Source organism: Vigna unguiculata, chromosome 9 (genome assembly GCF_037176805.1).
Source record: "Vigna unguiculata cultivar grain cowpea cultivar isolate G323 ecotype 2 chromosome 9, ASM3717680v1, whole genome shotgun sequence".
NCBI classification, from domain to species: Eukaryota; Viridiplantae; Streptophyta; class Magnoliopsida; order Fabales; family Fabaceae; genus Vigna; species Vigna unguiculata.
Genome location: NC_140800.1, coordinates 40982908 through 41054996, shown reverse-complemented (window position 1 = coordinate 41054996; position 72089 = coordinate 40982908). Strand labels below are relative to the sequence as shown.

General features: G+C 28.7%; 7 protein-coding genes and 1 pseudogene across 8 annotated transcripts; 5 read left to right on the top strand and 3 right to left on the bottom strand.

The window, feature by feature from the left end:
- The first annotated feature begins 5803 nt into the window (after positions 1-5803).
- On the top strand, positions 5804-7122 carry LOC114164749 (putative 2-oxoglutarate-dependent dioxygenase AOP1). Its single transcript, XM_028049505.2, has 3 exons — positions 5804-6215; positions 6306-6636; positions 6724-7122. The coding sequence occupies exons 1-3, from the start codon at positions 5851-5853 to the stop codon at positions 6973-6975; spliced, it is 948 nt and encodes a 315-aa protein (XP_027905306.1). The 5' UTR covers positions 5804-5850; the 3' UTR covers positions 6976-7122.
- A 4592-nt stretch (positions 7123-11714) lies between these two features.
- On the bottom strand, positions 11715-12970 carry LOC114164650 (putative 2-oxoglutarate-dependent dioxygenase AOP1). Its single transcript, XM_028049387.2, has 3 exons — positions 12570-12970; positions 12162-12492; positions 11715-12051 (listed from the first exon to the last, which is right to left on the bottom strand). The coding sequence occupies exons 1-3, from the start codon at positions 12932-12934 to the stop codon at positions 11800-11802; spliced, it is 948 nt and encodes a 315-aa protein (XP_027905188.1). The 5' UTR covers positions 12935-12970; the 3' UTR covers positions 11715-11799.
- A 12150-nt stretch (positions 12971-25120) lies between these two features.
- Positions 25121-26403, top strand: LOC114164422 (putative 2-oxoglutarate-dependent dioxygenase AOP1; annotated as a pseudogene). The gene is made up of 3 exons (XR_014984564.1): positions 25121-25535; positions 25647-25977; positions 26057-26403. The product of XR_014984564.1 is annotated as a putative 2-oxoglutarate-dependent dioxygenase AOP1 (transcript).
- A 3501-nt stretch (positions 26404-29904) lies between these two features.
- LOC114162959 (putative 2-oxoglutarate-dependent dioxygenase AOP1) lies at positions 29905-31295 on the top strand. Its single transcript, XM_085666423.1, has 4 exons — positions 29905-29921; positions 30006-30434; positions 30547-30871; positions 30956-31295. The coding sequence occupies exons 2-4, from the start codon at positions 30061-30063 to the stop codon at positions 31187-31189; spliced, it is 933 nt and encodes a 310-aa protein (XP_085522549.1). The 5' UTR covers positions 29905-29921; positions 30006-30060; the 3' UTR covers positions 31190-31295.
- Positions 31296-34588: 3293 nt separating this feature from the next.
- LOC114195930 (putative 2-oxoglutarate-dependent dioxygenase AOP1) lies at positions 34589-35853 on the top strand. Its single transcript, XM_028086377.2, has 3 exons — positions 34589-35001; positions 35142-35475; positions 35555-35853. The coding sequence occupies exons 1-3, from the start codon at positions 34619-34621 to the stop codon at positions 35792-35794; spliced, it is 957 nt and encodes a 318-aa protein (XP_027942178.1). The 5' UTR covers positions 34589-34618; the 3' UTR covers positions 35795-35853.
- Positions 35854-37368: 1515 nt separating this feature from the next.
- Positions 37369-47956, top strand: LOC114163937 (paramyosin-like protein). Its single transcript, XM_028048330.2, has 11 exons — positions 37369-37572; positions 37653-37818; positions 38373-38453; positions 38710-38823; positions 38970-39149; positions 39455-39534; positions 44291-44330; positions 44447-44554; positions 46285-46365; positions 47073-47195; positions 47725-47956. Exons 1-11 carry the CDS (start codon positions 37427-37429, stop codon positions 47767-47769), a joined length of 1164 nt encoding a protein of 387 aa, XP_027904131.1. The 5' UTR covers positions 37369-37426; the 3' UTR covers positions 47770-47956.
- An 11391-nt stretch (positions 47957-59347) lies between these two features.
- On the bottom strand, positions 59348-60664 carry LOC114164622 (gibberellin 3-beta-dioxygenase 1-like). Its single transcript, XM_028049355.2, has 2 exons — positions 60140-60664; positions 59348-60028 (listed from the first exon to the last, which is right to left on the bottom strand). Exons 1-2 carry the CDS (start codon positions 60628-60630, stop codon positions 59479-59481), a joined length of 1041 nt encoding a protein of 346 aa, XP_027905156.1. The 5' UTR covers positions 60631-60664; the 3' UTR covers positions 59348-59478.
- A 9535-nt stretch (positions 60665-70199) lies between these two features.
- Positions 70200-71519, bottom strand: LOC114164473 (gibberellin 3-beta-dioxygenase 1-like). Its single transcript, XM_028049161.2, has 2 exons — positions 70990-71519; positions 70200-70877 (listed from the first exon to the last, which is right to left on the bottom strand). Exons 1-2 carry the CDS (start codon positions 71466-71468, stop codon positions 70334-70336), a joined length of 1023 nt encoding a protein of 340 aa, XP_027904962.1. The 5' UTR covers positions 71469-71519; the 3' UTR covers positions 70200-70333.
- Between the last annotated feature and the right edge of the window lie 570 nt (positions 71520-72089).

The following is a 72089-nucleotide window of genomic DNA, read 5'->3' as shown; positions in this document are numbered from 1 at the left end:
GTTCATTGACATGTGAACATTCATCAATGTCGTTCCTCATTCACTAAGCAACTCAAAACATAACTTTGATAAACATACCATATAATTGAAATAAAATTTAAAATAACAAGAAGGTCTATACTTTAAATGTATAGTTAAATGTTGTAAATGTTTTTTTTAAGAGTTTAGAAGATTTTTTGTACACAACATGTCTAGTTGTGGTATTGATATTTTTATCTTTGTCCCGAATCAAGATTTTCAATCATTCTTGAGGTTTGACAGTAGAAACAAATACATAGAATTGACCGGTGTGAATATTGGATGCGGGAGATCAAGTCTAATCCTCGTAAAAGAGATTATTCTTGACTCTTATTAATTACCATTGCAAAATAGATTAATATTAGAAATTGTGTCTTTGAACTGGATTGACTAGACTGACATGTCATAATATATAACCGCCACGTGTAATTTTAATTTTCTTTTCTTTCCTTTTATTTTTTTTTATATTTTTTGATTTTAGTTTTAGACCACATATTTCATGCATAACTAAAATATAAAGATAAATTTTATATGAACTTTTAGAAAGATAGACAAACTTCAATTTTGCATATAAATACAGAAACTAAAAGCATAGGTAAAAAAAAATAGTTGTTTGAAGTAATTATTTGATATTATATAAGTATTAAATGATAATACTTATATAAATTAATATTGAGATGAAAAAATAATTTATTTTATTTTTAACATTTTTCCAACTTAATTTATATGTTTGAAATTTTAACGTTTTTCTAAAGTTAATATAAGTTAGTTAAATTAAGTATTTATTGAATTGTTAAGTATTTTCTAAATTTTAAAAATATTAAGCTTATTATAGATTAATATCTTATTATGTATAATTAATGTATTACAAAAATTGTGATAAATTTACTAAAATTCATTTGGTGAATACATATAATTAGAGTTGTCAAAATGGATTGCAACCCGTGAGCCAACCTGGCAACCCGGCTCATCCGGGTTGAACCCGTGATGAGCCGAGTTTGCTCACCAACCTGCAAATAAAGGGTCACACAAGTGTTTTTTATTAAGTTGGACTTTTTATTTAGGTCATGTTAGGTTATTTTTTTTAGTCAACACATAGATAATTTGTATTTTTGTGATTTTGATTTGTATTTGGATTGTATTAAAGTTTATTTAGATTTTAATTAGAATTATAATTTAGTTTTGACTGAAAAAAATGTATTTTTTTTTAATTAAGCGAGTATGAGTTGTGTTGACTCACTAAGTAGTGATCAATCCGTGATGGGTCGAGTTATCCGTTTTGATAGCTCTATATATAATATAAAAATAATTTTTAAAATAATTTAATCTACAGTGAATATATAAATAACTTTTAAATTTATTAAATTGACTAAGTGAATATATATCACTCGAATACACATAATCTACACTTAGTAAATATATAAATAATTTTTAAAATAATTTAATCTATACTTAATGAATATATAAATTATTTTTATAATATATTAACTGTATATAATAATATATAAATTTATAATAAGTTTTAATTTTTTAAAATTTAGAAAATACTTAATATTTTAATAAATACTTGATTAAACCAATATTAATTAACATAAGTAATATCATTAATATTTATATAACATAATAATCAATTAATTAATTTAAAATATCTTTTATGTTAAGTATATTTTTAGTTTATGTTTTACATGCGAAATTAAAATTCCTTTCTTTTTATCAAAATTTATATAAAATTTCTCTTTATACTTTCTTTCTGGTGTACATGGAATACAACTTTTAGAACTAAAAAAAAATAGAAAGAGAAAAAAAATAAAATAAAAAAAAAATTATTTTTTTAAAATTACAAGTGAGTTTTGACATATCAGTTCGATCACCTCAAAATTAATGTCAGCTGCTTTATTGGACAAATTCCATAAATTACCAAATTATAAGAATAAAATTTAAATGAAATTTAAGGTAGAGAAGAATTTCAATTTCGCAAAAGACAAGTTTGATATGAACATGTAAAGAACTAAAAATATACCGTAAATGTCCATTTGATATTTTCAATTACTTATTATTTATCACATCATATTATTTGATATTCATATTTTATTTCTCTATCTATTTATAAATGAGATTGTAATCACCTATTTGTCATCTTTTTATTATATAAAGCACACGTCATACTTGCTCGGTTCTTCTGCCTTTGGTCCACAGAAACTAAATGAGAGTTCATTATTAAAATTCTACTTTCTAAATTTTGTCTAGACCTTTTTAGTAAAGTTGTCAAAATGGATTGGAATTGGCGAGTCAACTCGACCTACCATAAGTTTGGACTAGGTTGAGTTGAAATTTTTTTAAAAATTTTAATACAGGTTAATTTTTTATCTGGCTCACCTAGAACCTGGTTCACCCGAATTGAACTCGTAGTGAGTCGGGTTGGTAATAAAGGGTCATGCAAGTATTTTTTATTAAGTTGGACTTTGTATTTTGGTCATGTTAGGTTATTTTTTTTAGCCAACACATAAATAATTTGAAATTTTTTTGATTTTAGTTTGTATTTGGATTATATTGAAGTTTATTTATATTTTAATTATAATTATAATTTAGTTTTGACCAAAAACATAAAAAAATATATTTTTTTTAATTAAGTGAGCCTGTGAGCCAACCCGTGGTGGGCCAGATTGGATTCAAATTTTTTTGGCTTACTAATAAATAAGTCGAATTAGGTTAGTTCACTAAATAATCAATCTGAGTGGTCCAATTGGACCAAGCCAAATTACACATTTTGGCAACTCTACTTTTAAGAAATGTTGCTCAGCTTCTGCATTGCTGTAAAAGTGAAACCTTTTGCAGAATGGCTTTCTACACCCTAAAGAAAATTCAATAACATTCCAAAATATATTTTGATATTGATTTTTTAGTATATATAAAGAAATGTCCCTTGTTAGAGAGACTTCCTGCAGCAATATGTGTTTGGTAGAGTGTTTTCTAATTTTTTTTTATTAAATATATTTTTAGTCTTTTAATGAAAATAAATAAATAAAAACTTTTCCCGAGTCAACTAAAAATGATGTGTGTGTAAGAATTAATTTCTTGTGATATCTCTCACTTTTTTTCATTCCTATGTATTCCCTTTCCTCCATTTGTATACCAGTGTTTCATTAAAATTACAAATATCAAAATAAATAAAAAAAATTACAATAAAAGTATCAAGTTTATAACTTTTTTTTATAACTAGATTTAGCACACAAAAATAAGAATTAAAACAATTAAGAAGGAACAATAATAAATGAGACAGTAAAATCTTCCGGATCAGTTTAGCTTAACACAAGATTGGAATAAATTTACATCTCATTGCTCTCTAAAAAAACAAAAAAGACAGATAAATGGCGTGAATATTGAATATCAACTTCATAAGTGTACAACTTTGGGCGTTGAATGAGGTTGACAAATGTAAAACACTGAAATTGGTGTCTAAAAACACTGCAAATTCTAATTTTGTTATGCTTCCAGTATAAAGAATTGAAGAAGAAAAACATTTAGTTATATATAACAAGTGAAACTGATTAGATAACATAAAAAGGAAAAAAAAATCACATTTTCCCTTAGAAAAAATGTAATACTGGGCCAAATACCTTCACCTTGATTTTAATAATTAATCCCATAGTTTTCTTTAAATATCTATCGAGCAAATTTTAAGATCAAATATATAAACAAATGTCAAAGACATTAGACAGTAAAAAAATTGTGACCAAGATCATAAAGTTAGACAAAAATACACGCTCAACTAAGGGTGAGCAAAAAATCCATTTTTTATGATTTGATTCATTTTTTTTATGATCCAATTCATTTAATATCCATTCTATTAAAAATCCAATCCATTTAAAATCCATTTTATTGGATATGGATATCAATCTAATCTACATTTTATATATTTTATGGATTGGATATCCATTCTCGAAATCTAGATTTTCAAAATGGATAATCCAAAATATCCAATCCAAAATTTTCACTTTATATTTTTTGTTAGGTTAGGCTAAAGGTTGAGACAGACAAGTCCAAATTTAGTCGTATTTGATTGAGTTGACGTGACCCTGTATAAAATTTGGCCGAATTAGGCCAAATTCTATCAAGTCGGTCCCGATTGAGATTTGACTCAGTTGGTCCTGGACAAAATTTAGAAGTATTCTGCCAAATCTGTCAAATTCTTTGGTGTCAGCCCTATGGACACAAATTTGGATGCACATCCATTATTTGGATCCAAACTGGATGTGAGTTAGATTTTCGATAGGGTTGACACCATAGAATTTGGCAAATTTTTTGTTGAGGCCAACGAGGCCAAATTTCAGCATGGGATGAACTTGGATGACTTTCGAACGAATTTCGATCGGGGATGATGTGACCAAATTTGGGCTAAGGTCGACTCGACAAAATTTCAGTCAAGATCGACTTGACTGGATTCGACTAAAATTCAGCCAGAGCAGATTTTTTCCTAATATGACCAAATTTTGGCTAGAGTCAACTTGGTCAAATATGGCCACATTTGGGTCAGGTCCTGATCAGTCAAATTTTGGTCAGAGTTGACTCCACTAAATTCGTCAGTCGAGACCGACTTGACTGAATATGGCCAATTTTCGATCACAGCCGACTAAGTTGAATATAGTCAAATTTCGTTCGGGACTTAGTCGACCGAATACCGCTAAATTTGGGCAAGTGCCGACTTGACCAAATTTTGGTCATGACCAACTCGACTGAATTTGGCCAAAATTTAGGTTAGGAGTGACTCGCCTAAATTTGACCAAATTTAAAGTTTGGGAATCATACACCGGTGCAAGCCGCCAAGAGGTCTGATGTTAATTGCATATATCCGGATAATTGAGTCTAGAGTTGAATGGCGTGTGAGTATTGGAATGTTTCTGTGTGAATTTGTGATAATTGATTGTTATTATGCTCTTACTCTAATATAACATTCTTTAAATCATTATTAAGTGTTTTATGTTTGTCTACCCTTTGTTTTATTCTTTGCAATGATCACTTAAATGTGTGAGCAGAGGAGGCTGCCGGTGGAGAGTTTCGCGTGGTGTTGATAGTAGGACTGCCAGAGGTCCTGTAGATAGGTGTGTTTTGTAGTAAATGGTTAGAATTTACCTCTTTCCTTTCTTCGAAGAGTGTTGTACATATAGTATTGTCATTACTGTTTTGGATGACGGTCTAAAATTATATTTAACTTCTATGCTATCTGCTTTGTATTATCACTATATAATGCTTTATTTAATAATTTAAAAGCTATTAAATGAGATGTTACAAATATAACGGATGCTAATTAATATATGCTATTAAATTAAATTGATGATTGTTTTCATTACAACCGTCACTTAATGTTTATCAATTGTAACCGATGTCAGTTAATGTTCATTATTAATGTAACCGATGTCAATTAATATTTGTCCATAGTACTTGATTGACGTCTCTCTAGAGATAATAGACGGACTAGAAATAATAGACATCACGTGTCTTATTCTAGTGTCCGACTTTCAACATTCATTAAAAACATAAATAATAGTTAAAAGTCTTTTTTTTTAATATATAATTATGAAGTCAACTCCCCATAATGACAAACCAAATTAACTGATTAGTATAATCACAATTTATATGTATGTTCCACTGATCCTAGGTCGTATCTGTAGGTATAAATTGTTTTGTCATGTAGTTAAAATATTGTTAAAATATTTGTCCTTCATGTGATATGCTCGCAAATTAGTATCCATGGTACCTATATATAAGAGGAAGTTGCAGAAGAACAAATCACATCTAGAGAGATAGAGAGAAAGAACAAGTGAGAGAAAGAATATGACGATATCATGTTTTGATTTTTGGAAGGGTGGAAAAACAATAGAGGAAGGGAGTGAGGAATGGAAGGAGATGAGCATGAAAGTGAGAGAAGCATGTGAGAGTTATGGTTGCTTCCTCTTGAGGTGTGATGAGATGAACTCCAATGGTGCACGCGAAGAACTGTTTAAGAATATGAAAACATTGTTTGATTTGCCTCAAGAAACAAAGCAAAAACACACGAGTCCAAAGCCTTTCAAAGGCTTCAACTCGTATAACTATCTGTCCACTGTCTATGAAAGTTTTGCAATCGATGATGTTCTTCTCTCAACATCTGTGAACAACTTGACCAACCTCATGTGGCCTCAAGGAAACCCACATTTTTGGTATTCATTTTCTTACATTCAATGCAATATTCCGGTAAATTAATGATAACTTGTAAGACCTCATCGTAACGTGTGTTTTTTTCTATGCAGCGAGACACTGAAGGGTACGAGCTTAAAGATGTCGGATTTAAGCTTGGTGATCTTGAAAATGATTGTGGAGGGTTATGGGCTTCCCCAGCATCACATTTCAGATGTTGAAAACCTGAAGAGTTCTTGCAACGTACGAATGAACATGTACGATACTGACAAAAAAAACACTGTGAACAGGAATATCGCCAATGATCACATTGACAAAAACACCTTAACCATTTTGAGTGAAAATGAAGTTCCGGGTTTGCAGGTGCAATCCAAAACAGGGGAATGGGTTGAGGTAGTCATACCCAAGAATTGTTTTGTGGTTATTGTTGGTGATGCATTGAAGGTATATATATACGTAGAAAATTGTATACTTATATAATTTTTACATTATAATTATGAAGTTGTGGTTATAGCTACGTTAATGAAACAGGCATGGAGCAATGCAAGGATTCATGCAGCGATGCATAGAGTGGTGACGAATGAAGAGAAACAGAGATTCACTTTTGGAGTTTTTGTGGCACCAAGGGAAGATATGAAGATTGAGGTGCCTCATGAGTTGGTTGATGAAAAAATTCATCCTCTTCGGTATCGTGCATTTAATTATGGAGAGTTTCTCAGTTTCTATGCTTCAAATTTCCGTAACAACAACGGAAATGCACTTGAAGTGTTTGCTGGTCTGTGAAAGTAATTCATGATTAGGATCCATATGCACCAGATCAAGTCAAAATATTCAGGGGATCGCTCATATAATTCTACCTCCTTTTCAATAAAATCAATTATGTTGCTTCATCTATAAAATTTGATAAAATAACTGGCAGATATTTTTATATTCGTCACTTGTGTTGTGTTTTTAGGAATGAATATCAATTATCAGGGATGTCAACGGAACGGGTAGGGTATGGGTAGTAGCTTCCCGTACCCTATTTTCCGGATAAACATTCGTCACGTACCCGTATCCATATCCATCGGGTATCCGTTATGTGGGTATCCGTATATTTTTTTCATATCCATGAGTATCCACGGGTACCGCGGGTATTTACAAAATTATTTAAAACATAAATATTTAATCATAAATTCAAATAAAATAAAATAAAATACATCATTGTCATAAATTTTAAATAAAGTTCAAACAAACTCAGGTCCATACAATTCAAATAATTATAAAAATAAATATAAAATGACATTCAACACAATGTAAATTCTTTAATTAGTGTTTTGATCAACAAGTTCAGTTTCTCCAATTGATTCTTCAAAAATAATCAAATAATAAACCCCAACTGCCACGTACTAAGTATTCTTATTTTTATTCCATCATTTGACAACAAACATACCATAAACGTCACTGTTTATATAAGGTTTGATGTATATGCCCAATTTCAAAAAAGGAAAAGAGAAGAATGTCAAGGGATGCAACTTAGAATGTCAATACTTAAAGCCGGAAGAATGAAGACAAAAAAAGATAAGATGTGCAACTTAGAAAATATTAGATCAGAATGTTTTTTTACTAATATATATATATATATATATATATATATATATATATATATATATATAAATAAGAGTATTTTGTGAATTAAAGTTTAGCGGGTACTGGTATCCACGGGTACGGATACTATGATACCCGTACCCACCCCGTTAACATACGAGTATCAAAAATACCCCTACGCGCGGGTAGCGGGTATCCATTTTTAATATATGTTTCCTACCCATTATAGATTTGATCCGTGAATATCCGCGAGTATGAATATTTTTGACATCCCTATATATTATGAACTGCATCAGGAAAAGGGATTAAGTTTAATTACGTTTAAATTTAATTTATGTTATTACTGTGGTAAATTTTAGCCTCATGTTTTAATAATATATATTTGAGCATTTAACTAAAAGTTTTTTATGTCTTTTACCATAATTAAAATATTTGAACGAAATTTATATTACAAATAAATGTTGATACCAAAAAGTTATAAGCAGCTGATTCATGTAAAAGAATTTTTAATTATTAACAAATTATTGTATCTAAGATCATAAATAATGCAAAAAAAAAAATAAAGTATTAAATCAACAAAATAAATATATAAATGAAGGACGTTAAAATTTCTATAATATAATCGTCAAGAGGGTATTAACACCCACAAAAGAAAAAAAAAGAAAATGATAAAAAACACGAAAGTTTTAAATTTATGTAATAAAATAGTTAGTAAATAAAGGAAGTTTTGGTTTCAAACCTCTACAAAATAATAGGCACAAGAGAGGTTAAAACTTTTGTAGATGCAACTCTTCTTTTTGGTATTGGAGAAGCTAATCTTCTTACAATCCTAATTTTGGAAATTTCTCTAGACATTTTCAAAAGTATTTTGAATGACACTATAAAGAAAATACCAAGAGTCTCACATCAAGAAAAGTACAAGAAGTCTCACATCATTTTCTTTAATATGAAAAAGTGGATCACCCTTAAAAATCACATGGTTTAATTATATGCTCCTTGTAGAGATTTTAAAAATGATACATTATTTAAAACTTTGTACAAAATTTTTTCTCAATAACATGGAGTGTTTGAAAAACCTTTACTCAATGTTTTTTGTTTGGTTTTGGACGTGTATATGCCTCTTAAGTCTTGTTTCACCGGATTACTTTAATTTTGTACTTTTTTTTTCCTTTTTGAGTTTTGTATATAAAGACCGAAACACCCCAAGTAGTCTACAATTAATATATTCTTTAATTGGTGTAAAAAAAAAGGAGAGAAGAGGTTAAAACCTCTACCATATATATAAATCAGATATCATAATTTGTCATAAACCTTAAAAAAATGTTGTGACTCTATTTGCAAATATTTAAAAAATCTCATAATAAATCTCGCAAATTAATTTATAAAAGATAAAAACTCTCGCAACTTAAAATGAAAATAGAACAGTTTCTTTTTCCTAGTGGCCCCAATTATAAAATTTGTCAAAATAACTAGCAGATATTTTTTATATGTCACTTGTGGAAAAAAAAAAACAATAATAAATGCAGAAGTTGAAGCACATGTGAAGACAAATTTGATTGGTAGTAGTATGGAGTTTCACAGGTAATTCCGTAACTTTTTTCTCCTCCCTTTCCTAAATATTATCTCTCATGTTATAATATCAATTTGTTTAGTTTGGTATAAATTTTAGAATAGACCGTTCTTATTCTAATTATTTGACGTCTAGCATATTTTTAGTTCATTTACAATTTTGCTAACGTAACTAAAATATGTTGTAGAGCTATACACTTTAGAAAAAGAAATGCTTGTATGCTAAGTTAATTTTTAAATAATTTATTTTAAATTAGGATAAAATAAATGTAACACTTTGGATAAGTATAATCTACAAATACACATAATATGTATAATATGTTGCAAGAATAACAATGCACATAGAAAATACACACACACACACACACATATATATATATATATATATATATATATATATATATATATATATATATATATATTAATAGAAAAAACAAGACATTTACAAAATCTAGTAATTTTTTGGTTAAAATACTTCTTTGATCCATTAATTATAGTTTAGTATTAAGATCTAAAATAGGTCTCCATGCTTTTTTAGTCTCAATTAGGTCTATGTTTTAAAAAATGTGTAATAATTGCATTCATTCAGTTAGTATGGTATTAACAACGTTAGGCACGTATCATGTGTCAACTCCTCATTTTTTTTTTTTTTTTTTTTTTGTAATTTTGTAATTTTTTTAAATTATTTTTGTCATGTGTCACATCAGTATCGTGTCACATGTCAAGTCAGTGACACATATCAAGTCATTATCTAAATCTCATTTTGGTTTATTAGAACCTCCAATACTAACAAAAATTATATTTCTTGTTAATTTTGTTTTGATTTTTTTTAGAAAATACTTATAAATTTTGTTATGAATTTTTTTAGGAAATTATTTGCAAATTTTTTTGCAAAATATGTTGTATAAACCACTTTTCACAACAAATTTTGTAAGAAATACTTGCAAATTTTATAATTTTGTAGGAAATAATTACCCACGAAGAAATTACCTATCAATTAAGATTCCAAGAAAAAATAGTAAGAAAAAGTTTTTTTTTTTACAATTTTTTTAATAAATTTGCAAGAAAAATCTCATGTAATATGAAAATATTTAGTAGTGCTAATTCTGATAACGTGTTATCAAATAAAAAGGAAAAGGAAAAGAGATAGTAGAGACTAATTTTCTGTGTGTCATTATTATCAATAAAAAAAGTCCATGTTTATAAATACAAAAGACATACGAAAGGATACAAGTGAATGGTTACAATAGTTAATGATAACATCAATAAAAATCAATTATAAATAATAGCTAACAAGTAAATGAACATCCATTAATTTCATAACAAAAGGATAAATATCGACCTTTACAATATACATCATGGGATAAAATTAACAATAATGCACAATTATATATTTAAATACTTTAAGGTAAGATATTTAGGTTTACCTTGATGACAAGGTGGATTATATATCTTTTTATCCGTATTAATTTGAGATATCTACTCCGCTATTCATTAATATTAAATTATGTAAGTTGTAGGATTATATATCTTTTTATTCGTATTAATTTGAGATATCCACTCCACTATCCATTAATATTAAATTATGTGATTTGTATTATATCTGAACTATTTTTTTCAATCCTTACTTTCAATTTCAATATTAATTTTTAGGATTAAATATGTTTTTGGTCCCTTAACGTTCAATGAAAATTGGAATTAGTTCATTCTCAATACGTTGGATCAATTTAGTCCTCCAACTTTAGAAATGCATGGAATTATTTTTTTTAATCAAATTTTGTTAAGTTTATTTGACGTTTCAAAGATATTTTATGATAATATTTGAGTTAATATTGAAGCGAAAATATATCAAATGGTCTAAACAACTTAAATACTATCATGAAATATACTTAAAAAGTCAAATTGAGGAAGGACTACTTTGAAGGACTAATTTCAATTTTCAAAGTATAGGGATCAAAAATATATTTAACCCTTATTTTTATATTAATAACCAATTTTAGTAACCAAAAGTTGTTAGTCACTCTAGTCACCAATTTAGATACCAATTTACAAAATAAAAAAATTATTAGTTACTAAAATAATCACTATTATAAAGAAAAAAAATTATAATTAGTCTCTAGATTGATTTTTAAAAGTTAGCTACTAAGGTTTTAGCTACCAAAAGAAATTGGTCAGTAAACATTAGCCATCAAAATTTTTTTTTACTAAAAAAATTAGTTTCTAAATTGTATATAATTAATTAGTAACCAATTCAACGACTAATTATATTTTTTTAATTATAATAATAACTATTTTAGTAACTAATAATATTTTATTTTATAAATTGAAACATTAACTTTAATCACTAAAATAATTTATTATATAAAAGGAGATGTAATTATATTAGTCCACTCCTATTATTTTGACTTGATGATGTGGTACATTCATATATAATGATGAACTGAGTGACTCTTAGAGACCAGCAAACACATCAATTGCATTATTATGGTTGCGAGTTGAAAAAAAGTGAGTGAGAAACTCTCCATAGTTAAATGGACGACAACGAAGAGGATGATCTTTGTGATCTACCAACTCACCAGGCACCTCAATCTTCATCTCTTCCTTTGGTGCCACAAAAATTCCAAGAGTGTATCTCTCTTTCTCTTTCTCTCCTCTCACCTCCACTCTATGCATCGCTGCATGAACCCTTCCATTGCTCCATGCCTGTTCATTCACGTACCATAACATTAATTATTCAATACATATATAACAACATTTTCAACTAATTAATGTCAAAGTTAAGGTTAAGGTTTTCTGCATATACATATATATACCTTCAATGCATCACCAACAATAACCACAAAGCAATTCTGGGGTATCTCTATGTCAACCCATTCCCCTGTTTTCAATAGCACCTGCAAACCCGGAACTTCATTTTGGCACAAAATGGTTAAGGTGTTTTTGTCAGTGTGACCATTGGAGATATTCTTGTCCACAGTATTGTTTTTGTCAGTGTTGTACATGTTGAATCGTAGGTTGCAAGAACTCTTGAGGTTTTCAACATCTGAAATATGATGCTGGGGAAGCCCATAACCCTCCACAATCATTTTCAAGATCACCAAGCTTAAATCTGACATCTTTAAGCTCGTACCCTTCAATGTCTCACTGCATAAAAAAACACATGTTACGAGGTCTTATAAGTTATCATTAATTTAGTAGAATATTAATGCAAGAATGAATACCAAAAATGTGGGTTTCCTTGAGGCCACATGAGGTTGGTCAAGGTGTCCAAGGATGTTGAGAGAAGAACATCATCGATTGTAAAGCTTTCACACTGAGAGTTCAAAAAGTTATACGAGTTGAAGCCTCTGAAAGGCTTTGAACTCGTGTGTTTCTGCTTTGTTTCTTGAGGCAAATCAAACAGTACTTTCATATTCTTAAACAGTTCTTCGCGTGCACCATTGGAGTTCATCTCATCACACCTTAAGAGGAAGCAACCATAACTCTCACATGCTTCTCTCACTTTCATGCTCATCTCTTTCCATTCCTCACTCCCTTCCTCTACTGTTTTTCCACCCTTCCAAAAATCAAAACATGATATCATCATTTTTCTTGCTCTCACTTCTTATATCTCATTCTTCTTCCACAACTTCCCCTTTATATACATATCATTTTTTGTTCATTCCAGATGAACACACACCAATAGCATCACATGCAGCATTTTCATAACTTCTCTGTCATTTTCTGCAACATAACTTAAATAAACAAATTCAATCAAAACATTTTTCAATTTCGTAGCTATTAATTAATAAAATCGCGATAACAGGTTTTAATTTTAATGAGCTCCATTTTTTATACATATATAGATACGTCTACAGAGATGGACCATTAACATAACATGCACCATATAATAGTAATTAACACACCCTTAAATTTATTATTGTTATTATTAAACATTATGAGTAATTAATAAAACTATGAAAACTCTTAAAAAAAATCAATAATAATAATAATCAATAATAATCATATTCTTAATAGTATATTAACACACCCTTAAATTTCCCTTCTTGACTTTAATATTTTAAAATCATCATAACATTTTTAAAATTATTCTGTTACACATTATTATTATTATTATTATTATTATTATTAAACATTATGAATAATTAATAAAACTATTAAAACTATTAAAAAATAATCAATAATAATCATTATTATTATTAAACATTATGAATAATTAATAACAATAACTATACAAATAATAATAATAATAATCATCGTAAAACTAATAAAAATAATAATATTAATAATAATAATTATACTAAAATATTATATATGGAAAAACCCCGTAAAAATAATATAATATAATGTTATACTAAAGTTTAAAAAAGTCTTATAATAAAATTAAAATAAATTTAAACAGATCAGTCAAATAAATAATATAACATAACATTAGATGAGACAATAAGAAGAAAGTAAGAATTGATAAGAAATTTATTAAAATTTTCAGGCTATAACATTACTAACAAGGAGGATGATTGAGGGTAAATAAATTAGATATCTTATAAACTAAAATTTATTAGTTTCTGGATAGTCTCTTGGAAATCTGTTCCTGAATTTAGTTTATTTATAAATAAATGGAATAAATTACAAAAGTTGTTCTATTATTATAAATATTATTTAATTAATAAAATTGATTTAAGTAGATAAATTAAATTAAAAGATGTAAAATATATTAACATTTTTTTTAAATTTAATGTGAAAATAGTAATATTTTTGTTTTATAATATAAATGTTGTATATTTTGTAATAATAATAATAATAATAATAATAATAAAGCTTATTTTAAATGAATAATAGAATAAAAAAGCTAAAAACTAAAAACACGCGAACTAATAATGTGTTTTTTCTTAAAATTTCTTTTATGAAAAACATAATGAGAAGAAAAAAGAACTAATCTTTATTTATGTAATCTAGGCATTTGGTGTAACGTCCCATTTAATTATTAAACGAAATTAAAGGAAACGCCACACGTAAGATAGCATAACAACGCAGTCCTGAGGTTCTTAACATCACCCATACAAAACTAGGCACACCACGATGCCGATAAAGGTAGGATAGCTGTTTAATTAAAAGTTTACAATCTAACAACCACGAATACAGGGGCCATAGCCCTAAAGAAAACATGAAAGAAAGAAGCGTGAGATCTAGCCCAGATGGCTAAGCTGCTGGATCACCGTTCCCTTGCTGACCACGAGAACCTCGCCCATCTGCTCCCATCAACCAAGTTGATGATCATCGCAAGAAAGAACAGCCACATACATCACAACCATGCAACAAAATGGGTAAGCTAGAGCCAATCAACATATTCAACATGCAATCAAATATATTTTCATCATCTCATCCACATATCAACCAAACATGTTATGACTCTTCATTCAATACACTACGACTCGACTCGACTCATCCGGATACGTATAACTGGGTCGGATTCAGCGGATGCTTGCACTTGTGGTGGATACCTCTGCTCGACCCTGAGCTGCTCGATCCTGAGCTATGTGTTACCAGTGTTACAATGAATCAAAATCTCTCCCACCACAAGGTTAGCCCTTAGTGAGTTTCAGGCCTCCTGCTACTCCCACCACAAGAGTCAGTCCGCTCTAAGTGAGACTAACTGGCTCCTCGGAGCGTCAGGATTCAACCTTACCTTGAATCCTTACCTAGTTATACAGATGGGGCACCACCATGAACACCCACTAGCAGGGCCATGGAATTACGTCCCGACCACTGAAGCGCGACCCCGGAGGTCTCACCTAGAGACCCCAAGGAATTACACGCTGACACGGACCAACATTCATAAATCAGCAATAAGAGAATATTAAATTATATTTTACAATTCCATATCAACCCTTGAAGTTTAATCCTCATATCAATCACATCTCAAATCCATACCTCTGATCATCACCACCCCAATGAGTCTAGGGCCTCGTCTCACATTAATACCAAGTTCCTTTAGTTCCAAACCACTCATTTATTTCACATGTGAGGTTTCATACCAAACCCGTCATACAAAATTCGTAATTCATGCCAAGCATGCACCACACTCCATTATATACATGTTTCTCATCATACAATTCACGCCCAAACCAATATCAATCATCCAAGAATAACAAACACCCCAAACAGCGCACTGCCTCGCTCAGTCCCTCGCTCAGGCTGAGGGGTCTCGCTCAGGCGAGACGTGCTCGCTCAGGCGAGCCTTCCCTTCGCCTAGGCGAGGGTTCGATGGAGCACTCAGGGAACATCACGGGATCTCGCTTAGGCGAGACCCCTCTCGCCTGGGCGAGGTGTTCCCTCGCTCAAAACTTCGAGCAGGTCGCCCAGGCGACCTTTCGTGCAATAACCCTAGGCGAGCTCCCTGTTTCATCTCGCTTAGGCGAGATTGACTCGCTTGGGCGAGATTAACAGGTCTCGCCACTGTTCTTCACTGTAACAGCCATGTTTTCCGACCAAACAACACATGCAAAGTATTTTCACGCATCAAAACGACAGATCCAACTATGCAATCAACAACCAACGCAGAAACATTTCTAAAAAGACTCGAAACTAGAACCCTAACTTCCCGTACCTGGAAATCAAGTTAGCGGAACGCTCCGACACGCACACAGGAGACCAAACTGTCCTTAGGGTGGTCAGCAGCTGGAACGGACGGTGAAACAGGAGAAAGGAGGCGGGTTGTTACTAAACCCTAACAATAACAGCAAACATAGACCATGAAAACAGAAGCATGAGTCAAGGGACGATTTACGTGAGTAGGACTGAGTTTGAGCTTGAAGGAGGGGGACTTTAGGGTAAACCCTAACAGAGCTTTTCGTGAGAGGTAGTGAGGGATGGCGGCGGGTTTCTGAAAGAGTGAATGTGAGGTGGGATTAGGACAACATAGCAGGGTTTATATACATTGGACCAACCCTTAGGCCCACTTAGGGGTAGCCCACTAACCTCTGGGGCAGGAAAAAATGGGGCCTTACATTTGAAAATTCATTCTTAATTTACTCCAAACTTTTGTTTCCTATATGACAATGTAATTTTTTTTTCTAGACGTAATTTAGTTTTGATTTCATAATAAATTTAGGAATTTTCTAAAATAAGTTTCTAATAAAATTTTATGATCGGAAGGTTATGTGTGTCGATTCTTCGTACTAGATCTTTTTTTTACAACCCTAATCGTGATATTCAAAATACTCACAAAATTATAAAGAATCCAAAGGATCAGTTTCTATCTTGCATTATTTACTTTTCTATACCATCATGCGGCTGCATTCAGTAAGCCTCTTCTTGAATATGCATTATTTGAGTGGTTTTACCTTTCTATCCCTGTTTTAGGTTTTTAACTCCTGTTTTAGTTACCTTTTTATTCTTGAATATTTAACTTTTCTAGTCAATTTTTCTGAATAAAGTTTTTTTTTTCTTTTTTTTATCTGGTATTCTGTTTCTCTGATCTAATAAGTGGTAAAGTAGTTTCTGTCACTCACTCGTAATAATCTTAAATCCTGAGGAAATAACACTAAAAACTTGTTCGCTCCATGATGTGGTTGTAATTTTTTCGGCAAATATATTTGGTAATTAAATCAATAGTATGTAATCTAATCGAGTTTAATAACAAATCAGTTACAAGATTTTGGTATTTGTTATTATTAAAATATATTAAACTAATATCGAAATAAGTGATGTTATTTAAAATATTAGAATTGAACTTGACTTCTTAATTGCGGTGTCAACTGCGGTGTCTTTAATTATTTATAAATTATGTTCTTATTTTTAATGCTTTTGGAAGTCGTTTTACTTCTCGGCTTCCATATGATTTAGAAAAAAATTAGTAATATTAAAATAAATAACATCTATATATTAAAATAAATAATATCTATATGACCGTAATCATAATCAAAATCATTATTTTTATAAATAAAGTGTACATATGTAGTTAAAGTATACACCACAAGAATATTTATAAGTAACACATCTGATTTCTTTTTTCAATACTCAATATATAATTCAATTTATTAAATTTAATTTTCATATAATTTAATTTTATTAAGTATATAATCATCTTATATATGCAGTTAAAGTTTCCATATGCATATGCAGTTAAAGTTTCCACCACAAGAATATTTATAAGTAACACATCTGAATTTTTTTAGTACTCAATGTATAATTCAATTTATTAAATTTAATTTTCATAGAATTTAATTTTATTAGGTATATAATCATCTTATATATTTTGAATGAAATTCTAATATGATTTGGTACATCTAAAAAATGAAAAAAGAAAATTTATATATATATATATATATATATATATATATATATATAACAAAAACAATCACTACAAAATGTGTAAATTAGAATTTCAGAATTTTAAATAATAAGAGTGTAAATTTGTATATAAAATATGAAATATCATTATTTTATATTTTCATAAAAGTTAATTAACCATAGTGTTTAAAGCTATATTATAAAAAAAAAAATATTAGTTTAGCTACTACTTTCCCTCTCTGTTATCTCTTGTATAAGTGTTTTCATTATTTTTATTTATTTATTTATTATTATTATTAATATTTTTAGGTAGAGAAATTAACGTTAAACGCATGCATAAGGTTCAAATAGAATATATATATAGGAAGATGAGATTAAGTATGTCTTCCAAAATACATAACTGCTATAAATAAGGGAATAATGTGAGTTTCAAATACAAGTATTAAGAACTTTGCCAATGCCATTGCTTGTTTACACTTAGGGATTTGATGGTTTTCTTTTAACTCATTATTAGTAAAGATGATGAATAAGCCTGTTTTAAACATCACATAAAGTAATTTGAAATGAACAAGATGAGATGACAGCTACGGAGAATGTGCTGGACAAACATGTTCCCATATAGGAGTCTTTAAATTGGTTGAAACTCTTGCGCATTTATTATATTTATCAATATTCCAACAACAAAAGGGACCAGGGAAAGAGACAGAGACATATTCTCACTACAAAACAGCATATGGTTGTGTTATTTTTGAACATTACCCCTAAATGCAAGCCTTTGTTGTGACCACTTGAAGGACAAGGCAGAAATATTACAACCTATATTGTTTTTTGAAACCAGACACCAAGTGCATAGTGTCTCTTTGTCTTCTTCTTTTTTCCTTCTTCCAACATAGTAATTAAGACACTGAAGGTGAAGAAATTAACTAGGCATTCATTCAAATAGAAAATATGAAGACAAAAACAAATCACTTAAACCATGCTACACACCTTCATATGTAAGACATTTGCATACAATACATTATTTCTTCGATCGAATTTCTAAGTGTGTTAAGTTTGGAATTTTGCAGTTATGTACTATACAATCACAATCTACTTGATAGTGTTTTGCTTGCAAATGAAGTAGCAGATGAAGTAAGACGAAGAAAGAAAAGTTGTTTGTTTATGAAGGTGGACTTTGAAAAAGCATATGATTTAGTAAGGTGGGACTTTCTAATTATATGATGAAAAAATGGATTTTAACAAGAAATGGATTAAGTGGATTAGAGGATGAACAACTATTTCTGACCTTGGAAATGTGTCAACACCCAATTTTATCCGGGTGAATAAATTTATTTTCGAAAAAAAAAAGTTTTTTAGTTAATGGAAAATAAAAAAAAATGTGAAACAAAATTTTTTTCAAAAAGATTTTCAAACATCAAATTAAAAAAAAAAGAAAAAAGAGAAAAAAAAAGAAGAAAAAAAAAAGGAATAAAGAGGAAAGAGCCCAATATGTTATTAATTATCGCATTCCTTCTTCTCATGAGCCCAACAAATCAACCTACTTTTTACCCTTATTCCTAGTAGAGAAATTAACCAATATTATTAATTGGAATTGATTTTGTGCTCTGATTTGTTAATGGTTAGAATCAATATTACTAATTGGGATTGATTTTGTGCTATGATTTACTATGATTTGATTCTCATGTGTTGCTATCATGACCAATTCCTTCCTTATATTGTTCGTTATAATTAAGACTGAGATTGCATTGTTATTGCAAGATGTGAGTATAAATACGCACTCTATCATACCAAAAAAAGAAAAATTCTCTACACTACTCTAATTCTTTCCCATCACCACTCCCACATGCACACCTCTTTTTAATCTCTCTCTAAAAAAACATATTGAAGGAGGTAGGAAAAAGAAAAAAAAACATTTTCTACACCCTCTTTTTCTCTCATTACCACCCACATAGACAGACACCTCTCATCTTTATCTCTCTAGAAAAAAACAAAAATATTAGAAAAGGAGGCAAAGAATAAGAAAAAGAGAAAAGGTGGGGAGATATTGAATATTTTTTAAGGTACGTAAATGCTAGTTCATTCTTTTCCTTTTGATTTATTTTTATCAATTTTTTTATTATTCTTTTTAAATCATTAAATTGTTTTTCCCATTTTTTTGGTGTCTGTTCGGACGCTCGCGTTGCATGACACCTATTTTAGACTTTCGTTCCTTTTTTTTTTCTAAAAAATATATATCAATCTAAGAATAAAATATAATTTTCTTTGTTTACTCTTTTATATCTATTTGGTTGCTCACGTCGCAATGACATCCACAACTACTCTAAAATAACTTTAAAAAAATATTAAAAATTTATAAATGATTAAAAAATAAAAAAAATAAAAGATTAGAAAAAAAATATTTGAAGTGTCTATCCGGCCGCTCGCGTAGCATGAACCAATTTAAAAATAATACTAAAATTTAAATAAAAAGATTTTCAAAATTATAAAACAAATTAAATCATTTTCAAATAATTTTCCAAATAGATTTTTTAAAAAGAACTACGTAACCCTGATTCTCCATTCACGTGGAGATATACGTAGGAGTGAGGATTAATCCTCGTCGGGCCCAAAAAAAATCAAAAAAATAGTTTTGTTTTATTGTACATTCTTTTATTACTAATTTTGGGAAAAATTAAATATTTTGAAAAATCACAAAACTTTTGCACATTTAATAAAGGTACCGTCTTAGGATGGGCGTTGTGGAGTGCTAATACCTTCCCCATGTGTAACCGACTCCCGGACCCAAATTCTGGTTTTTTGCAAACCTTGCTTTTTTTTGATGGTTTTCCATAGTTTCCTATAATAACTATGGTGGCGATTCCAAACTCTGTTTTTACAAATTTTATTTTTGGTTCGTCGTCCCGTCGCGATTTCGGTTGTGACAAAATGGAAGTCCCATAGATGAATTTAGTCCAACAAGAGGATTTAAACAAGATGATCCGCTTGCACCTTTTTTATTCTTGATAGTGATTGAAGGGTTAGCAGGGCTAGTAAGACAAGTTACAAAGTTGCATGTCTTACAGGGTGTTAAGGTGGGAAGTAATGACATTGAAATAAATTTATTACAATTTTCTGATGATACTCTCTTTATATGTGAGAATACAGTGCAAAATGTGATGACAATCAAATGTATTTTAAGGTGTTTTGAATTAGTTTTTGGACTAAAAGTTAATTTCTTAAAAGTAAACTTGGAGAGACAAGGGTGAATACTATGGAGTTAAGTCGCTATACTGCCATATTGAACTGCATTAAGATGACAATACTATTCATGTATTTAGGAATCCCAACAGAGGGTAATCCTTGAAAGAGGGAGATGTGGGAAAGTATGATTCCTAAAATCAAGCAAAGACTAGCAAGGTGGAAAGGTAGACAATTATCGTTTGCAGGAAGAGATACTGTGATTAAATCTGTAATCACCACACTCCTCTTCTTTTTATCTCTTTTCAAAGCACCAAAACTGGTGATTAAAGAAATCACAAATATTCAAAGACATTTTTTTATTGGAGTGGGGATCAGAGGGAAAGAAAATATCATAGGTGAAATGGACAAACATATGCAAACCAAAAGATAAAGGAGGCCTAGGAATAAAAGACGTACAATCATTTAATGAGGCACTTTTAGCTAAATGGAAATGGAGGTTTGCTACTGAAAACTACAATAAAGAAACTATAACGTAATATGAATCAGTATGGTGGAGGGATTTAAAGAGAGTAACAAGACCATAGCAATATCTAAATTGGTTCGACAATAATTTAACATGGAGATTAGGAAAGAGAATAAATTTCACGATAAGTGGAATGGAGAATAATGGTTAGCACAAAAATATCAAAGGCAAATTTTTTATATTCTGATTGATGTTTATGTTCAAAGTCGTGTATTCAATCTGTCCTATATTAGTTCAAAAATAAGATAAATACAAGGATTTCATATGTTATAATGTTATTATCTTTCACTCTAACCCCTTATTGTCATCACCTATGTTGTGTTGTTTTGATGTTAAGGCAAACTAATTGCAAAAGAGATAGTTATGTCTTGGAATGATCATAAATAACCTATTGTGAAAAAAAAAATTCTCTCGCTAAATCTCGTGGGAAGGTTGATTTATGGTATTGTGTTGGACATCCAGTTTTTTTTTTTTTTGCAAATTTATTTTATATTATATATAGATTGTTAGATCTATGTTGGTGAAAGATAACCCTATGATACAATTGTATACATATATTCTTTGTAATATTTGAGGTCTATAGAGATGATAAGATGCACCTCATTTGTATTTTGTCATATGCGGGATTTGGTCATGTGCATAATGTATTGTTAGAAGTTCTTAATTAAAGGAAATTAAATACATACCGAAGGTGTATTAAGAATGTTTAGTCATATTAACACGTAACCTTTTAGTAACTTAAATGTTACAAAGTGCACATTCTCATAACTCATCTTCTAGTCTACAAAACTTGAAAAAGGATGATTCCACATCCAACCTCGAATAATATGATGTTTCTCCTTCCTATAATAACAACATCCATTTGTCCATTTGTCCTTTTATGAGGGAAACTGATTTTATCCGAGCAAAGTTTAGTCATATAACTAAATATAATTTATAAGAATCAACATGCACCATCATTGCTTACGCATCGAAAAGATAAGTAAAGTTGAAGTGTTTATGTTGGTTAAATAAGATATTGATTTCATCCTCAATTTTCTCGATAAATATAGAAAATTCTATTTGTATAAGATGAAGATTAACGTTAAAGAGATACATAATAAAAATATTGTTTATAAAACAAATAAAATTAAATCATGTAAGTTACACAATATTACATTATTTAATAACTTTTGATTAATTAATTTTTTAAAACTCCCATATACATTGAAAGTTCACATCACATAAATCATATATACAAAATTTATATTTGTTGTGATCTTACTTCCGTCAAAATAAAATTTCAAAATAACATTACTTTTATTAATTACTGTAACAATCATTAAGTTTTAAAATGGAAGTTATTAACGTAACAATGTTATTTAATTAAAAAAAGAAAAAACTTTCAAAAAGTAACCTTCTACATCAATAGAAATACATCACTTTAAAGTAGTTATTACCAAATGAAGAGCTGTTGCTAATGCAAGCATTAGACAAGAAACTTTACTATAATTTAGACACCCAAATTTCACATCTTTGTGGGTAATAATGTAATCAGAACATGTCATGTAAAACTTAAACTCCTATAAATAAGGTGTTGTCGGTTTCAAGTCCAAGTCATCAAACCAACATTTTCAACCCACTACTTATTTAGGTACCAAATTTCATCATTAATTTCGTAATAAACATGTTCTCGTTTTCTTTATAAGACTGCTCCACAATGTTACCACACAACTATTTTGCATCCCCTATTATGCAGAACCTCCCCAAATCAGTAACATGGAATTTTGGAATACATGTATCCAACTCTTGTCTTTTACTTATTTTCTTTCTGCTAGCCCTAGAGAAAGATACTAACGTTACATTTGTAAAGATCAAAGTTTTAAAGTGGAAACAGGTAGTGACAACAATTTCAGAACGCCTGGTCCCAATTTCAGAACTCTTCATCTTTGGTAGAATCACATCAAACAGGAAAAAAAACACCAGCAAAGAGAAACAGACACATACTCACAACAAGGAGCATATAGTAGAACCATGTCCTTGTTGTGACCTATTCAATGACAAGACAGATATTAATATCACAAACAAATATACTTACATTACATGAACTTGTTCCACCTATTGTCTTTTTGCACCAGACAACCTTTGCATCAATGTCTGTGTTCTCCATCTCTATATCTATCTCTTCTGTCTTGGAAGAAAAAGACAAAAACAAGTATCCAAATGTGACAAAAATTAAAATTAACGGGTTGTGTAGAATTACAGTGTTCCATGTTCGACACGGAACTTGATATCTATAGTTTAGATGAGACTCTGAATGTTGAAGTTTTACATTTTGAGAACTAAAGACAGACAAATAATGTCTTACCTGATAAGAAACATATGGAGATAAACAATGCAACTACTTCTGACTTCAGCTTCCTCATATCTGGCATGAGCTGTTCATTGACAATCTACACATAACTACAGATATGTCCAACTCCTCTATCTTATTTAATGCAACCTTTCCATGCAAGCACCATCATTTTCATCACTTTCCAAAAAAAAGTTTACTGGTTAAACAAGTTTCAAAAATATACTCTTTGACATATATTTATTAAAAAGAAGAAAAAAACACACTTTATAATTCATTTCTAATAATATAGTAATATAATAACATATATTAGTATTTTAAAAATTTATAATATATAGACATTTTTATTATTTTATGCAACCACTGTGCAATGCATATTATTATTTTATTTAAAGTTTTTACTAAATTTTTTTATCAAAAAAAGTTGTCAAAATAATTGTTTGAGAAGATAATTAGGTGTTAAAAAAATATTTTCTTAACAAAAAGAGTTAAACATAAAATAAAATTTATTAAAAACAAGATCTAGCTTTTTTTTGTCTTTTGCGATGGGAACAATTCTAGTCGCATAAATATTTAATATGTGACAAATTTGTATGAGGGCTCATGTATACTTCCCCTAAATATATTTTACTTTTGGTTTTTATTCTTTTTGTTGGAGCTACGTAGCCGATCTGGCATAAGAATGTCAAAAAAAATTGTGTTCACAAAGTAAAATTTATAATGCATTAATCTTTAATTCATATTGAGATAGTATGTATGAGTATTTTAATTATTTATTTGTTAGTGTGATTAGCGACATTTTGGTATAAATAAAAAATTAATTAAGAAATACCAGGAGTTGAAGTTTGAAAGAAAAGTAAGAGTATCATTTCATATAAAATTACTATAATCTTTATCAAATGCAAGTTTCTAATTGATGATATGTGTTTTCTAATGGTTATGTGTCTGGCAAAAGAATAAAATAAGTGGACTTAATTAAATAATATACACACATAGTCAGATTTAAAATAAGGGAATCTTAATTATTTTGTAAGTTCATTTAATTCATCTTCCTTATAATATTCTGCAAGATCCTACTATTATTACTTTATAGCAACTCCTTTAAGTAATGTTTTAAAAAAATTATTAAGTATTAATTCTTCATATAATTAATTAATATGCATACATTATTAAGCCTCGCGCTATGATAAAGTACCACAACGAAATCTATTATATAATTGTTTGACTTTAAAGTTTTTTTCCATGGCTTGAGAACTCGCTTAATGAACAAAGTTTGCCACCACATTTTGGATTTAGTTTTTGGTTTAAATTTATGTTTTTCATTTAAGTTTATAAGATTAATTTTTTTTAATAAATTAATTTAATTAAAAAGGGACGGATAGTGGATATAGCTGGCTCATATTTGACTTGTTGTATGACAAACTCTCTATATATATATGGCAAAACTGTGTGCAAGAAGAGAAGGCACAGATAGAGCGAAATGGAAAGTGAGAATGTGACGATTCCATGCTTTGATTTTTGCAAGGATGGGATGAGATTGGAAGAAGGGAGTGAGGAGTGGAAAGAAATGAGCAAGAAGGTGAGAGAAGCGTGTGAGAATCACGGTTGCTTCCTCTTGATCTGTGATGAGATCATCCCCAACACTGTTTGTGAAGAAATGTTTCATAGCATGAAAGCTTTGTTTGATTTGCCTGAAGAAACGAAACAGCAATACGTAATTCCGAAGCCTTATAGGGGCTACAATGGCAAGAACTCTCTCATTCCCTTCTGTGAAAGCTTTGGCATCGATGATATTCCTCTCTCGGATAAGGCTGAAACCTTCACCAACCTCATGTGGCCACAAGGAAACCCATCTTTCTGGTGCTTAGAAATTCTTCTCTTCTACTTTGTTATTTTGATTTTGTTCCAAGTTATGACCTATTTTGAATCACTTTCCTTGAATCTGATTAAGTTTCAATTATGGACTTGCAGTGAGACACTGAAGACCATGAGCTCAAAGATGGTGGAACTGAGTTTCCTTGTGTTGAAAATGATAGTGGAAGGTTATGGTCTTCCCCAACATTACATTTCAGACGCTGAAAACATGAAAAACTCTAGCTATTCACGATTGATCAAGTACAAAGTTTGTGAAAGCAATAATGAATGTGAAATTTGTCTTCCAGCTCACACAGACAGCAGTAGTTTAACCATTTTATGCCAGAAAGATGTTCAAGGACTTCATGTATTATCCAAAACAGACAAATGGGTTGAATTGGAGATACCCCATGATGGATTTGTAGTCATTGTTGGTGATATACTAAAGGTATGCAGAGAATTGAAATTGTTTGAGCATATATATATTGATTGAATGATTATAATAATGAAGTTGCATGAATGAACAGGCATGAAGCAATGGGAGACTTCATGCAGTGACACACAGAGTGATGTTGAGAGGAGAGAAAGAGAGATACTCATTTGGACTTTTTGCAAACCCAAAGGAAGAGATGAACATTGAGGTGCCTCATGAGTTGGTGGATAACCAGATTCATCCCTTACGTTATCGTCCATTCACTTATGGACACTATTTCAACAACTTTGTTTCAAATCCCTTACAAGCTCTTGAATTTGCAGCTATTTGAAACCGATATTTATGAACAGGAGCAAGAGATTGCTATATATATTTATATATGTAATGCAGAACAATTAGAGTGACTTACATTAATAAAACTTTTCGCATCTATTATATATGCACATTATCTATTTGTTTTACTGTGGGGTGTTCTAATTCACCACAAGAAAAAGTGAAGTTAATGTTTCAAATTGAAGCAATATGCATGGCTACTTATTCTCACAAAACAATGTAATTTTGGTTGTGTAACCTGGGGGTTTCACCGGGAAGAACAACATCAATGAGATCTGAGTCTAACCACATAAGACACTGATATCACTCTCAACCCAAAACCTTAAGACAATAGGTTTATGGGTCTTGATTCTTATATAGTGCTCTACTTTCTCATTTCTTATCAATGTAGAACTTAGACTCACACTTGGATTCCTAACAAAACACATATTACAGCACTTATTTTTATCAAGATTTTGAACAAGTGCCAAAAAAAAGCATTGAACCTAAGAACAAAGTTTGAAGCCATAAAAGTGAATTGAATTTTTTTAAAGAATTTTCAAGCAAATTTTTTAAGATAGTTGCACAAATAAGATTTTTTTTTTCTTTTATGTAAACAACTTTCTTCCCAATGAGTTATGGAATATATTTTGTTGGTTTTTTTAGAGAGGTTTGAGGTAAAAAAAGAAAAAAAGAATCTCATTTCTAAAAGAAAATAAGTTGTTTTTGTAAAATATCAATTGCATAGAAAGTGCTTTTATGCCACAAAACAAAGGAAAAAGTCAAAGGTTACAGCATCTATATATATAGAAAAGTCGATTGCAAGGGAAAGTAAGGAATTCAATGGAGGAGGAAGATGGAAAAATAAATTGCCACCTTCCGATTGTAAGAAAATACTAAAATAATTTGTTGGTTGAAGCCAAATGTAGGGTGTGTAATCACTTTGGCGGTGTTAAAAATATTTAACAATATGTTGTTTTACAGTATTTCATCACTAAGTTTTAACACTAAATTTAATTTTTCTTGTAGTTAATTGGATTTCTTGTCTAAGCATTCGTTTACAAATATTTATCGAGCATATTTTCAATCTTAGGTAACCAACTGCCTACGGGTTAGAGTTGAAAGAAATTTAATTTTCCTTCTTTGTGATTTAAAAAAAAAATAATGAAATTTTTATTTAATTTTAAATTATCGAGTCCAACCATCAACTTGAATTATTTTTTTTTCACCAAAATCAAACCTTGAATTATTCGTAGTCTATCTCATAATCTAAGATGTAGAAAACACGAACACATTTAAAAATTACATTACTCATTATATTAGCATAGTTAAATCGATAAAAAGAATGTGGAAATTTTAATTCTATTATTTCATATAGCTTTAATAGAGAGATAAGTAAAAAGAAAAAGCACATAAATTATATTGATTTTAACCTATATTCAAGGAAAGATGAGAGTGTGGGAATTTGAGAGAAAAAAAATGGATCATACTTAATTTTTTAAATTAAATATAGAGACTTGAGACCATTCTCATATACTAAAACACAAGAGACCATTCTCATATACTAAAACACATTTAATTTATCAAATAACTAAAAAAACTTATCTATAAACTTTTATTTAATTTTTAGTTTTGTACTTATTTTTAAAATACACATTTAATATTTATATAATTATAATTTTTTTCTTCATATTTAACATTACATAAAATTTTATATATATATATATATATATATATATATATATATATATATATATATATATATATTTAACATTTAGTACTCGATCATATAATGTTTTCTCTCTTGTAATTTTTATTTTATTTTTATAAAAAATTATTTAATTAATATTTTGATGGGTTTATAAATATACTCATATTATATAAAATTAAAGATTGTATAAAATTTTCATACTCATGAAATATGCGTTCAAAATGAAGATGAATTTTATTTTAAAAATAGTTAAATCTGTAACCGCTTTCATTATTTCTCCTCTTGTAAAATGAGGAAAAGAAAATCAACTAGGACTTAAGTTTTTTCCTGGGATGGTCTAATTTTGCTTGGAGTGGAACAGACCAATTAAATAATTAATATCCAATTTTAGTATGATTTGTTTTCCAATTTCATTTCGTGACTGGACATTAACAAAAATAAACTTACTCAAATAAAAGAGTTTTCTAAAAATGTTTAAACATAGTTAGTTGTGACATTGCATGACACGAAGTTTTATCAACATTACGTGTTTGAAATGACAACAAAGGAATAGTAAAAAAAAATTCAAATTCTTATTTATTATTAATATCCAAATTCGTTTGCATGTCAATCATGTTTATTAATATCTTCCTTTCTTATTGTTACACTATATTAATTAAGAAAAAAATGATGTTAAAGAGATAGAAAAAAAAAAAAGGAAAAACGACAATTATGTTGAAATATTTGTTTGTCCACAAAAAGATAATAAATTGGGTTTTGTTTTCGGTGGACTTATTGAAGAGGAAAATTTAATGACCAGGCCCAATCTGCGAAGAAGGAGAGTGAAAATTGCACACAAAACAAATGAAAAATGCACAAAGGGTTGCAATTCATGCTCACAAAACAAGATGTAAGTATGTGTTTGTAGGTATGACATGTTGCATTTATCATGTTTCACATTCATTCATTCTTATTTGCAATTTTATTTTAAACTGATAGAAATCACTTTTTATGTTTAGAATTTTGTTTTCTTTTACGAGGTTTTTCTATAGAAGATCCTAGTAATATTACACCATATTATATATATATATATATATATATATATATATATATATATATATATATATATATATATATATACTGAATGTTTTTCTTCCTCAATTCTTTATACACGAAGCATAATAAAACTAGAATTTGCAAGCTTTGTTCTTAGATACCCATTACAGTGTTTTACATTCGTCAAGCTCATTCAACGCCCAAAGTTGTACAGGTATGGAGTTGATATGCAATGTTCACGCCATTTACAGTGTTTACTTTCTCTTCTTTTCGTTAAATTCGTCTCCATCTATTATCTATTAAGACATTCACTCCAAAAACATAAGTAATTTTTTTACATTGCTAAGCTAATATTTAGACTTATCAAATGACTAAGCATAGTTAGAATTTTCATATTATTAAATTATCATTTAGTTTCTCAATTAATCAAGTATAACTTAGAATTTTACACTACACTACTGAGTTAACTTGCAAGCACTACATAACTTTATTTTATTACATAACTTTAGTTAGAACTAATTTATAGCTAGCTTGAGGTTCTCTTACAATCTTTATATAAATTATCATATATGATGATTCCTGATCCTGATAATGTAAAAGTTTTTATATTAACGATGTTTAATTATAAGTTATTAATTTAGTTCTGAAAGTGAAAGATCATATATGGTGCATGTTATGTTATTGGTCTATCTCTGTATACATATTTATATATGTATTAAGAATCGAACTCATTAAAACCTGTTTTCAGGATTACTAATGCTGACAAAAGCTGCATGTTATATTAGTGGCCCATCTTCTGCATTCATTTGTATACATACACTTGTTGAAAAAACTGACAGCATCTGGGGAAGTGTGTGATATGCTATTGGTGTTAGGTTTTTCTACATCTGAACACAGCCCCGTGAGTTTTTAATTAGTTTATTAATTACACTAAATTTTACACTATATTAACTCTATCATCACTAACTAGATCCTTACCTAACAGAGAGAAAATATACAGCAAGAGGGAGAAAGAGAAAGAGAAAGAGAGAAAAGGAAAAATGGGAAGTGAGAGTGAGATTTTGGTGCTGCCATGTTTAGATTTTGGCAAGGGAGGAATGACACTAGAAGCAGGGAGTGAAGAGTGGAAAGAGATGAGCATGAAAGTGAGAGAAGCATGTGAGAGTTATGGCTGCTTCATCTTGAAGTATGATGATATGAGTATTAAGGGTGTTCGTGAATTCATATTTAAAGATCTGAAACCATTGTTTGAATTACCAGAAGAAACAAAGCAGAAACACAAACATTCAACGCCTTTCAATTCTTACACAAACATGACCTTAGGGAATCTTAGCTATCAAACTTTTGGGATCAATCAGGTTACGATTGACAACTTCACCAACATCATGTGGCCTCAAGGGAATCCATCTTTCTGGTATACTTTATTATTTCGTTATTTTACTTGCCTTCATAAATATGAATAAAAACATGTTTTTTAAGGATACTGATATTTTGACATCATATTTGACACTATCCTTTTTATGCAGTGAGGCATTGAAGGGTATGAGCTTAAAGATGTCAGAAATAAACTCATACTTGTTGAAAATGATTATGGAGGGTTATGGCCCCCAGCATTCCGTTGATCTTGAAAGCATGAAGTGTGGTACCTATGTACGTTTCAACAAGTACATAGTTTCTGGAAACGGTGGCGATGAAAAGGCTAAAAGGTTCGCTCACACTGACAGAAATAGCTTGACCATTCTGTGCGACAATGGAGTCCAAGCTCTGCAGGTGCTATCCAAAACTGGGAAATGGATTGAAGTAAATATACCCCAAGATGGGTTTGTGGTTATAATTGGTGATGCACTGAAGGTAAAGAGAAAATTTTATTCTTTTGATGATTAATTGTTATAATGAATTGAATTGTTCTTGACTTTTGTTACGTGAATGAACTAGGCATGGAGCAATGGGAGGCTTCATTCACCGACGCATAAAGTGGAGATGAGTGGAGATAGGTACTCGTTTGGAGTTTTTACAGCACCGAACAGTGAGGTGATGATTGAGCCTCGTGAGTTGGTAGATGACAAACTTTATCCTCTTCGTTATCGTGCGTTCGATTATGGAAAGTTTATGAGCTATTGTACTTCAAATATCACACCAGATGCGGTTGATGTGTTTGCTGGTATTTGAAAGCAATCTATGTGTGAATGGAGGCATGAGTGATCACTCATATGGAATAATTATACCTCTTTTTCAATAAGATCACTTTCAATAAGATGAGTTTGATTTTGATTTATGAGTCTCTTTGAAGTTTTTTCATAAACATGTATTGTGTGAAAATTGATAGAAAGAGTTTAATCCTTGGATTCTAGATAATTTGGTCAGTATTTTAATATCACGATTAAAAATTGGGGATTCATATGTTGTCTTCAATACTCCCATTTTACACTCAAATAAATCAATGTTTTATTAAAGCTAAACTCTTATGAGATTGCATTGATATATTTTTACACGAAAATATCTATTTTGAATACTATGATGAAACATCTTATTTTATTAGTTTCAAAATGCTAAAATTGAAATGTTACAATAAATAGTTAAAATTTTGATAATTAATTTTAAAAAATAATTTACACTATGATTTATAAATTAATTATTTAATATAATGACTAATTATTTTCATTTATAAATTTGTTATTTAATAACTTTTTATATTGTCACTTTCTTGAAATCCAAATAATATAAAATAATGTGTAAAACAATAATTTAAAAAAATGTCATTATATTTTTAAAATATTAAAATTAATAACGGAAATTTAAAGGTGTGTTAATTATTATTAAGCAAATATGTTGCATGTTATATTATTTATTGGAGAGATATGGATGAATGGGAACAAATTTTGCATGTTATGTTATTGGTCCATATCTGTATACGTATTTATAGTTAAGTTAAGGACATTTTTATACATGTAAAAGTGTGGAAAAAAAAAAAATTGTATTGATATTTTTGTAAAGTTGTGGTGCAGAATATGACAGGTAAGTAGTTAATGGGAACAAATGTTGCATGTTATATAACTCGCCCATCTTCTGTATTCATTTTCACACATAAATTTGATTAAAATTGACATTATATTTTACAGTTGAAGGATAAAACAGGTAAAATATATATATTTAAATTTTTTTATTAATAATATTTTTATATTAAATTAATTATAAAAATATTTCTAAACAAAATCGTCACCTATATTAAAGTAATAATATTTAACAACAACAAAATTAGTCACATTCTTTTATTAAATTAATTATAAAATTACTTGTAAGAGAATAAGATTTCCAATTTTTTTAATACTAATATATCTCTATTAAAGTGATTGTAAAATTAAAATTATGTTTAAGAAAAAAAGACCTAAAAAAAATCTTTTTAGTACTAATATCCCTATTAAATTAATTATAATTTTATGTTTGAGAGTAAAATTTAATTAAATTATTATTAATATTAAAAGTAATATTTAATAAGTTATAACTTTTTTTTCAATAAATTATAATTTGGTTAAGAAAAAATATAATTAGTTATTTATTTTCTTATATAATGAATTTTGATTGTATTTTTTTTTATTTGTAACTTCTCATATATATATATATATACTGATTTTACTTCTTGTCTCACATTGTTTTCATCTATTCTATAGTTATTCTTTTAAGAATTTTGGCATATTTGATTCTAGAACATCATGTTTTTTATGTTTATCGATCTTTTTATCTCATTTTTTGTCAATATGTTTTATATTTCTATTTGTGTTATTGTTATTTTTATTCTATTTGTTGAATTTGTATTAGGATTAGAAATTTTTTTTTTTTGTCCAATTTTATTTTTTTATACTTTTCGATTTATGAGTTTCATAAGTTTTTTTCCATATACTTTGATGAGAAATTGGATTTTTTTTAATTGAATTGTAAAACTATTAACTAGATTAGAGTTTATCCGTTTGGTGAATAATGGAAATGAAATCTTTAATGAAATAATCAACAAACAGAAGTTGATATTCAAAAATAATGTGAAAGTTAAATGAAATCGATTATGATAATTTCATAGATAATTTGGCATAAAAAAATTGAAAAATAAATTTTAAAATTGATTATCAACGAATTTTAAAATTTTAATTATGGACGAAAATAATTTTTACTAATAAATGTATAAGTAAAATTTGTCAATAAATTTTTATTAGATATGTTGATAAAATTATGATAAAGTTCTCACTTTGGACAATAATCAAATTTTTTAAAAATCTATTAGTAAACTCATTGACGGTTGAATTCTTTTGAAATTTGGTGGTAATTCCATTGATAGAATTAATTCATATTTATTGACATATTTTTATTTGTAACTTATTCAATAATTTTAATTTACTGACATATTTTTATAATTACAAATAAATTTTATATATTAATAAATATGTTCCTCTAGTAATCCTCACACTACGAAAAATAGATGAAGAGCTTTGAAATTTGGGTTGTGTGTAAAGTTATTGTAGGTTTTTTTTCTTATAAGGATCTCGTTTCTTTTCAAGTGTTTTGGTAGTCTTCCTAACAGGTAAATGCTTTCCTTCTTCAGATCTTTATAGTCATGCATTCCAAGTTTTTATCTCAGATACCAATTTTAAAGTGTTTCCGTAACTCCAAAATATATGCACCAATAATTAATCAATACTAATATTAATAATAAATTTCGTTTTTGCAGAAAATTCATTCAACATCATTTTTGTAAATCTTTTAATATGGTTCTTAAACTATAATGTTCAATAAAGTGTCATTAAACTTTGCTGATAAAAAAAAATAAAGTATTATTAAAAATAAGATAATGATATTTTGACTCACTTTTAATCTATAATCACTTTTAGATCATCACATCGTATCACACCACTAAAACAAATTAAACAAAATATTAAAATAGATAATTAAAGGGTGAATGGAGTGATGGATTATAAGTGGATCAAAATATCATTGTCCTTGAAAATATGGACTTCTAGCCTGATTTGTTAAGCATTCAGGTTGTTTATTACGTTGCATAAATTTTTTCTTTAATGTTATCATCAAACACATCTTAAACGCCAAATAAATCTAACAAAATTTAAACAAAAATATTAAATTCAAAATCTTCTAAAGTTAAAAAATTAAATTATATCAAACTTTTAAAGACAGACTAATTTCAATTTCACTGCAAATTATCAAAAACATATTTAATACTTATTATTATTGTCATTACTATTATTATTGTCATTATTATTATCATTATAGTCATTATTATTATTATTATAGTCATTATTATTATTATAATTATTGTCATCATTATTGCAATAATAATAATTATTTTACTTTTATATGATAATAAAAACAATAAAATTATTACTATTATGATTATAAAACAATTTTAAATAACAATTTTATTATAGGTAATTTAAATAAAAACAATTTTTTTTTAATTTTCTAGTAAAATTTTAGCAGCATTTAATTTTATTTTATTTTAGTGATGGATAGGGACTCATACTTTGTATATGACAAACTCTATATATATGGCAAACAGAAGTGTGTGTAAGAAGAGAAGGCATAGATAGAGTGAAAATGGGAAGTGAGAATATGACGATTCCATGCTTTGATTTGTGCAAGGGTGGGATGAGATTAGAAGAAGGGAGTGAGGAGTGGAAAGAGATGAGCAAGAAGGTGAGAGAAGCGTGTGAGAATCACGGTTGCTTCCTCTTGATCTGTGATGATGAGATCATCCCCAACACTGTTTGCAAAGACATGTTTCATAACATGAAAGCTTTGTTTGATTTGCCTGAAGAAACGAAACAGCAATACGTAACTGCAAAGCCTTATAGGAACTACAATGGCAAGAACTCTCCCATTCCCCTCTCTGAAAGCTTTGGCATCGATGATACTTTTCTCTCAGATAACGCTGAAGCCTTCGCCAACTTCCTGTGGCCACAAGGAAACCCACCTTTCTCGTACTTATAATTTCTTCTCTTACTTCTACTTTATTGTTTTGATGATTTTGTTCTGAATTATGACCTATTTTGGATCACTAGTATTAGTTAGTCCTTTTATTCCTTGAATTTGATTATAAGTTTCAATTATGGACTTGCAGTGAGACACTGAAGACCATGACCTCAAAGTTGGTAGAACTGAGTTTCCTTGTTTTGAAAATGATAGTGGAAGGTTATGGTCTTCCCCAACATTACATTTCAGATGCCGAAAACATGAACAGCTCGAGCTTTTCACGATTGATGAAGTACAGAGTTGATGATGAAAGCGATAATGAACATGAAACTGTTCTTCCAGCTCACACCGACAGCAGTACTTTAACCATTATATGCCAAAAAGATGTTCAAGGACTTGAGGTGTTATCGAAAACAGACAAATGGATTGAATTGGAGATACCCCATGATGGCGTTGTAGTCCTTGTTGGTGATATATTACAGGTATATATGCATTGAAACTCTTTGTTGAGCATATATATTGATTGAATGATTGTAATAATGAAGTTGCATGAATGAACAGGCATGGAGCAATGGAAGACTTCATTCAGTGAAACACAGAGTGGTATTGAAAGGAGAGAAAGAGAGATACTCATTTGGACTTTTTGCAAACCCAAAGGACGATATCAACATTAAGGTGCCCGAAGAGTTTGTGGATAATCAGATTCATCCCTTACGTTATCGTCCATTCAAGTATGGAGAATACTTCGACTCCTATGTTTCAAATGCATTAGAAGCTCTTGAAGTGTTTGAATGTATTTGAAAGAGATATTTATGAGATTGCTATATATATCTCCTTATAATGTCATGCAGAATAATAAGAGCGACTTTTACATTAATAAAACTTTTTACATGAAAATAAGTTCCTTTTTTTTTTTCTAAATTATCGATGGATCTTGTTAACTAGTGTTCTTAGAACATTAATATGCATTAAATTCTATAAAAAATACATAGGTAAGTATAATATTAAATTAAATCTGACCTAATCAACATTAATGTAGTTTTATTTTATTTAAAAAACAGAAATGTCCATAATTGTTATATATGTGTGTTTCATATTTTATTTAACGTTCATCGATAAAAGTTAAAAAATAATTAAATAATAAAATAACTATATTTTAATATTGTTAAAAATTAAATATAATTAAATATAAAAAAAAGTTTAAATTAACGGTACAAGCATAAAAAAATAGTGTTAAATATCTACAGAATTTATAAAAAAGAAAAAAAAAATATTTTAGTAGAGACCTTAAAAATTCCAAAATCATTCTTCTGTATCAGTAGGTTATTATCTAAAACTTTACAAAGGTATTTTTATCTTTATAAAATTTGTTATATGTATTTATACTATCTTAATTAATGTATTTAATTATTTTAACTTTCAATGTAAAAATGAAAGAACCAATATAAATTAATTATCCTTAACCAGTACTTAAAGACACTGATTAGCATTCTTCATTATCAATTACTTAGATCGTTAATTTCTTACAAGTCTCTAAAAATATAATGTATATAAGAATGGAAGAAAATATTGAAATCTTATGCCACTAAACAAAGGAAAAGCTTTAGGTTATAGAAAAGTCAACTAAAAGGGAAGTAATAAGGAATGTAGAGGAACATGGAAAATAAAAGCATGATATAGTTTGACAAAGCTTTTATTTTTTTTTGAAATTTTTTGATAAGTTCTTCTTCTCAAACTACACCAAACTTTTCTTTCCTCATCTCTTATCACATCCAACTTTTATTTTATCTAATAAGATGCTGCCACGTCAACATTATCAAATTTTTATTAAAAAATAATTTTCCAAAAATAAATTCTCACCTATTCGAATTATAATAAAACTTTATATCATTTTTAAACAAATAATATCTTCAAAACGTAGTAATTATTTCTAATGATAATCGTGATGCTGTCGGACTTGAATTGAATCGGAACAATTTAGAAATATTTACGAAGTTACGTTTGTAAAAGATGAAAGAAATATGTATTTTCCCACTTGTGAAATGAGAAGAAAATCAAGTAGTACTATCTGTTTTTCCTTCAGGTTCTTACTTCTGCTCAAAAATTATTTCCGATTTATTATCATAAATAATAAACTAAAACTTTATTCAATATAAATCAACAAAACATATTAGTAAAAGGTTAACCATACCACTAACACGATAATATTTTCTAATAATATACCAAATCACTCAGCAACTATATAACTTTGTAAACAAACATTTGTACACATCTAAGAATGAATGCATCAATTTATCTAATATTCGAGGTTTTAAGTTGAAATGATTTGAATAATATATTTTTAAAGCATAAAAGAAAGAATAGTGCATTTTTAAGCCTTTGATTAAATGTGTAGCGAGAAAGAACAGAAACAGTGAAACAGTCTACCAGAGCATGGACGAGAAAGACTTAAACTCAAGCACCGTCCAGAAGATTCTAGATCTTCTCTACGCCGCCGGCTTCGTCCACACGACAGACTCCGATGCGCCACCGTCTGAAAAAGTCGCCGCCGGTCTCTCTCAGTGCATCGCCGCCATAACGCAAGTATCTCTTTCTCCCTTCTTTAAATCAATTCGGTTGAGATTTTTTCTGCACTCAATTCCCCTAACTCGCCTTGCAGAGACCAGGACAAAACACTCGGCATCGAGGAATCTTTAGAATTAGTTGGATGCCCGCACCCTCTTCGACTCTCTCATGTCCAAGATCTCGATGTCGATGCTCTTTTTCCAGTAATTCAGTGGCTTACGTCACACCTTCCGCAAAATCAAGAACACCGTGCCGGCGAGGTATTGGACTATTGCTTACAGTGATCGAAGTTTTGGTTCTGATAATGTGTCGGTGATGCACCTATTTGTTGAAATAATGAAAGGGGAGCTTGAAGTGGGTTTTCAACTATTTTTTTTATTATTTAGGACGGGTTTGTTTCTGGTTTTTTAAACTGTTTTTAAAAGTAACATATTGTTTACTAAATTGTATATGTGGTGACAAAACTTATAATGTCATCTATAGCGTGCTTGGATGCGAGAGGGTTTTCCAAAAATTCCATATTTTTAATGGAAAAGCCCTCGAAACCATTTATAGCCTGTATCCGAACAAACTATACTAAGTTTATTGTTTTTTCTAATTGGTCAATTAAAAGATATTTAACTATGATTTCTGATTGATTATCGGTGTACAGAATTGAACTCGGTATTTTCTTCACCTGTATTTTCTAATAATCGGCTTTTGAAATTCATAAGTAGCGTATAAAAACTTAAAGTTGAAAATAGTTGTTGCAACCTTTATCCGAATATGCTTTGTGTTTATAACTTGTTTAATTCAGTGCTGATTTTTCGTATAGGTTTCTCATGCTGAAAATACTGTTGAAGTGGATGAGTGCAGGGCTTCGATTAAGGCATTGAGTGGCAACTTGGATGATCTGGTTGGTGAGATGGATAAGATGTTAGATATGAAACTGGCTCCTTTTTTTATTACAAAATTCCCCATCCTACCCCTTTTTAATCTTCTTTGATTGTTAGTTTTATGCCTCTCCAGCCGAATCTGTTAATTGTTAACCGAAAATGGACAACCGTTTTTTTATATTTCTAATTTTGTTATCCTTAGCAGCATTTGCATCTATGCCCTGTATAATTTTATTTGGCTTTGCTATTAATGGGCATCTTATTTTTGGCCTGAAGAATCAGCAGAAGATGAACGTTGTGAAGCAATTAACTACTCTACAAGAGAGAATCTGTAATGAGGGTGCTGATTCTGCGGCACAGAAGTTAATTTCTTTAATGACGTCTTTGAAGGTGAATTGTTTCTTTAAATTTATGTATTATTCAAATTTTCAAAACCTGCCAGTTGGTGCAGGAAATTTAACTAAACTTTAATTTACAATTGCTCCTAAATATAATATTATGTTATGTGGTGCTAATGTCAATCACTGTTGGTTCAGGATCTTGAAAAGCAGGAAAATTACTTTCAGTCCTATCGTGATTGTAAACACTCAGAACTTCAAGCTGATATCAGTGAATTAGAGAGGCAAATTACAAATTACAGTGATAACAAGAATCTATCTGATGGACTACGTAATTCTTATAGTGAATTAGTTGAAAAAGTCGATTTGATGAAAAAGGTAAACCAGTTTCAACAAGCGGATTTGCTTCCTACTCCTTTTATTCTCATCTTGTTTGACTTGATGATTTTGAATTGTTGTGATTACTCTGCAATTACTGAGATTATGGAACATGTGGACCGATGTGGTTTGATGAAATTGTGGTCACCATATGGTTGCGATAATTCCCAAAATGCAACAATGTAGCTGCAATTGCATCTGGAAATTGCTATTTAAAACCTTAGACTTTCTTTAATAGTACTTGAAAATTGCTTATTTCATCGTTTCAATTACTACAAACCCAATACCTTTTCCCGTTTTGTTAGCAACTTGCTGCTAGATTGAGGAATATTGTAGCACTAAGACGTCAGATTGATGACCTCCCGTGCCAATCAGAAGTCATCCAGTACGTTTGTTTCTTTCACCTTTCCTTTGTACATAATTTCCATCATACTTCTTCAAGCTCTTTGCCAATGAATTTGAATGTGTTCTTGCCTAGTTGTAATTTATGTACAATTAAACTAATCCAGTATATTTTCTTTCAAATTCATCTGTATGCACACATATTTCAATGCCCTTGTACTCTCTGAAACTGTTTGACAGTACACTACTTTATTTCAATTTTGTGCAACTTGAACTCACCTTCAACTCAATGTAAGGAAAAATGCGAAACTCTATATAATAATTTTTTACATTGAAATTTCTTAATTTCCACGAGTTTTGTTTGCTAAACATTCTGGAACGGTTTGATTACTAGATGGGGAGAGACTGACAAGGTTTAGATTGTATAGGTTGGTACAAAGATACCACATCCTCCTTTTCCAATCATCCTTATTATTGTTAGGAATCTAAACGTGAGTCTAAGTCCCACATTGGCTAGAAATGAGAAAGTAGAGCACTATATGAGGATAAAGACCCATAAATCCATTGTCTTAAGGTTTTGGGTTGAGAGTGGTGTCAATGCCTTTTGTGGTTGTGCTCATGTCTTATTGGTTTTGTATCTCCTTAGTGAAACCCCCTCTGTAAATCCTAACAAGTGGTATTAGAGCCGATGGTTAAAACCGGCTCAGACTGCTCAGACGAGTGCAGTATGGTCCTATCGAAAGTCTTCCTGGAAAGGAGTCTCAGGTGTTGCATTGCGTTTTGGAGGATCAGAATTATGTGTCAATGAAGTCTACGTGGATTAGATCCTACTGAAGTCTATCAGAAGAACAAGCAACAAAAAGGTAGAGAATAAAGCATGGTGTGAAGATTTGATGAGTGGGAGATTGTGAGAAAAGAAGTTCCACATCGATGGGAACTTACTTTGGGGCTTACTTTTATTGTTATAAAAGGAGTCCAGTGTTTCCTTTCCTTAGGAAATCATCCTAAAGTCTCTCCCTTTCTATTCCTTTTTGCTTTATTTGCTTGAGTGAAGAATTAAGAGAGAATATTAGTTTCTCCTCTAAGAGAGAAGGTTAGTTTCTCTTTTAAGGTTCTCTTTGTATTAGTTTTTCTTATTTCCAAGAGAGGGGTTGCCATTGTTTTCTCCTTGGGATTAGAGAGAATGGTATGTAATTTTTAATGTTGATGACTAACTGATCATACGAATCAGGTAAACTCTGTAGTAGAAGCTCTGCACGTTCATTTTCAATATGTTGAAATCTACTGTTGAAAGTTGGGCAAACAATGTATTTAGATTGTTGATGTGATCTGTCACCGATGTGGACTCACTCATTCGAAGAGTATAGAGTTTTCTTTTCAAGAATATTCTTGTGTGAAGTGACTTAACCTCATACAGGCTTGCTTGAGAGAGTATCTCAAATCTCCTTTGTTGTATTCTCCGCAATGCTGGATAAAACTGCATCTTCCAATGCTAAGTGCAAATTCGCTATAGCATTGTTATCTATTTCCTTCCACTTTTTATCTGTAATACCTGCAGGTTTTTCTTCAATTGCTTCTAGACAGTTGTCCTTTCTCAAAATTGCCTTCATCTTCAGTTTCCACAATGAGAAATTTTTCCCATTGAACCTCTTTATCTCGTATCTTGTTGTCATGGCTTTAAAACCGATTTATGCACTTCTCACTATGAATAGTACTGTCGACTGGAACAATGGAGGCAAACCGTGAACCAGGTAATTCCCAGGAAAGAGAGGTGGGTCACTAATGGACACGCTTAAGTACCAAGTCTTTCCTAGCCAGAATTTTCCTAGACATGCACTTTCACACTACCATACTTTATCCACTATCACAGCACTATTCTAATGACAATAGCAACGGAATATAATCACACGAACCAACAGCTCTGATACCACTGTTGGATATCAGAGTACTAGCACAAGTACTCACAACTAAAATAAAAAATGAAAATAAAGGAAAAAAAATAGATAATAGGCAATGAATATAATTTATTCAAGGAAAGGAAAAATTATATATCATTCTCTCTAATCCCAAGGAGAAAACGATGAGAATCCTTCTCTTGGAACCTTAAAGGAGAAACTAACCTTCTGTTTTAGAGGAGAAACTAATATTCTCTCTTACTTCTCTCAAGCAAATAAAGCAAAAAGGAATAGAAAGAGAGAGACTTTGGGATGATTTCCTAAGGAAACACTCCACATCGATGGGAACTTACTTTGGGGCTTACTTTTAATGTTATAAAAGGAGTCCAGTGTTTCTTTAGGAAATCATCCCAAAGTCTTTCCCTTTCTATTCCCTTTTGCTTTATTTGCTTGAGAGAAGAATTAAGAGAGAATATTAGTTTTTCCTCTAAGAGAGAAGGTTAGTTTCTCGTTTAAGGTTCCAAGAGAAGGATTCTCATCGTTTTCTCCTTGGGATTAGAGAGAATGATATATAATTTTTCCTTTCCTTGAATAAATTATATTCATTGCCTATTATCTATTTTTTTTCCTTTATTTTCATTTTTTATTTTAGTTGTGAGTACTTGTGCTAGTACTCTGATATCCAACAGTGGTATCAGAGCTGTTGGTTCGTGTGATTATATTCCGTTGCTATTGTCATTAGAATAGTGCTGTGATAGTGGATAAAGTATGGTAGTGTGAAAGTGCATGTCTAGGAAAATTCTGGCTAGGAAAGACTTGGTACTTAAGCGTGTCCATTAGTGACCCACCTCTCTTTCCTGGGAATTACTTGGTTCACGGTTAAGCCCCAAAGTAAGTTCCCATCGATGTGGAGTGTTTCCTTAGGAAATCATTCCAAAGTCTTTCCCTTTCTATTCCCTTTTGCTTTATTTGCTTGAGAGAAGAATTAAGAGAGAATATTAGTTTTTCCTCTAAGAGAGAAGGTTAGTTTCTCGTTTAAGGTTCCAAGAGAAGGATTCTCATTGTTTTCTCCTTGGGATTAGAGAGAATGATATATAATTTTTCCTTTCCTTGAATAAATTATATTCATTGCCTATTATCTATTTTTTTTCCTTTATTTTCATCTTTTATTTTAGTTGTGAGTACTTGTGCTAGTACTCTGATATCCAACAGTGGTATCAGAGCTGTTGGTTCGTGTGATTATATTTCGTTGCTATTGTCATTAGAATAGTGTTGTGATAGTGGATAAAGTATGGTAGTGTGAAAGTGCATGTCTAGGAAAATTATGGCTAGGAAAGACTTGGTACTTAAGCGTGTCCATTAGTGACCCACCTCTCTTTCCTGGGAATTACCTGGTCCACGGTTTGTCTCCATTGTTCCAGTCGACAGTACTATTCATAGTGAGAAGTGCATAAATCGGTTTTAAAGCCATGACAACAAGATACGAGATAGAGAGGTTCAATGGGAAAAATTTCTCATTGTGGAAACTGAAGATGAAGGCATTTTGAGAAAGGACAACTGTCTAGAAGCAATTGAAGAAAAACCTGCAGGTATTACAGATAAAAAGTGGAAGGAAATAGATAACAATGCTATAGCGAATTTGCACTTAGCATTGGAAGATGCGGTTTTATCCAGCATTGCGGAGAATACAACAAAGGAGATTTGAGATACTCTCTCAAGCAAGCCTGTATGAGGTTAAGTCACTTCACACAAGAATATTCTTGAAAAGAAAACTCTATACTCTTCGAATGAGTGAGTCCACATCGGTGACAGATCACATCAACAATCTAAATACATTGTTTGCCCAACTTTCAACAGTAGATTTCAACATAATTGAAAATGAACGTGCAGAGCTTCTACTACAGAGTTTACCTGATTCGTATGATCAGTTAGTCATCAACATTAAAAATTACATACCATTCTCTCTAATCCCAAGGAGAAAACAATGGCAACCCCTCTCTTGGAAATAGGAAAAACTAATAGAAGGAGAAACTAACATTCTCTCTTAGAGGAGAAACTAATATTCTCTCAAGCAAATAAAGTAAAAAGGAATAGAAAGGGAGAGACTTTGGGATGATTACCTAAGGAAACACTGGACTTCTTTTATAACATTAAAAGTAAGTTCCCATCAATGTGGGACTTCTTTATAAAAGGAGTCCAGTGTTTCCTTAGGAAATCATCCCAAAGTCTCTCCCTTTCTATTCCTTTTTGCTTTATTTGCTTGAGAGAATATTAGTTTCTTCTCTAAGAAAGAAGATTAGTTTCTCCTTGTATTAGTTTCTCCTTTAAGATCCTCCTTGTATTAGTTTTTCCTATTTCCAAGAGAGGAGTTGTCATTGTTTTTTCCTTGGGATTAGAGAGAAAGGTATGTAATTTTTCCTTTCCTTGAATAAATTATATTCATATCCTATTATCTATTTTTGTTCCTTTATTTTCATCTTTTATTTTAGTTGTGCTAGTACTCTGGTACCCAACAATTGGGTGGGAAGTTTAATCAATTAATTTACTTAAGCCTACTACTGGTTTTTAATAGATACTATCTTATTGGATGGGAAGTTTAATCAATTAATTTATTTAAGCCTACTGGTTTTTAATATACTATCTTATTGGGTGGGAAGTTTAATCAATTAATTTACTTAAGCCTACTGGTTTCTAATATATACTAATTATGTGGGAGTTATAACCTGCTACGAATGCATCATTTTATTCGATGAAGTAGAATGTGTATTATTAAAAACACTGATTTGGACCATTGTGCATTGAAGAGAGGAAACGAATGTCATGCATGTATGACAATAACATGTGCAACGTACTTGTACGCTTAAATATATTATTTACTCGATATTGTTTCATTTGTGTCTGCAGGTATGAATATCGGCTCTCTGAACTGTATGCTCAAATCCAGGTTCTTGAATTGTTTTGATGAAAAAGAGTTATTAAGAAAAGATAAAAGTTAAGTTAGCAGGAGTGTTCTAGTTTTTATTGCTTATCTGATCATTCCTTGGTTTTTCCTTTGTACAGGGAAAACATCGACAAACTCATAAGTACTATGCTACCTACAATGCTCTCTTGGAAATAAAAGTATTGATGTTAAAGGAAACATCTTTGCTGAATTCGATCATTTCTCAGGTATTCATGGGAGAAGTTGAAACATGCTGTGAAATTTTATCCTGCATTTGGTTTGGTATTGAAGACACTGCAGTTTAGAGAGATTAAGGGTAACCATGACCAAGGCAGCTTTCTAACACCATAAACATGCAATTTCTCAGACCAAAAAAAAAAAAGGTTATTCAAAACTAAAGTAGAGTTCATAATTACTAACCAAAACTCATTGTTTAAACGTACAACCACGATAACAAGATTATATAACTAATAAAAAAAAGAGGACCAGAGCAGCAGAGCAGAGGGAGTTCATAGAATATAGTGCTAACAAAAAGTACTGGGAGGAACTCTGAGTGAAGAACGTGTTAGTGGTAAATTATAAATTCTGATGCTGCACTTGTTTAGCATATTTTTGAGTTGGAATTGCTAAAAATTAGTATTACTGTCTATCATGAATCAACTTTAACGGCAACTATATGAAAAGTTAAGTTGTTGGGTGAAGATTCATGAATTATTATATCTCTTTACACTCTGTTTAAGGGTCCTTTCGGCTTGAAGCATGGTAGTTGCAGGGTGAATGGGTTGGCAAGTTGAGTTCTTGATATCTTGGTTAAGGAGACTAATAATACCTGAGGAACTGAAAAGGTTTTCAATCACATGCTATAGCACAGTTTTGTCAGGCCTTAACTATGGCCTGCTCTGTCATTGTATTGTACCTTGGTGTCGCAACTGGAGCAGTGTATTAATGAGTACAGCTTTTGTTAATGGTTGAAAACCCATGTTTGCTCCCACGCCCCTCCAATACTGCATTGTTCAGTTTATATCGGGGGACAATTTCTTCCTTTCACTTCCCTTGTTTGGGTTTTTAACTTGAAACCTTTTTTATAAAACAAATTTTCACTTTTGTTTTTGAAATTCATTGCCTGCTGTAATCTGGTGCTTTCCCTGGTCATCTCTGATTTTTGCTAGCACCTTCCTGGTGCTGCTGGCCTTCCTCTGTTCTCTGGCACCATCTCCAACACTATATTCTGTTGTTGCTATTCAGTTCACTCTCTTACTGTTCCCTGTTCTCTCTTATACATTGTTCGACTCTTCCATTTCGTTTCAGGAAACGCCCTCTCAGGGCTTTCACTATTTCATCTCTGTAAATTTTCATCTTATATGCTGGGCATGTTTATACATATATATACACACGCAGATGATTTTATCACCTCTTTCCTATGTCAATGGGATTCTGCAGAATATTCTGGTCTGAGGTTTTTCTTGACCTCTTAGTGTTTTAGAGTGGCGAAAAGAACTCATAGGTGCCTTCCATGCTCTGTTCTGACTTTGACGAGAGGAAACCCAATTTAATTGGGTTTGACGGGTCGTGGTTTTCCACATAAATGGTAGGGGCGGGGTTTTGGAAAGTAGTTACCCACCACAAACCCGGGTTGAGGGTGTGTTTTTGTCTAACTTTATGATTTAGGTCACAATTTTCTTACTGTCTAATGTTCTTGATATTTGTTTATATATTTGATCTAAAATTTGCTTGATAGATATTTATAGAAAACTATGGGATTACTCAAAAAAAGGTGGAGGTATCAATTCTTGATCCACTGGGTGCCTGCTGCCACCACACCCTGTTGCCATCCAATGGGAATAAAAACTATTTGGCCCAGTGTTTTATTTTTTCTGAGGGAAAATGTGATATTTTTCCTTTTTATGTTATCTAATCAGTTTTAGCTGTTATTGTTTTTCTTTTCACTTGGTTGCAGTTTCAAGAGGCCTTTAGCAGCACCGATGGGCGTATCAAACTAGTTCATTCCATGGAAGGAATTGTCAAGGGAAGTCAACAGGTAATGTTGTTTTCTAGTTTTCACAAGTGATAAATTTGGAAGGGTTAACTGCAGCTCTTTAGGTGTCGTGTTGATATTAACTTAATAATTCTAAGAACATTGAACAATAGCTGTCCCCGTTGATTTTAACTTAATATAGTTCTAACAACACTGAACAATATGATTAGGGATAAATTATTTGTATGAGCCGTCACAGTTGTTTATTTTTTCCGTTAGAAATTTTGTCATTGAATTATATAAAGAACACAAGGCACAAGCAGCTTTTAAAACGGCAGAAGCTTTTATAAGCAAACATTTAGTCTTCTATTTCCCTAACATGGGAGGTACGTAATTGTTTTAGCGATATCGCAATACAGCACTTTTTAATGTTTTTAATTACTAGTTTTAAAATAAATTTTTAATAATTTCTTACAGTACACAATTAAAGCCAGAGTATTCTGCATTTACTAAATTGATTTTATTATTATATCATTAATATAGTTATAATTTAAAGGATACTTTTGTTGCACAGTGTTTAGTTTCATGGTAATTTTTAGAGAAAAACCCTAATACTTTTTATTTAAAAAAATTCTCATATTTTCCGTTTGGCATGTCATTAGGATTTTAATAGACTTTAAATGGGAATTTTCTTTAAATCTTCCTCCTGTTTATATTCGTCCACTGAACGTGATCTTCGTAAGAGCTTTAACTGCTGCACTTATGTACAGAAGCTAGAAAAAGTTGATGTAGGACTTCAAGAAGAACAAAAAATCCGCAATGATCTGAAGGGTAGGTATGCTGCAGCAGTCGGTGAAAGGAAGCGCTGCTACTACCTGTCGAAAGCTTTTCAGGTAAGCTTCTCCTATTCATCCTATGACACTGCTTTTTTGGGTTATTTTTGTGTGTTGCATTCCATAAAACAAATAATCGGTTAATTTACATATATGGAATGGAGCGTGTATAAGAAATCATATCCACAGAAGTTAGAAGTGTTATTTTTAAATGAACTAGCTTATAAATTTTTTTTTAAATGAATTGAACTAAGGACGTTTTTTCCTTAAATCTGATTATTATTATTACACTCAATCATTCTCCTCATTATTAATTTTATTGCCCTGGAAATTTTAATAAATTTCTAATAAATTCTATCTTTCTTATTATTATCTCATTTAATACTATATTGTATTATTTATTTGAATTATTAATCTGTTTACATTTTTTTAAAAATTTAGTATAATAATTTATATTTAATTAAGCCAAAATTTAGAAAAAAAAATGAAAAACTACAATTATATTAAAATATTTTTTGGTCCACAAAATGATAATAAATTGGGTTTCGTTTTTTGGGGGACGTATTGAAAAGGATTCTTTAATGACCAGGCCCAATGTGCGAAGGAGAATGAGAATTGCCCACAAGACAAATGAAAAGTTCACAAAACAAATTATTGCAGTTCATGCTCACAGAACAAGATGTATGTGTTTGTAGGTATGACATGAGTTGTAGTTATCATGTTTCACATTCATTCATTCTTATTTGCAATTTTATTTCAAACTGATATAAACCACTCTTTATGTTTAGAATTATTTTTTTATACGAGATTTTTGTAACTAAGATCCTAGTAATATTACATCATTATATATATATATATATATATATATATATATATAACTAAATATTTTTCTTCTTCAATTCTTTATACACGGCTTTCTGGAAGCATAACAAACCAGAATTTGCAAGTTTTGTTCTGAGGTACCAATTACAATTAGAGCTATCAAAATGGGTTGGAACCTGTGAGTCAATCTGGCTCATCACGGGTTCAGACCGGGTTGGATTGAAATTTTTTTACAAATTTCAATACGGGTTGATTTTTGACTCAGTTCATTTAGAATCTGGCTCCTCTAGGTTAAACCTGTGGTGAGATAAAAGGGTTACATAATAGTTTTTTATTTTTTTTATTAAGTTGGACTTTACATTTGTGTCATGTTAGATTGTGTTTTTATCAACAGTATTTTTTTATTTTGGTTTATATTTGGATTGTATTAAAGTTTATTTAGATTTTAATTAGAATTACAATCTAATTTTGACAAAAAAAATAAAAATAAAAAAATTTAATTAAGTTAATCCGTGAGCCAACCTGTTTAATCTGTCAACTCGTGATGAGTTGGGTCGGATTAGAATTTTTTTGGCTCACTGAAAAGTGAGTCGGGTTGGATTGGTTCACTAAATCATTAACCTGTGTAAATCGAGTCGAGTCGGGTTATCCGTTTTAACAGTTCTAATTCCAATGTTTTGCATTGCATTGGTGAATCTTATTCAACATCCAAAGTTATACATGTATAGAGTTGATATGCAATGTTCACGCCATTTACGGTGTTTTACATTCTCTTCTTTCTGTCAAATTCATCTCCATCTATTATATTTTTTAACATTCACTCCAGACTAGGGATGGCAACGGGGCGGGGCGGGGACGGGTTTCGCTATTCCATACCCATCCCCGCATAAAAAATTCATCCCCATCCCCATACTCAAACCCAACGGGTATCAAACTTTTTTTCCATCCCCGTCCCCACCGGGTAACGGGTATAATCTCGTACCCATACCCGTACCCGTGTTCTAACTACTTCAATATTAATTTTTATAAAAGAAAAAAAATTACGGTAAAGAAAACATAATATTATGAAATATTCAATATTAGGAGGATTTTCTTTGATGCCAAATACCTTAAAATAAATTATAATTGTTTACATTTTATATTAAAATACCAAATAAAATTTCATGTGAACCAAAACATTTGTTAAATTTGCAAACTACAACATTGATGAACTTAGTTGATAAAATTAAAAAATATTTCAAAAAAATATAAAAGGAAAACAAATATTTAAATTAAAATATATTTTAAATGTTTGTTTACTTCAATTTTTTAAATTCTAATGAATATCTTTTTTATACACTAATAAAAGTTATAATATATCACTTGATCAAAATGACACAAAGAATAAATAATAAACATAATAATAAAAGGAAAACAAATATTCAAATTAAAATATATTTTAAATGTTTGCTTACTTCAATTTTTTAAATTATAATTAATCTCTTTTTTATACACTAATAAAAGTTATAATACCTCACTTGATCAAAATGACACAAAGAACAAATAATAAACATAATAATAAAATTTTGACATAGATTTTGTATCTTTTGAACTTCAATATATGTTGGATAGTGACAAAAACATATTCATAGCAATTACATTAAATTTTTATATTGTAGTAAATAAAAGTTATTTATACAATTAAAATGGAAAAAATTACAGTATGATTAATAGTGAGTTATAAAATAACAAATAATTAGATAGAATATATCGAAATATTATTCTACATGATGAAAATAAACAATAAATAAAAATATTAAAAGACTAACAAATGTGTGTTTTAGAAATAATTTGAGAGACTATCGAAAGAAATCGCACAAAGGAAATCAAATGTATAATTAAGGTATGATAAAATGAAAAATACCTTACAGAACTAATTATTAAATTATGTTTGAAGTGGTTAAAATTAAATAGAAATATCATTAGTGACCAAAAAATTTGTCATTAAATTACATATAAATTAGTAATTAAATTGGTCACTAAATCAAGTACAGATTCGATCATTGAATCGGTCACTAATTTAGTCATTGATTCAGACAATAAATCAACTACTACCACCAATGACGAAAAATAGTGACTGATATGGGTTACTGACTAAATCAGTCACCATTTAATGTTTTTCTTGTAGTGAATTATCATATACTATTCCTAAATATCATTATATATATATATATATATATATATATATATATATATATATAAAATTTTAACCACTTCAAACAGAATTTAAAGTGAAAAAATTACATTATGATTAATAATGAGTTATAAAATAAAAAATAATTAGATAGAATATATCGAAATATTATTCTACATGATGAAAATAAAAAAAATAAATAAAAATATTAAAAAACTAACAAATGTGTGTTTTAGAAATAATTTGAGAGACTATCGAAAAAAATCACACAAAGGAAATCAAATGTATAACTAAGGTATGATAAGACGAAAAATATCTTAGAGAATTAAGAAAACTTTTCAAATATTAACATATAATTAATGGTTGAAAAATAACGAAAATTATTTTAATGAAACAAAAGAGTTCTTCAAATTAAACAAAAATTAATAATAATAATAATAAGTAAAGAATTTTTTTTATATTATCTTAAATTGAGAGTATAAACATTCTCATGTGAAAGAAAAATTTATAATAAATAAAAATATTAAAAAATAATATAAATATTCAAATGTGAGGCATAATTTTTTTTTAATTAACATACATCATTTTAACATAATTACATAAAGGTTATGATAAGATAAAAAATATATTGGAGATGAGAATGAGTTTCATGACAAATGAAATAATTAAAAGAAATAAAAAATAGAAAAAAAAAAAATATATATATATATATAGGGGTTACTTGATTATTGTGAATATTTTAATAATTTAAACGAGAATGGAGATATGGCGGGGACGGGTATTATGGCGGGTATATGTACATCCCCATACCCATCCCCATACCCAACTGAAAAAGTCGGGGATTCCCCATACCCATACCCACACCCAGTCAATGCGGGGATTCCCCGTCAAAACGGAGACGGGTTCGGGCAATACCCACGGGGACGGGTTTATTTGCCATCTCTACTCAGACCAAAAACATAAGTAGTTTTTTTACATTGCTAAGTAGTTTTTTTACATTGCTAAGTTAAGTCTCTCTAATAAGGGATATTTCTTTATATATAACAAACCATCAATATGAAAATATATTTTGGAATGTAAAAAATAATTGAAAGTATCAAATGGATATTTACAATATTTAGCACATATACGCGGATATTTTCTAATAAATCGAATGTTTACACTATAAAAAATTATTAAATAATTATTAGTTTAGAAATTAAAAATAGTTAGTTACTAGTTAAATATGATTTATAAATTAAGTTATTAATATATGTAATAACAGTTATTTTATAAATTAATAATTTTTAATTCATAAAATATTTAATTTATTCGATATAATGATTAATTTTTCTAAATTAATTGTTATTTAATAATTTTTTTATAGTGTTATTTTATAAAATATTATTTTGTTATCCAAATAATACTAAAAGTAATGCATAACAGAATAATTTAAAAAAAATGTTATGATGGTTTTAAAATATTAAAATTAAGAACAGAAATTTAAGGGTGTGGTAATTACTATTAGGTATATACATATATGCTGCTTGTTATCTTATTGGACAGAGATGGTATTGAATGTGAACAAATCTTGCATGTCCATCTCTGTATTTGTATATGTATAAATCTGTTCGCGACTTATATAAGTTAATACTTATAAAGTATGGACCATATTGTACAGAATGATTACAGAGAAATTGATATAATGAGATGAACCATTGGACTTTTTTATTTGTATGAAATTGTCATTTAGTTTATGAAGATTTAAATTAAACTTGGGGTATTCAAAATATTATGTTACAATGATTTTATTTCAATTTTTATTATTTTCTTATAATATATTGTGTAAATATGAAATTTTATTATATAACTAAAATTATTAGCTTTCAATAAAATAATATATAAATAAATATAGATAAATAATATATATAAAATATTTTATATTTAATTAATATAATTGCAGTATTTTAAAACTCTGAACAAATTTATGTAATTTGTTTCAAAGTTATTTTAACGTGAATAAATAAATTTTATAGAATTATTTTAATTTGTCAAGTAATATATAAAATATTACGTATGTAACACTTTTCAATAAACCATTTACGTATAATAAAATAAAAATATTTAAACTTATTTTACCATCAATATATAACGAAATCATTTTTCAATGGAAAAGTTAAAATATTTATTGCAAAATATATATTCGAGTCCTTCTTTCTTACTACGTAATGTCTTCCAAATTTTAAGGAAAATAATCTCTAATTCGAATTCAATTATTTTAAGGTCATTTTTTTATATATGGTCAATTACATGTTATTGGTGTACTAGAGTAAAAATAAGAAAAATATTTAAACTATTAAAATGTGATTTATAGTTGAAAATCTTTGAAATACAATGACACAGTGTTATCAAATAAAGCTTTTTGTGTGTGTTTTAATTAGAACTATTAAAATGGATTGGAACTCATGAGTCAATCTGGTTCATTATAGATTCAGGTTGGGTTGAAATTTTTTTACAAATTTTAATAGGGTTGATTTTTTACTCAGCTCACCTAGAATCCGGCTCACCCAGATTAAATCCATGTTGGTTCACCAACTCGCAAATAAAGAGTCACACAAGTTTTTTTTTTTGTTAATTTAGTGTTTCCATGAAACTAAGAGATATAATACTTTTTGCCTAAGAAGTTTTTCATAATTTTCTTAATATCGAACGATTTTATTATAATTAGGGTGCAATATGACTCGTCCATTTATAACATTTTATTCATTCATTGTATAAGCATATTGGTTTATAAATGTAAGAAAGATCGGGTTACGATGGTTTACATGTAAGAGGGGTGGATATTGGACTTCTTTTGAGATGTTTTATTAGTATTTGGGAAAATATAAATGAAACTGACAAAGGAAGGAACAAAGTATAGGTAGAGATTTTAGCATCCCAAAGTCTTAAACATTATAAAAAAAAAAAGGAAGAGTCAATGTAAAAGTTACAATTTTCAAGTTTATACTTTTAAATGAGTGAAAGGTAAAACGAAATAAGTTTCATTGATAACTTCTTAATTGAAAACAAAAACTAAAAAATTTAAGTATTTTCAACGTAAAACTATTTTTATTTTCTTGCTATATCATATATTTGGCCTTTAATTAAGAATGTAAAAAATTGTATAGAACGGTCTATCCGGTCTGTTTCTTGCCTCTCGGGAAACAAAATAAACAAGTGGACTCATCAAAGTTAATTTTTGTATTAATTTTACATGCGTAAGAGTTTTATAACTATTGATAAGTTAATGACTATGATTATGTAAGAAAATAGCGTAGAAGATGGGTGATTAAAAAATTTAAGTACATGCCAAAACACAATTTGGCTAAATTTTAATTACAGATTAATCAATTCACAGAATCAGTTTCGAAAAGCAAATATTAACATGCTAAACACTAAGTGGCAGAGCAACGTGTAAAAGACGAAGAAGTCAAGAATAACATGATGGAGAAGGATAGTGTTATGTGAAACTTATATAAATAAATATATTAAGTAACATGATTTGATTAAAGGGAAAAGAAAAATCAAATACATGTATTTACAATATTAAGCAAGTAAATAAATAATACAAACATTATAGACTCTATTGTAAAGTTCAAGCGTGTAGAATCTTCTAACAAACTCCATGTTGATTATATATCTTCAATTCAAAATTTTAATTAATGTAAAAAAAAAAATCATACAACATTCAATTTTTTTATTTTTACTTATTATAATACTTAAAAATGGTGCATGTTATGTTATTGGAGAGATGGTATTGAAGGGGAACAGATATTGCATGTTGTGTTATTAGTCGATCTCTGTATAAGTATTTATATATGTGTAAGAGTGTCTTAATGAAAGGGAAAAAAGTTTTGATTGAATTTGTTTTGTTGTAAGTTATGTTGCAGAAGAAGATGACAGAGCAGTTATGAATTCATACAAATGTTGCATGTTATATTATTGGCCCATCTTCTGTATTCATTTGGAGAAGAGTGTCATTTGTTACTGGTCTTCATTTTTTCTAATATAATTACATTTTCGGTTCATAAGATAAGAATTACATCTCATTTATATATTATAAATTGGTTTTATTTTTAGTCGATGTGATATTTCTAACACACTTTATATCGGCTGAGGTATATTCATCATGTACGTGGAACTAGAAATTTTGCTAACATAGACTCTAACCTGACTCTGATATCATATTAGAAGTGAATTTTAAATCAAACTCAACCTTACAAAATCAGTTTGTAAGATAAAGATTGTACCCTACTTATATATTATAAATTGATCTTATCTCTAGTCGATGTGAAATTTCCAACATCAACATCTACGAAATTTCTCAAATAATTCTATCAATAAATCTGTTTCTTTTACTGATCGTAACTCTAAGAAAAAATGATGAAGGGGTTTGAAATTTGAATTGTGTGTAAAGTTATTGTAGGTTTTTCGTCTACGAATTTCCTTTCTTTTCACATGTTTTGTAGTAAAAAGTCTTTCTAACAGGTAAATGTTTGAAGTAGTATAATAAAACTCAGTCTTGCATTACAATATGCATGAATCTTCCAAGTTTTAATCTCAAAGTGTTTTACATGCTCTCCGTAACTCCATAATACATGCACCGACCTCACTATATTATAATCTAATGCATAATTAACTAACCTTACCTTTGTATTATAAATTAAGTTTCTCGTTCTTAATAATATAATGCGATTTTTATTTTGTAATAACACATACTTTCTGATTTTTCTTATAAAATTTATTATACTTGCATTTTAGTTTGGTTCTTTAAAGTAATTGCTTTATTACGTACATCTTTTTTAAAAATAACTTTTAAAAACTAAACCATTTTCTTAAATTTTAGAAACAGACAGGTGACCAAAGTTAGGTTAGGATTTGTTACTTCTTTTCTATTAGTTTCAGTTGCACTAAATTATTCATTACTATATATGATGATCCACATAAAAAATAAAATAACAAATGATAAATTAATTAATAGTAGTAACTAATAATAAATTTCGTTGTCACAGAAAATTCATTTAACAAGTTTTTGTAAGTCTTTTAATATGGTTCTTAAACAAATTTTCGATTAAGTGTTATTAAAAATATGGACTTCCAACATTATTTGTTAAAAAAATCACAACTAAAAAACTCATATTTCTTGCAATTTTCTTTTTAAATTTTCTTTTATAGAAAATATTTATAGATTTTGTTATAAACAAAATTTTATTAGAAATTGTTCTAATTTTTTTGTAAAATATTTTTTTTAAAATAATTTTCACAACAAATTTTGTAGGAAATGGTTATGAATTTTATAATTTTGTAGAAAATAATTATTTTACGAAGAAATTACCTGTCAATTAAAATCCTAAAGAAAAATGAGCAGAAAAAGGTATTTTCTTACAAATTCTTTTAACAAATTTACAACAAAAAAAAATCATCTAATATGAAAATTTGTAAAGGTGAATGTTGAAAAATAATTTTAACATTTATTCATTTTATATTGATATTCAAAAGTCTCAACTTATTGTCTTTGTTTTTTAAGATGAATTGGTTATTTAGAGGCAACTTATCTGAGACAAAAATATATATATTGAACAAAAAATTGTATACTATTATAATAACTTTCAAAAAAACACAACATTTAAAATATTTGTATAATAAGACAAAAATATATATATTGAACAAAAAATTGTATACTATTATAATAACTTTCAAAAAAACACAACATTTAAAATATTTGTATAATAGTATCAATTGGGTGAACCAAGTCATAATTAAAAATTAAATAAATATTAAATATTGCTTTAAAAGCTATTATTATAATATTATACTATTGATAAAATATTATAATTTTTAATTTAATAATAAATATTTGATTCAACAATTAATATTAGAATTAATTAATGTTATAAATGAGCTTAAACTATAATAAAATTGTTAAATAGGAATTAATTTTAAAGATAAAAAATAGCTAATGACCTACTAATTTAAATACTAACTCATAAATTAGAAATTATTATCTTTGAAATAATCATTATTATTATTAATAAAAGATTATAATTACTTTGTAAATTAGACTCTACATTAATTACTAAATAATTATCAAGTTTTGGGTATAAAAAAATTAGTATTTAAATCGGTCATTAATTATAATTATTTTTTTCGTGTAAACAATGTTACAATGGTCTTACTTTTTTGTTGTGTAAACAATATTGGATACTGACATTTGAGGTAGAGGTAGAACATATCAAATGTAAACTATTAAAAAAATTATAGCACAATTGAATTAAGATGAGTATATCGATTAATTTTAAAGTTTGAATATATTAAAAGTTTTGAGAACCAAATATATTTAACTCGTAAAAAAGTTATAATTTGACATGACAATTGGAGTTTTTAGTTGTTCATGTTACATTCCTGTCTGATAGGAACTCAAACTCATCTTCATCTGTAAAGTTGCCTCAATATTAGTTCAACCATAACTTCTCTGTTTCTTTCTCAATTGGAAGAGAGTTTTGTAGTCCATTTGGATCAAACACGAAACTTTATTCTCTTAATAACCATTTCAATGTTTGTAGTTGTCATCTAAGTTTTTTGTTTTTGTTTTTTTCCATACATAAAAGTGAATTTCTTAAGAAAACAAAAACAAGCATGTTGAGAATTAGAGATGGCAAATAAACCCGTCCCCGTGGGTATTGCCCGAACTCGTCCCCGTTTTGACGGGGAATCCCCGCATTGACTGGGTATGGGTATGGGTATGGGGAATCCCCGACTTTTTCAGTTGGGTATGGGGATGGGTATGAGGATGTACATATACCCGCCATAATACCCGTCCCCGCCATATCTCCATTCTCGTTTAAATTATTAAAATATTCACAATTAATCAAGTAACTCCTATATATATATATATATATATATATATATATATATATATATATATATATTTTTTTTTTTTTTTCTTTTAATTATTTCATTTGTCATGAAACTCATTCTCATCTCCAATATATTTTTTATTTTATCATAACCTTTAAGTAATTATGTTAAAATGATGTATGTTAATTAAAAAAAAATTATGCCTCACATTTGAATATTTATATTATTTTTTAATATTTTTATTTATTATAAATTTTTCTTTCACATGAGAATGTTTATACTCTCAATTTAAGATAATATAAAAAAAATTCTTTACTTATTATTATTATTAATTTTTGTTTAATTTGAAGAACTCTTTTGTTTCATTAAAATAATTTTCGTTATTTTTCAACCATTAATTATATGTTAATATTTGAAAAGTTTTCTTAATTCTCTAAGATATTTTTCGTCTTATCATACCTTAGTTATACATTTGATTTCCTTTGTGTGATTTTTTTCGATAGTCTCTCAAATTATTTCTAAAACACACATTTGTTAGTTTTTTAATATTTTTATTTATTTTTTTTATTTTCATCATGTAGAATAATATTTCGATATATTCTATCTAATTATTTTTTATTTTATAACTCATTATTAATCATAATGTAATTTTTTCACTTTAAATTCTATTTGAAGTGGTTAAAATTTTATATATATATATATATATATATATATATATATATATATAATGATATTTAGGAATAGTATATGATAATTCACTACAAGAAAAACATGAAATGGTGACTGATTTAGTCAGTAACCCATATCAGTCACTATTTTTCGTCATTGGTGGTAGTAGTTGATTTATTGTCTGAATCAATGACTAAATTAGTGACCGATTCAATGATCGAATCTGTACTTGATTTAGTGACCAATTTAATTACTAATTTATATGTAATTTAATGACAAATTTTTTGGTCACTAATGATATTTCTATTTAATTTTAACCACTTCAAACATAATTTAATAATTAGTTCTGTAAGGTATTTTTCATTTTATCATACCTTAATTATACATTTGATTTCCTTTGTGCGATTTCTTTCGATAGTCTCTCAAATTATTTCTAAAACACACATTTGTTAGTCTTTTAATATTTTTATTTATTGTTTATTTTCATCATGTAGAATAATATTTCGATATATTCTATCTAATTATTTGTTATTTTATAACTCACTATTAATCATACTGTAATTTTTTCCACTTTAATTGTATAAATAACTTTTATTTACTACAATATAAAAATTTAATGTAATTGCTATGAATATTTTTTTGTCACTATCCAACATATATTGAAGTTCAAAAGATACAAAATCTATGTCAAAATTTTATTATTATGTTTATTATTTGTTCTTTGTGTCATTTTGATCAAGTGATGTATTATAACTTTTATTAGTGTATAAAAAAGAGATTCATTATAATTTAAAAAATTGAAGTAAACAAACATTTAAAATATATTTTAATTTGAATATTTGTTTTCCTTTTATTATTATGTTTATTATTTATTCTTTGTGTCATTTTGATCAAGTGATATATTATAACTTTTATTAGTGTATAAAAAAGATATTCATTAGAATTTAAAAAATTGAAGTAAACAAACATTTAAAATATATTTTAATTTAAATGTTTGTTTTCCTTTTATATTTTTTTGAAATATTTTTTAATTTTATCAACTAAGTTCATCAATGTTGTAGTTTGCAAATTTAACAAATGTTTTGGTTCACATGAAATTTTATTTGGTATTCTAATATAAAATGTAAACAATTATAATTTATTTTAAGGTATTTGGCATCGAAGAAAATCCTCCTAATATTGAATATTTCATAATATTATGTTTTCTTTACCGTAAACTTTTTTCTTTTATAAAAATTAATATTGAAGTAGTTAGAACACGGGTACGGGTATGGGTACGAGATTATACCCGTTACTCGGTGGGGATGGGGATGGGAAAAAAGTTTGATACCCGTTGGGTTTGGGTATGGGGATGGGGATGAATTTTTTATGCGGGGATGGGTATGGGATAACGAAACCCGTCCCCGCCCCGCCCCGTTGCCATCCCTATTGAGAATATCATTATTCACTGTTATCATTTTTCTTATTTGAACATTTAAATGGTAAACAATCTTATCAAACTTCTTAAAATAATATTATAATTTTCATTTTTTATTAACGTGATTTAATAATTTAGTATGAATTACTGATTAATCTTTTCTTTTAAAAAAATCAATAATTCAAATTAAATTACGTATCAGAAGTAAAGAGGTAAAAGAAATAAAAGTTAAAGTATAATTTTCTAAATTAAACATAAGCCAAGAAATTTCATTTATTTTGGAATATTCCATGGTAAGGGACAAGCATGTTGCTATTACCAAACTTTTTATTAGTGTAACCAAAGAGCTACAACATGCAGGTTGATAAAGATAAATGGAGAAAATTTCAAATGCTAACGACAGAGAGTGACTCTCCAAATTTGTCAGCCTTGATCCCAATGTACTCCATCACAGTGACATCACGAAAACGAGCAACATCATCGTCCCCGGCCACCGTCGGAGACACCACATAATCTGTGGGTGGAGCATAGAAATAAGCAATGGAGTAACGTTTCTTGCACTCAGTCGCCGCCACGCGGTGAAGAGGGCTGCAGAACCGTCCATTGGACATCATGTGCAGAATATCGCCGCCGTGAACAAGGAGAGTGTTCGGCGGAGGCTGCACCCGGATCCACTTTCCTTCCTTGAACAGTTGAAGACCACTTTCTGTAACATGAACAATGGTGAAGATCGAAGTGTCGGTGTGAGGAGCCAAACCCATGGCTCGGTCCGGTTCGGGACAACTCGGGTAGTAATTCATCTGCAGAGCCGAACTCACGTCGCTTGTACCCATCCACTTCCTTTTTTCCTCCGAAATCCCCAACACATCGAACACCATTTCTGTTAGACTCTCCGCTAAACTGTTCATTTCCTTCTGATACTTCTCCATTGCGTCACTGCACAGTGTTTATTATCATCATATATCAGTGTTTGTCATGACATCATGCAATGTGTTTGAAAAAACATAAACATATACCTTAAAGGTGTTTGTTTGAGGTTGAACTTACCAGAATGGTTGATAATCATTGGGCCATATCTTTTTCACATCGTCATAGGAAGACCCGACGATGGTGAAACCTTCGTGCCACATGAACTTGGAGAAGAAAGGTGAAATCCTTGGGATGCCATATCCAGTGGCACCATCGGTGGATCTGAGAGCCTGCATCTTTTGTTGGAGTGGGAGAGAGAAGAGGCGTTCGAGTTCTTGTTCAGTGCCTTGAATGACAGATAAGGGTATTCCATGGTTCTTCAAATGGAAGCCACCCCAGTTCTGACATGCAAGGATTATGAGTTTGTTGGCATTGGGATCCATGAGGTCTATGGTGGGCATGGGTGATGCTGCAGGATCGTTGGATGAGAAATCAGCAGCAATGGGTTCAGACCATATGTGGGAATCGGGTAAACTCGAGGAAGAAGAAAAATCTATGGGGATGATTTCATCAAGGGTAAGAGGGTGTTCTTGGTATGCTTCATTCAGAGTACCCATTTTCATTTTCATTAAGCTCAAACTCCAACTTAGAGACTAGAGATGTACAAAGATATCTATATATATATATAGAGGCACACAAAGTGGCCGGTCGAGACAAGTTTCGCTCTTTGTTATTACAAAACAAAGGAAAGATTTCGATTCAGATTTCAAATTTTAATTCAAAAATATTCTTTTTAATAAGTTTTGCATTAATATATTAAAGTTTTAAGTGATTAAGTTAAGAATTTCCTTATACTGTTCAGACGAATGCATTGCGATAAGGTCTTTGTATCGATAGTCTTTCTGACAAAAATTACAAATAAGCGTGTCCTGTTAAGAAAAATAACGATACAGAAAAAACCAAAAGGGATATTCGTGATTGGGAATGTTTTCGCTGGAAGAAGAATGTACCAATGTGGTTGAAGGGACTTACTTTGGAGAGATGGTTAAGAATCCAAGTGTAAATCTAAGTCTCACGTTGACTAAAAATGAGAAAGTAGAGCATTATAGAAGGATAAATATCCATAAACTCATTGTCTTAAAGTTTTGGATTGAGAACGGTGTCAATATCTCATGTGGTTAGACTCATGTCTCATTAATGTTTATATTAACTCATTCCATAATAAAATGTACTTCAAATATTTTTTAAGAAAATCCATTTAAATAAACTTCACTTGATCTGATATTTTGTTGAATTGAACTAAATTTAAATATATGATCTTAATATGGTATTAAAAACATAAGAAGAATACATATTTTAATCTTTTCGATTTTTATACTCGAGTATTGAAAATATTATATTTAACAAAACTAGATTATATATAGGTAGAGATAACTTTTTATTTTAGTAAAATAACTTTTTCAGATTAAAATAGAATGTGTTAATATTATTTTATATACATATAAAAGAAAGATTGAGTTGGGATGGTTCAGATGTAAGAGGGGCTGGTATTGGACTTGTTCTGAGGTGTTTTGGTATTTGGGAAAATATAGATGAAAATGACAAAGGAAGGAACAAAAGTATTGGTAGAGATTTTAGCATTCCAAAGTCTTAAATATTATAAAAAGGAAGAGCCAATGTCTGGGTTTTTCCTCTGCAGCAATGTACAGAACCAAAAGCTACAATTTTCAAGTTTATCCTTTTAAATATGAGTCAAAGAATAAAAAAAAATAAGTTTCAATGTAAAACTTCAATGTAAGACTATTTTTATTTTCTTTGTTATATCATATATTTGGTTTTTAAGAACTTAAAAAATTGTATAACGGTCCATCCGGTCTGTTTCTAGCCTCTGGGGAAACAAAATAAATAAGTGGATCCATCAATGTTTATCTCTTTTGCATTAATTTTACATGCCTTAAGAGTTTTATAATTATTCATAAGTTGATTACTATGATTATGTAAGAAAATAACGCAGAAGGTGGGTTAATAAAAAATTTAACTATAACATTTTAATCTTATGATGAGTACCGTAGATTTTTTGAGTTGTTCCTGTTACATTGTCCTGGTCTTATAGGAACTCAAACTCATCTAATACCTCAATCACGAGACTATATTCTCTTTATAACGTTTTTAATGCTAGTAGTTGTTATCTAAGTTTTTGTAATTTTATCATAAATAAAAAATAAGTTTTTTAAGAAAAAAAAACGTATATATATATATGAGTATTCTGCACTGTTATTTTATCATTTTTCTCTTCTTTTTCAATAATGCTTATTAGAAAAATCTGCTCTCGTCCTTTAACCATTTAAATTGTACACAATTTTATCAACGTTGTTTGTTATTAAAATTAGACATAAGCTAATTAGTGAACATTCGAACAATTTTTATTCATTTTGGAATTCCATAGTATTGAAGAAAAGCTGAACGAGAAATCATGATCATCAATGGGTTCAGACCATGCGTAGGAATCGGGTAAGAGGTGTGTGTTGTATACTTCATTGAGAGTATTCACTTTTATCAACCTGAAACTTCAATTTTATTTATTCTAATTTCGTAAGATCGAGCTAAATTTAAATATATTTTTTTAATATAATATTAAACTTATATAAATTTATCGTAGTCAATATTTGGATATATTGTATCATTTTTTATTATTGGTTTTTTAATTTTTTATAAGGAGTGGACTTTAAGTCCGATTTATTTCCACTGTCGAAATATATGCATTTTGTGTGTAAGACTAGACATCGACAGGTGGTTCGCTAATAGGTGAAATAATAGACTTATATTTCATTAGAATATGTTCTAACTCATTGCTCTGATACCATATTAAAAAGTGAAATTTAAGTTTAACTGAACCCGGACAAAATCGGCTTGTAAGGTAAGATTTAGACTCACTTATATATTGTGAATTGGTCTTATTTCTAATTGATGTCGAAATTCCAACAATATTTACACTTAATAATATTTTTAAGGAGGTGTATTAAACAATTTTAAGACTAAATTATAATATATAAAATTAATTTTTTTTATAAATGATTTTTTTTTTAGATTAAACTAGATGTATTAATATTATTTTATATAAGAAAGATTAGGATAAGATGGTTGTGGTGTAATAGGGGTGGGTAATGGGTTTGTTGTGAGGTGTTTTGGTATTTGGGAAAATATGAATGAAAATGAGAAAGGAAAGAAGAAAGTATTGGTAGAGCATTTAGCATCCCAAAGTCTTAAACATTATAAAAAGGAAGAGCCACGGTTAGTATGCAATGTACAGAACGAGAAGCTACAATTTTCAAGTTTATCCTTTTAAATTTCCCAAAATACAATTGAAGATTGCTTATTTCATGTTTCAATTACTACAAACCCCACCATTCCTCAATCAACTTGCTGCTAGATTGAGGAATATTGTAGCCAATCAAAAGTCATAAGCTAATTACTCCGAGCTCTTTGTTACTGAATTTGAATATGTTCTTAAATAATGCATAATTTTATGAGTGGAATGTGTATTATGAAACAAATTTATTAAAAAAACAATAGATTTGGACCATTGTGCATTGAAGAGAGAACATTATTCCGATTCGACCCAATTTTGTCTGGCAGTCATTGTTAGGAACAACCACTGCGTTCTTGAGGTATTGTCTCTTTTAAAGTGTGGAGCTACATCACAATTTTATCTTTAAAAGATGTATGAGGGAGTGAAGGAATGTAAGAGTATTTAAACACTCATAAGCAATGTGAGACTTATTGTCCAATTCTTTACTTCTATTACGTCGTTGAATTAAGATCCAAATAAACTTTAATTGTCGATTCATCGTCATTATTATAGAAAATAACAGAAAAGTAATTAATGAGGACGAATGTAGCCTACTATATTACTGACCCATCTTTTATATTAATTCATTTATATACATAAAATTGTTGAAAAAATTGACAACATTTGAAGTATTTCTTCAGTATACATTTTTTTTATTCGATCCATTTACAATCATATAAAGATATTTTATATCTTTTTTATTATCTGTCTCAACATAATATTTATTTAGATGAATATCATTCAAACTTAATAAGCTTTTATCAAACTTTTGAAAAAAATATAATAATTCTTCCATAATCTTCAAAAGTATATATATATATATATATATATATATATATATATATATATATATATATATATATATATATATATATATATATATATATATATATATATATATATATATATATATATATATATATATATATATATATATACACTTCTCACTTAATCAAATAATAGAAAGAAATTCTTATTTTTGAGAAATGTAAAAATATGTTAATTACTACTTATAAATATTCTGCATTTTTATATTATTGGTATATATATATATATATATATATATATATATATATATATATATATATATATATATATATATATATAAAGGGAGCTCATTAAAACCTGTTTTCGGGATTTTATTAATTAATAGTTATGAAAGAGAAAATTAATGTTTTGATTGAATTTGTTTTTTTTTTAAGTAATGTTCAGAAAATAATGACATATAAGTTATGAACGAGGATGAGAACAAATATTATATTTTGGTCAAGAATCCTTTGAGTCTTACAAAATGACTTAAAACATGAGATTTGTATTAATAATTTGGGTCATGCATATATGTTTACAAAATTACATGTTAGTCTGTTGTTCATATTATCTTTTTCAATTATTAATACATTGATTTAAATGTACAATAGAAAATATTTAGAAATTTTGAAATTAAGATCATGAACAAAATAAAATTTTAAAATTGATTCATATATAAGCACACATAGATACCTTTTAACTTAGTTGTGAAAAATATTATTAAAAATTAATAACGTCATTAGTTGGCAATCAATCACGTAAGTGTCATTTTTTGTTGTTGATTATGACAACCTGACATAGAAGCATATTAAATTACATCGTTTAAAAGATTAACAGAGAAATATATTGGTGTTGATTTATTAGATAATGTTATTTGTCTAAAATAATGAATATTAAGAGATGATTTCACACAAGTGAAATTACAACGACCTTTAGAAAGTAACACACTTTCTTAATATAAGGAGTTCCAAGTTGACTTCAAAAAGTTCACAAACATTATGCGAACCTTGTTCAAACTCTTCCTTTATTGCTAAATATTGGGTTAGTGTTTCTTATCGATAACAAGCTTTCAAATCATATAAGTAATTGCAATAATTTTAATTATTTCATAAATTTTAACAATTTCAAACATATTTTATCTATCAATAAATAAATCTGTTTATTTTAGTGATCCTAACTCCAAGAAAAAATTATGTTGAAGATGTTTGAAATTTAAATTGTATGTAAAGTTATTGTAGGTTTTTCGTCTTTCACATGTTTTGTAGTCAAACAAAACTCAGTCTTGCGTTACAATATGCATGAATCTTCCTATTTTTTATTTTTATATTTTTATGTCCAATACCAATTCCAAAGTGTTTTACATGCTCTTCTTAAATCCAAATACATGCACCAAACTCACTATATTATAATCTAATATATAAAATTAACCAACCTTATTCTAATGCGATTTTTATTTTATAATAACACATATATACTTTTCTTATTAAATTTATTATATTTGCATTTAGTTTAGTTCTTTATAGTAATTGCTTTATTACCTACATCTTATTTTAAAAATAACTTTTAAAAACTAAACCATTTTCTTAGATTTTAGAAACGGATAGGTAACCAAAGTTAGGCTACATTACTACACATGATGATGCACATAAAAAATGAAATAACAAATGATAAATTAATTAATAGTAATCTTGATAATAAATTTCGTTGTTATAGAAAATTCATTTAACATCATTTTTGTAAATCTTTTAAGATGGTTCTTAAACAAATGTTCAATAAAGTGTTATTTAAAATATGGAGTTCTAAAATTATTTGTTAAGCAAATATTAAAAAACACTTTTAACATTTACTCATTTTATATTGATATTCAAAAGTCTCAACTTTTGATATTAGTTAAGGTGATGATCAATATTTATTGTCTTTTTTCGTTATTTAGAGGCAAATTATCTGAGAAAAAAATATATTGAATAAAAAATTGTATACTATTATAATAACTTTCAAATAAACATAATATTTTTAAGTTCAAACGTTTTCCCTTCATTTTTCATCAATTCTTTTTAAGAATTAGTTGTTGAAAATATTTAAACATATGTAATAATATTTGTAAAAATAAAGTTAGTTGATGAAAAAAAATTTAAACTATCAGGCGGTATTAATTGGTTAAACCGACTCATAATTAAATATTAAATAAATATTAAATATTTCTTAAAATATCATAATTACAAGATCGTATTTTTATTACAAAATTATAACTTTTAATTTAATAATAAATACTTAATTCAATCATTAATATTAAAATTAATATTGTAATAAAAAATTGCGCTTAAAATACATCTTAAATACCGGATTGTTAAAAGTGATACCAATTATCTAATTATATCTAATATAGAAAAAAAAAATAGAGTATTCTTTATTTGTGAAAATTAAATATAATTGTCTTAATCTAATGATATTATTTTATTTTATACGTCTCTTAATCTAGTGATACCAATTTTTTTACTTAATTTTCAGGAAAAATTGAAATTAAAATTTTAAATTTGGATTCAAATTTGGTTCTTTTTATTACAAAACAAAAGTAAGATTTGGATTCAGATTTCAAATTTTAGTTCACAAATATTCTTTTAAATAATTTTTGCATTAATATATTAAAGTTTTAAGTAGTTAAGTTTACACATTCTTAGAATAATTATTCTTAGAGTGAAATTTGAGTCTAAATCTCATATCGAGGTAAACATAAGAAAGTTAAACATTTTATAAGAATAAAAATTTATAAATTTATTGTTTCATTCGTATTGTGTTAGAAATTTTATATTGATTGGACATAAGACAATATCATACTATATAAATGAAGTACAAACATCACTTTACAAGTCAATTTTGTGGGTTTGAGTCAGACTTTAAAGTTCACTTTTCTAATAGTATCAAAGTTATTGTTTAAAAAATTTATCTTAGTAAGATTAATTTCTAGTTCCACACACAAGAAATATATTTTTCTCGACATAAGGAGGTGTGGAGTTGAGTTAGGCCTCTCTTCTCAAAGAATTATCTCCTCAAGAATGAAACATAAAAGAATTATAGAAAACTTTGGCCTTAATTTTTTTTTCCATATATATAACTTATATATAAATAAAAGTTTGTTTAGTTTTAGTAAATTTTATGTATTTGAAATTCTCAAAATTTTTTATCTTAAACAATTTTTTGAAGATTACCTACCCATCCCGGATGAACTCATCACCTATTTGGATTAATGATGAAAAAGTGCTTAAAACATTTTACAAATAAAATCAAATTATAATATATAAAATGGAGATAAAATTCATTTTAATATTTTATAAAATTGAATTGAGTTTAAATATATAATTAGCATAATATTAAAATTTTAAGAGTCTCCCCATTTTTACATTGGATTTTTTTGTGTGAGGAAATGTGTATCCAAAATCTCTTACTAACGAAATTAAATTATATATAGATAGAGATAATTTTATTTTGAATAAATTAATTTTTGTGAAATTGAATTAAAACGTAAGTTAATATTATTTTATATATTTAAGGTTAAGATGGTTGAGGTGTAAGAAGGGTGTGTCGAGGTGTTGTTGTGAGGTAGGTGTGTTGGTATTTGGGAAAATATAAATGAAATGAAAAAGGAAGGAACAAAGTATTAGTAAAGATTTTAGCATTTCAATGTCTGGGGTTTTCCTCTGCAATGTACAGAACCAAAAGCTATAATTTTCAAGTTTATCCTCTTAAATATGAGTCTAAGAATAAAAAGAAATAAGTTTCATTGATAACTTCTTACTTGAACCAAAAAATTCAAAAAAACTTCAAAAAGTTTCGACGTAAAACTATTTTCATTTTCTTGTTATATCATATATTTGGTTTTTAAGAACTTAAGAAATTGTATAGAACGGTCCATCCTGTCTGTTTCTTGCCTTTCGGGAAACAAAAATAAATAAGTGGACTCATCAATGTTTATCTCTTGTATTAATTTTACAAGCATGAAGAATTTTGTAATTATTAATAGAATTAAATATGTTTTTATTTATTGATTTTAGGTGAATTTTGGAATTAATCTATTTTGAAATTTTAGATCAATTTAGTGCTTTATTTTTTGAAATACATAAATTTAGTTATTTTAATCAAATTTTGTTATATTTATTTGATATTTCAAATACTTTTCATAATTATATTTGACTTAACATTAAAACAAAAATATGTCAAATAGTATAAACAACTCAAATACAATCTTGAAACGCGTTTTGAAATGTCAAATAAATTTAACAAAATTTGATTAAAAGAACTAAATCCATACATTTAACAAAAAATAAAAGACTAAATTGGTCCAAAATTTTGAAATGACTAATTCCAAAAATAACTAAAAATTAAGAAAAAAAAAACATATTTAACCATCTTATTAATAAGTTAATGACTATGATTATGTAAGAAAATAACGCAGAGGATGGATGATTAAAAAATTTAAGTATAGTATTTTTATCACATCCTCGTCTATCCGTAACAAATATACGTGTACTATATCTGTATTCCTTTTCTTATTATTTTAATTAATTACTTTTTTTAAATTATAAATTATCTAAAAAAATATGATATAATTAAATATTTAATATTAGAGAAATATTATTTTATTTTTTATATCAAATATTTATAAATATGTTATAATTCTATGTATTCCAAATTAAAATATTAAATAAAATTTTATGATAATTAAAATATTTTTCAATTTTACAAACGTTAATAAAATAAAATTTAATAAAAATTTAAAATATTCATTTAAACGAAATCGTACAAAATCAAAAAATTAAAATAATAATAATTACATCTTTCATTTTTTAAACTTCATTAATATATATATATATATATAATATTTAATAGTGTATATAGTAATTAATATTGTATATATAAAAATAATAATTATTATTAATAATATATGTATGTATATAGTAATTAGTAATAATAATATATTTAAATATGTATAATAATTAATAATAATAATTAAAGTTGTGTTTAAATTTAATATTTTTACCTTATTCAATAATTATTAAAAATATTAAATTTTAATAATATTTTAATTATTATAGATATTTATATATGTTTTTATTATTATGAATTATTATATGCATATATTAATAATAATAGTATATATTATTATTTTTTTAACAATATTTTAGTTATTATACATGTTTATATATAAATATATATTACTGTTTATTATATATATTAAAATATTCTTGATGGTAAAAATAAATATATATATATATATATAATATTAAAATTTAATATTTTTAACTTATCCAATAATTAATATTTTAATAACCTTTAAGCTTTATCTATTAAACTTTTTTTAGTCTATTACATAACTGAAATTATTCATTTATTCTAATAAAATTAATCTTTAAATTCCTTAATATTCATCCCTCCATTTACCCAAAATTCATCTTCTAATATAGAAGATTCTACCCAAGATAGGCAAAAATCATATATAATAATAAAGAGGATTTCCTCTTTTATTATCCACATTTTATAATACCAATTCTACCATTTATAATATAATTATTTATTATTTTTTTAAATTAATGGTTATTTTTACCTATTTTCTATAAAATTGTTTATCTTAATTTATTTTATTCATCAATAATTAATTTTTTTATTCATTTCACTTTATTTTTAACATTTCACTTTATTTTTAATAAATATAAATTTATTTTATATATTAATTTAATAATATTACATTATTATCATCTACTAAAATACTATCATTTATATTTAAAAAATTGTATACTAAAATACTATCATTTATATTTAAAAAATTATGAGTAATATAAATACGGGGTAATGTGATTGGATTACAGTATTGCAGCATTTTATCTGATCTATCCTGATTTAAGCATCGAAATGAATTAAACCGGATGGATGGTTTGGATAACGAAGAACCTTTCCGGTGAGGAACCGAAGACCGAAGCTATAAAACAGGAATGTACCACCGACCTTGTAGAAACAAGCTTCTTATTATTAAATTAAACATAAGCTTGATAAGTCAACCATTGGAACAACAATTTGTATTTATTTTGAAATTCCACAGTAAGTCACAACCGATGTTGGTATCACCAAACTTATTAGTCTTACTAAAAAGCTACAACAACAACAACATGCAGGTACAAAACGATTCAAGTGCTGATGAAAGAAAGGGAGTCAGCAAATTTCTGAGACTTTATCCCAATATACTCCTTCACAGTCACATCACGAAAACGAGCAACAGAGTTAAGATCCGACGGAGAGATAACATAATCGGTGGGCGGAGAGTAGAAATAAGCCATGGAGTAACGTTCAGTGTCCTGATTCGGCACCACGCGATGAAGAGGGCTGCAGAAGCGTGCATTGGACATGATGCGCGTGAAATCGCCGGTGTGAACAATGAGAGCGTTGGGGTGAGGGTGCACATGGATCCACTTTCCCTCCTTGAAGATCTGAAGACCGCTTGATTTGGCGTGAAGAATGGTGAAGATTGAAGTGTCGGTGTGAGGAGCCAAACCCATGGCCCGGTTCGGTTCGGGACAACATGGGTAGAAATTCAACTGCAGAGCCGTACTCACGTCGCTCGCACCGACCCACTTCCTTTTCTCCTCCGAAATCCCCAACACCTCCATCATCATATCTGTTAGTCTATCCGCTATGCTCCTCATTTGCTTCTCGTACTTCTCCATTCTGTCACTGCATGCAGCAAAAAAAAAACATAAGTGTTTGTGGAGAGACAGAACAACAGCAACAACAACAACCAACAACGTTGTTGTGTTGCATGGTTGAAGTGAAGTGAAGAACTTACCAGAATGTTTGATAATCATGGGGCCATATCTTTTTGGCATCGTGAGAGGAGGAACCACCGATGATGGTGAATCCCTCGTACCACATGGCCTTGGAGAAGAAAGGTGAGATCCTTGCGTTGCCATAACCAGAGGCACTATCGGGGGATCTGAGAGCCTTCATCTTTTGTTCAGCAGGGAGAGAGAAGAGGCGTTGGAGTTCTTGTTCGGCCTCTTCGGTGACATCTAAGGGTATGCCATGGTTCTTCAGATGGAAGGCACCCCAGTTCTCGCATGCAAGGGCTATCAGTTTCTGGGCATTCGGATCCTTCAGGTCTATGATGGGTATGGATGATGTTGCAGAGAAATCATCATCATCATCATGAACGGGTTCAGACCATGAGTGAGAATCGGGTAAACTCGGGGAAGAAGAAAAGTCTATGGGGATGATATCACCCAGGGTAATAGGGTGTGCTTTGTATGCTTCATTCAGAGTATTCATTTTCGTTAAGCTCGTGTGTTGAGAGGGAGAAAGATATATGTATATATATAGATATAGGCACACAAAGTTGCGGGTTGGGACAAGTTTGACTCTTGTTGTTACAAAACAAAAGACAAATTTGGTTTCATATACTTGGAAGATAAACTGAATTATATAAAATAAATTTTATTTTAATACATTAATTTTGTGAAATTAAATTAGGATGTGTTAATATTATTTTTTATGTGTTTAAGAAAGATTGGGTTAAGATGGTTCATGTTAAAAGGGGTGGTAGGTGTTTTGGTATTTGGGAAAATATGAATGAAAATGACAAAGGAAGGAACAAAATATTGGTAGAGATTTTAGCTTCCCAAAGTGTTCAACATTATAAAATGGAAGAATGTCTGGGTTCTCCTCTGCAATGTACAGAACCAAAAAATTACAATTTTCAAGTTTATCCTTTTAAAAATGAGTGAAAGATAAAAAGAAATAAGTTTCATTGATAACTTCTTACTTCAAAAAAAAAAAATAGTATTTTCAACTTAAAACTATTTTTATTTTCTTGTTATATCAGATATTTGGTCTCTTAGAAGTTCAGAAAATGTTATGCAGAACGGTCCCTCCCTGATTCTTGCCTCTTGG

What these genes read in the sequence shown, in the direction of transcription:
- LOC114164749 (XM_028049505.2), top strand. Translation starts at nt 5,851, where the DNA reads ATGACGATATCATGTTTTGATTTTTGGAAGGGTGGAAAAACAATAGAG. An exon ending in CAAGGAAACCCACATTTTTG is followed by an intron (nt 6,216 to 6,305) that starts GTATTCATTTTC and finishes TTTTCTATGCAG; the next exon opens with CGAGACACTGAAGGGTACGA. An exon ending in TTGTTGGTGATGCATTGAAG is followed by an intron (nt 6,637 to 6,723) that starts GTATATATATAC and finishes TTAATGAAACAG; the next exon opens with GCATGGAGCAATGCAAGGAT.
- LOC114164650 (XM_028049387.2), bottom strand. Translation starts at nt 12,934, where the DNA reads ATGATGATATCATGTTTTGATTTTTGGAAGGGTGGAAAAACAGTAGAG. An exon ending in CAAGGAAACCCACATTTTTG is followed by an intron (nt 12,493 to 12,569) that starts GTATTCATTCTT and finishes TTTTTTATGCAG; the next exon opens with TGAGACATTGAAGGGTACGA. An exon ending in TTGTTGGTGATGCATTGAAG is followed by an intron (nt 12,052 to 12,161) that starts GTATATATATGT and finishes GTGAATGAACAG; the next exon opens with GCATGGAGCAATGGAAGGGT.
- LOC114162959 (XM_085666423.1), top strand. Translation starts at nt 30,061, where the DNA reads ATGGGAAGTGAGAGTGAGATTTTGGTGCTGCCATGTTTAGATTTTGGC. An exon ending in CAAGGGAATCCATCTTTCTG is followed by an intron (nt 30,435 to 30,546) that starts GTATACTTTATT and finishes CTTTTTATGCAG; the next exon opens with TGAGGCATTGAAGGGTATGA. An exon ending in TAATTGGTGATGCACTGAAG is followed by an intron (nt 30,872 to 30,955) that starts GTAAAGAGAAAA and finishes TGAATGAACTAG; the next exon opens with GCATGGAGCAATGGGAGGCT.
- LOC114195930 (XM_028086377.2), top strand. Translation starts at nt 34,619, where the DNA reads ATGGGAAGTGAGAATATGACGATTCCATGCTTTGATTTGTGCAAGGGT. An exon ending in CAAGGAAACCCACCTTTCTC is followed by an intron (nt 35,002 to 35,141) that starts GTACTTATAATT and finishes ATGGACTTGCAG; the next exon opens with TGAGACACTGAAGACCATGA. An exon ending in TTGTTGGTGATATATTACAG is followed by an intron (nt 35,476 to 35,554) that starts GTATATATGCAT and finishes ATGAATGAACAG; the next exon opens with GCATGGAGCAATGGAAGACT.
- LOC114163937 (XM_028048330.2), top strand. Translation starts at nt 37,427, where the DNA reads ATGGACGAGAAAGACTTAAACTCAAGCACCGTCCAGAAGATTCTAGAT. An exon ending in AAGAACACCGTGCCGGCGAG is followed by an intron (nt 37,819 to 38,372) that starts GTATTGGACTAT and finishes TTTTTCGTATAG; the next exon opens with GTTTCTCATGCTGAAAATAC. An exon ending in CTTTAATGACGTCTTTGAAG is followed by an intron (nt 38,824 to 38,969) that starts GTGAATTGTTTC and finishes CTGTTGGTTCAG; the next exon opens with GATCTTGAAAAGCAGGAAAA.
- LOC114164622 (XM_028049355.2), bottom strand. Translation starts at nt 60,630, where the DNA reads ATGAAAATGAAAATGGGTACTCTGAATGAAGCATACCAAGAACACCCT. An exon ending in AATGATTATCAACCATTCTG is followed by an intron (nt 60,029 to 60,139) that starts GTAAGTTCAACC and finishes AACACTGTGCAG; the next exon opens with TGACGCAATGGAGAAGTATC.
- LOC114164473 (XM_028049161.2), bottom strand. Translation starts at nt 71,468, where the DNA reads ATGAATACTCTGAATGAAGCATACAAAGCACACCCTATTACCCTGGGT. An exon ending in CATGATTATCAAACATTCTG is followed by an intron (nt 70,878 to 70,989) that starts GTAAGTTCTTCA and finishes TGCTGCATGCAG; the next exon opens with TGACAGAATGGAGAAGTACG.